The following is a 71,339-nucleotide window of genomic DNA, read 5'->3' on the forward strand; positions in this document are numbered from 1 at the left end:
GTCTTGCATTGCTAAGATACACTATCACTAAGCTATATTCCCAACTCAGTTTTAGCTTTCTACCACACATTGTGTTCTGACTTCTGTTATTTCTGCTGAGAAATCTGCTGTCCACATAATTGTGTTTTTACTTTGTAGTTACTCTTATGATCTTTTTCTTATCTAAATGTTCTATGGTTTTACATCAAAGCATCTAGGAGCATATTTATTTTGATTTATGCTATTTAGGATTTATTGCGATTTCCTAAAATTGTGGATTGAAGAAGTTCTTTACCAATTTTAGAAAATTCTCAGCCAAATTTTCTTTATTTTCTTCTCATTATTTTTATTTTCTTCCTCTGGAACTTCTATTACAAATATTTTGAGTCATTTTTGGACAAGAATCTCCCATGTTTTTTTGCCTCTCTTTTGTGATATTTTAAATTTCTAGCTCTCTGTACTTTATTCCAGAGGATATCTTCAGATATTTTATTACAGTTGTTAACTATTCAGTTGTGTCTAATATACTGTTTAACCGACACATTGAACTTTTTTCAGTTACTGTATACTTGACATATACTTGAAATTTGAAGGTGTGTGTGTGTGTGTGTGTGTGTTTGACACCCCAGGTAGATTAAATTTTCTTTTTGATCTTCTTTTCTTAATGTATCAGTAGTGAGGTTAAACCCAGGGCCTGGCACATGCTAGGCAAGCACTCTACTACTGAGCTATACCCCTAGCCCTTTTTTTAAAAAAATTTTGAGACAGGGTCTCATTAGCTTTTAACTTGGGCTCCTCCTGCTTCAGTCTCCTGAGTAGCTGGGATTACAGGTGTGTGCTGCTGTACCTAGCTTGCTGTTATTTTTGAGAATTTCATAGGACATAAATTGCTGCGTAGTCCGATCCACTCATATTGGGCCACTTTGATGAGGCTGACTCTCACCCCAGGAAGGTTCTTTTATCTGTTTCACTGATTCAGTTAAACTTCTAGCTGGTCTTCCTTTTCCTTTTCACTTGAGTTACCATCAGGGAGTACCAATCCTCTAAAGTACTCAAAGACAAGATCTCAATTGTTTTTAACAGTGCCCATAGGCTTGTATTCCCCCACCCCCATACTCTTTTCCAGATGAAGTCAGTCCCCTTAGGTGGAGCTGCAGAACTTTTTTTTTTTTTTTTTGGCATTGGGGATTGAACTTAGGGGCACTTAACCACCGAGGCACATACCCAAGCTGTTTTTTTGTATTTTATTTAGAGACAGGGTCTCCAGAGTTGCTTAGAGCCTTGGTAAGTTGCTGAGGCTGGCTTTGAACTTGTGATCTTCCTGTCTCAGCCTCCCATGCTGCTGGGATTACAGGTGTGTGCCACCATGTCTGGCTAGAACTCTCTTTTTTTGTACTTGCCTCTGCTCCTGGATAGGAACTTGGCACCATTGCTCTGAAGTCAGGAACAGTGGCTACTTTTCTTGGGGTGATACATCTTCTCTGTGAGTGGAAGTTGCTGGAAAAAGGGATGGTAGCCCTTGATCTTCTCAATTAGCCTCTGGCTGCATGGAATCTCTGCCCATCAGTAAGCTGGTCTGAATGATTTGGCCTAGTACTGAGGAACTACGGTGCCAGACTCTATAAATAGGGATTGGGTAGGGAGGAAACCTAGCTTGGTGCAGTGTCACACTCCTGTAATCCCAGCAGCTCAAGAGCCTGAGGCAGGAGGATCCCAAGTTCAAAGCCAGCCTCAACAAAAGTGAGGTGCTAAGCAACTCAGTGAGACCCTGTCTCTAAATAAGATATAAAATAGGGCTGGGGTGTAGCACAGTGGTCAAGTGCATGGTCAATCCCTGGTCCCACCCCAGACTCCCCCAAAAGAGAGGGAACCTAATGACCTTTTTGGCTATTCTTTCTAGAATAGTTTCTGCAAAAGCAGCAGGGGGTGGAGAATGAGAAATGCTGGTAGTCAGCACTTCAGTGGAGGAAACTGGTGTTTTAGACTAGGAGCCCATGGAGAGGGAGCCCTTCTTGGCCACACCTTTCAGAATAGAGCTTCTGTCACAGTGAGTTGAAGAAAGCGGGGAGCAAGTTGTACCTCATGTGGCCAGACATGCTCTTATTTACTGAAATTTACTGAATTTTTTACTAAAATTATTATTTTTTTTAAAAAGAGAGAGAGAGAATTTTAATATTTATTTTTTAGTTATTGGCGGACACAACATCTTTGTTTTTGTATATGGTGCTGAGGATCGAACCCGGGCCGCATGCATGCCAGGCAAGCGCACTACTGCTTGAGCCACATCCTCAGCCCCTAAAATTATTTTTTAAAATAAGTGTTTTCCTGGGTTCGATCCTCAGCATCACATAAAAATAAATAAATAAAATAAAGATATTGTGTCCATCTACAATTAAAAAATATTTTAAATAAATAAATAAGTTTGTCCATTTGCCATATGCCCTAGAACAATTTTCAGGAACTGTATTTATTTCTTATTTTGAAATGTGGTCCTGCTAGGTTGCCCAGGCTGGTCTTGAATCCCTGGGCTCCTCCTGCTTCAGCCTCTTGAGTAGCTGGAACTACAGGTGTGTGTCATTGTGCCTGATTCTCTAATATTCAGAAACTTTAAATGGTCGCTCTTTATTGTTTTACTATTCTTATTCTTTTTCACAGTATTCCCCCAACCCCCACCCCCCCCCCCCTTTTTGTGGCATTACTAGAGATTACTCTACCATTGAGATACATCCCCAGGCCTTTTTTCATGTTATTTTTAAATTTATTTTTTGGTTGTAGATAGACAAAATGCCTTTATTTTATTTATTTATTTTATGCTGAGGATTGAGCCCAGTGCCTCACATATGCTAGGCAAGTGCTCTATCACTGAGCCACCACCCCAACCCCCCAGCCATTTTTAATTTTATTTTTTATTTTGAGACAGGGTCTCACTAAGTACCCAGACTGGCTTTGAATTTGCAATCCTCCTGACTCAGCCTACCCAGTAGTTGGAGATTACAGGTGTGTTCTATACTTAATCATGTGATCATGGTAAACCTATTGGTATTATAACTTCATCTTCTGACATTCTTGGTCATTGAACCCTCCTGTCTGTTTCATCTATTGTCTTTCATTCATGATGGATTGTTTTTTTGTGTGATTTGTAATTTGGGATTGTGAATTTGCTTTTACTGGTATTTTTTCTATTGGAACCCTGTAAGGCCTGTGTTGCAGGTATGTCCCTTCAGTACTCATTTATATTTGTGGTTACTAAGGTACTCATATTTATTGCCAGCCTATGACCAGTGTTTATGTTGACTTTTCACCATGACATTGTTAAAAGTCCCAAATCTGTATGTGGAAAATTCCCAGGAGAAATTCTCATTTCACTTTAAGCCTAGGCCAGACTTACTCATTTCCATGTGGTCTCCTGTTTTGGTGGTATGTTTGTTTTTCTGCCCACCCTTTCATTGACTTTGTTGGTTTTATGCAGGGAACTCAGCTAATTCTTCCTGTCTCAGCTGGATCTAATGCCATGTCTCCTATCTCTGCTTGGCTATTATCTAAGTCTGCAGCATCCTTGTCCAGTAGATCTTGCCACAGTGAGGGGCATGTTCTATATCTGCACTGCCCTACAAGATTATTCATTAATAACATGGGGCTATTGAGTACTTGAAATATGGCTAGTGAATAGTAGGAATTGCATTTTAAATTTTAAGTAACATTAAATCAGTTTAAGTCTATATGGCCATGTGTATCTGGTCCCCACTTTGTTAGACAGTGTAGCTTCCTGAGACCAACTGCATATCTGAAGGCATACAGCATCTTTCCTTCATTTATTCTGGTTTTTAGATCCCTCAATATTAATGACTGCAAGATTTCCTGTGGTGCTGGTAGCATATAACTCAGTGGTAAAGTGCTTGTCTAGCATGCATGAGGCCTTGGGCTGATCCCCAGCATGGCAAAAAAGAATTTATCTTCTTGTGAGATTAACTATGTATTTAAAGATGTTATAGCTAGGTGTGGTGGTGTACACCTGTAATCACGGTGGCTCTGGAGGCTGAGGCAGGAAGATTGCAAGTTCAGAATCATCCTTGGCTCTCGTCTACGTCCTGCGCAGGTGATGGAAATGGGGTCCCCTAGGTGGTCTGGGCTGGCTGAGAAATAGAAAATAGAATGACAAAAAAACTGCAGGACACAGAAAATTTTTTCAGAAAGTAGGGGCAGGATAGGCAAGTAGAGGGTCTGGCAAAAGCTCTTGCTTTATTTATATGGGGTTGGGGGACATCAAAGGCAGGGATAGGGTTTCAAAGGGCTGAGTCTTACTTTGTGGCTCTTGCAGTCAGCAGGTTGATTGACATCCTGGCAGGCCACACCCATCTCAGGTGCTGTGTGAGATCTCTGGCAGAGCTTGAGGGGGAAGTTAGGTGATCAATCCCTGTGGGGGGTGCCACGGGGAAGTTCCCAGTGCCAGACTTATCCCCTCATTAGGCTACTATGTGCAACAGAGTCCACACACAGCCCACTGAGGGCTGTGACACTTGTCAATCCAGTGCTCCTGGATTTGATTCCCAGTAGCAAAAACAAAACAAATGTTATATTTGTCTAGTGTTTTTGTTTTGTTGGCAAACTGCAAACTCTTATGTTATATAGTTCACAGTATCACCAGAACTAGAATTCAGTGTCTTCGTGCCTTTCTCTGTTGTTGTCATTGTTTGTTTATCTGTCTGTCTATCTATCTATCTATCTATCTATTTTTTATTTATTTTTGCAGTACTGAGGGTTAAATCTGGGGTGCTCTACCATTGAGCCGCTTCCCTAGTCCGCCTTTCTTCTTTGTTTTTATTTTGAAACAGGGTCTTGCTAAATATCTGAGACTGGCCTTGAATTTGTAATCCTCCTGCCCTAGCCTCTGAGTAGCTGGGATTAAAGGTGTGTATCACTGTACTTGACTGTGTCTCCATTTCCTTTCCATTTCCTCTCCATTTCTCCCCTATAAAGCAATTTTTTTTTTTTTTTTTTGTGGTACCTGGGTTTGAACCCAGGAGCGCTTAACCACTGAGCCACGTCCTCAACCCTTTCTTGGAATTTTTTTTTTTAGAGACAGGGTCTCACTTTGCTGAGTTGCTGAGGCTGGCTTTGAATTCACGATCCTCTTGTCTCAGCCTCCTGAGCTGCTAGGATTATAGGCGTGGGCTACCGTTCTCGACTGCAAAGCACTTTTACTAAAATGCAGGTCTGATCACATTACATTTCTGTTCCTGAGAGTTCCTTATTCCCTCTGAATGCAGCCCAAACTCAGCCATGCAGACATGGCCCACTGTGATGTGGCCCTCCCCATTCCTCAGCCTTTCATTGCGTGTTCTCCTTGTCCTTCAAATCCCAGCATGAAGGCCTGCTACCCAACACCTAACCTTCTTCATCTGGCTTCTAGAATGCTCCCCCAATCCCTACCTGCTTTCTGTCCTTCAGTGTCTTCTTGTCCTTCAGCACACCTCTCACCAGCAAAGGCTTTACTGTCCCTCTCATATTTTGTACCTATTCTGGACCCCGTGTACAACTTGGTCATAATGTTCAGAATGCTTTATTGTGTGTTATTGCTTATCTGTTTCCCTCTTAGGAGAAACTTGCCTTTAACTTTTCTTTTTAAGACTCTGGAACCCTAGCACCTAGCTCAGGGACTGACACGTGGAGACACTGATGCAGAGGTTTCTCCTTTGTCCCTGTGGGTGGTGGCATCACTGTGAGTCATCCAGGGAGTAGCTCAGGGCATACCAGAGAGCTCTGAATTGGAGAGACGTGGTGCCTATTTTCAGAACTCACACGGTAATTTTGAGACTTCAAGTTCCTCAGATGCTGAAGCTTTGCAGACTCCTTCTTCATCTCGTCCCCCACTGGGTTCCCTCTTCCTGAGCCACAGTGTATGGTGATTGTGTGACTCTAAGCCAGAGAACTCAGCTTGTGTCTTTTCTCCTCTTAAGTTCACACAGGGAGCTCTGTGGGCTTCACACACCCTTGGATGGTCCCTTTGGTCCTGTCCTTTCCTCTTGTTCTGAGGGTGAGAGGCATTGATGAGACCAGAGAATGGGTTAGAAAGGAAGGGGCCATGGCTTAGTCCTAGGAGAGGCTCTGCTCCCTGAGGCTTCTGTGCTGTGGAGCTGCCTAGGACACCTCTCCCCCCTCTTGGTCTGTCTGTCTCTGCTTCAGGAAAGTGGTGAGCCACTGGCCTTGTACTTCTAGGAGGACAAGAGTATTATGTCACTAAAGGAGCCCTGTCTAGTGCCCAACACTTAACAGATACTTAGGGGAATGGTTTTGGATTGATACCTGTTTAGTTTGTTCCTGTCCCCTGGATGCCTGTGAGCTGCTGCCATTTGGGTTTGTGAGAAGGAGAGTTATAGCTGGTGAAAGCACTGAGTTGAGTCACAATTCTGCATCTAAGCCTAACTCTGCCCTTAACTAGCTGTGTGACTTGGAGTGAGTGCTTTATCTCTCTGACTCTAGGCTTCCAGGTATTGAATGTAAGCCATCTAGCATCAGCCCTAGGTGTTTACAAGGTGCTCAGGGACTGTTTATTCCCTTTTCCAGATCATTATGGATGTTTATATTTACTTTAGGCATGAGAATGACTTTTTGTCTTCTGGCCTCTTACCTCTTTTTTTTTTTTTGTGTGTGTGTGTGTGTGTAGCACTGGATATTGAATCCAGGGTTATTCTATCATTGAGATACATATCCATTTTTTTTTTTTTTTTGAGACAGGGTCTTGAAAAGTTGCCTTCAATTTATAATCCTCCTGCCTTAGCCTTCCAAGTTGCTGAGATTGCAGGGCCCTGTCACTACACCCAGCTACTTTTTTATTTGCCAGTATTGAGGATTGAACTCAGGGGATTTCTACTACTGAACTACATCCTCAGCTGTTTTTATTTTGGAATGATATTGCTAAGGTGCCCAGGCTGGTCTTGAACTTCAAATCCTCCCACGTCAGCTTTCCAAGTAGTTGGGATTATAGGTGTGTGCCACCATGCCAAGCTATCTCTGTCATATCCTTATTGTACCTTGGCTAATCCCTTTCCAGGCTGAAGCAAAGGCTGTGTGTGTGTAGGGGGGTGGGGGGTGGGGGAGGGATACAGAAGAGGCTGGAAACAGCCCGGTGTAAAGAGGTGCTCCCGCCAGTATTCCAGCCACCAACTAATTCCATAGAGTGATAGAGTGCACCCTGCTTCTCATGGTGATTATTGTTGTTCTTGTTTTTAGGGTCTATAGGCTGAAGGAAATTGGGCTAAAGAATCTCTTACAGAAAGTTAATCTGCCTGATTGACAGATCACTTCCTAGAAATCCATAGAATAACTTCACAGGACTGTTGAAATTCAAGTAACCAGGGAGGAAATCTGTCCTCACAAAGGTACCTGTGAGGGGAGGGCCAGGAGTGTGTGTGAGTGGGCTGGGGTGGGGGCAGGATCTCCTGTGTTCTCTCAGGAGTCCAAGTTCTTTGCTTCATCAGCTGCTTTTGCTTCTTCAATTGCTTCATTGACTTGAGCAAGAGTCTTGGGCCAGCTTCCATGTTAGCTGCTGGCCTGTATTTTCCCTAGGGGAGACTCAAAGACTGGCTATAATCACTCCCATTAGCGGTTGGCAGCTCCCCAATCCACTTCTTTACCTGGACTGGCTTAACCCTGAAGTCTGCCAGACCTGTAGTGATGCACACACCAGTGGAGCCTGCATCTGCTAAGCTCTTGCTCCCACCTTGCCCCATGTCTCACCCTCCCACATATTAGCACTGGCTAGAATGGCTGAATCTCACACCCTAGCAGCTTAGATTATTGGCACTGATGGAAGTGCAGAGCTGTGTGGGAGCAGAACTCTGAATGTGGCTTTGGAAAGAGATACAATCCAGATAGTAGCCACTGGTGGCCCTGCTCTGGGTAAATGTTCCTTGAGTGGCTAAGATGTGAACTGAACAGAATTATGGTACCACCAGCTGCCTTTAACTGAGTGTATGCTCTGAACCATACTCGGGGCCAAGCCACTTACACACATGATCTCTCAATACTTACAACAACCCATTTAAGGTAAGTTTTACCAATAAACTGAGGCTTAGGTGAAATAATCAGGCTAACTTCACTCAGACTGTTAAGTGGCAGAGTTGGAGCACCAGCTCCAATCCACCTCCTCATCCTTACACCTGCTCTGTCTTGTGTGATTGAACATGGAACTTTTCAAAGGTTGCCTGTGCCAAGGAGAAAGAGAAACAGTGCAGGTTATGAGGTCTAAATCCCAACTCTGCTATGGATTAGTTGTGCAGGCTGGAGAAAGCAGGGTTGGTTGAAACTGACCCTTATCCAAGAGGCAGATTTAGGGATACAGGCTGGGCAAGTAACCACTGTAGTCCCACTACATCACTTTCCTGGTGCTATGTGGTGTTACCAAGATGAGCCCAGCCACCACAGCTTTAAAATAATGAAATCAGGGTGGGGAGCTTGCAGCCTGAAGGATGTGGAAGAGGAGGAAGATATAGGCAAGCTTCCTGCCTAGTTTCAATGAGGGCTGGGAATGGGATTATATAGGAGTCCCAAATCTTTCTTGAGCCCCAAATGTTCTAGTCACAGAAATTTCTAGTCATAGAAAGCTCCTATTCCCCTAAAGGCAGCCCCACCTTCTTTCTTGCCAAGTGTCTGCCTGGATATCCAGCCCATGCTATGGTCTAAGGCCCATGTGGGTGAGTCAGTATGAACTCTGAGCTTGTTGGTGCAGGGTGGCTGACATAGTCCATTCACTGTTCCTTCTCTGCTTTGGCAGATTGTGTCATTCCCTGGCTTCCCCTTTGAGCCTTAGTTTTTATCAGGTGACCATGTGTCTTAATGGCCCTTTGTTTTCCTCTGTGCTAGATACATTTTGTTACTTCCAACACCTGTTTAAAACCTTTGAGAATAAATACCAAAGCCTTGCTTGACTGGGGCCTCTCCATCAATCCCTTCATTCATTCTCTCTCCCCAAATAATTATATTCAGGGAACTTCCTGATCCACTGGAAAATGGAGCTTCCTTGAGGATGACCCAGAATTCAGTGCTGGGTGCATGAATATGCAGAACTATATTTTTAGGGCTGCCTTTTAAAAATCCGTATTGCCTGACTCCTCCATCAGTTTTTAATGCCTTAAGGAGAGGCAGGATGGCCCAGTGGAAAGGGCACCGGGTGGAGTGTGGGGGGAAGCTGTCCTGCGGCTGACTGCAATAGGAGCTACGCTGACCAGGTGCAGAAGCCTGAACGTGTGGCCTGAGTCTTGTGCTTGGCGTCTATAACAAGACCAAAGTCATCCAGCCATTGATGGATGCTCCAAGGATTCAGCTAGTGGAACTCCCAAAGGACTTCCTTAGGAATCCTGTGCTTGCTAATGTCCTCTTACCGTCGCCCCCACCAATAGGCCTCGTTCCTCCTCATTCTGGCAGATACCTGCGCCTTTCTTTGCATCCTCTAGGCCCACACTACTCCCCACCCCTACTCTAATGCCTCAGCGTTCTCCTCCTCCTTTTCTTCCCTCTGATCCAGCAAGCCAGGCTTTCTCCTCCTCTGGTCTCTCCTCTCCCCCTTGAATCCAGTCCTGGTTTCCCCGCCGCCAGCTCCCTTTTTTGTCGGCTGGGCTCGCTCCTCGCCTCCGCCCCCGCCTCGCCCGCCGTCACCATCTCCGCGGTCCGCTCAGCTCCTCTCCTACCCCGGCTCCCAGCCGCCCAGGGCTCGGCTCGCCCAGTCCGGTGGCTCCAGTCCGGATCTCGGTGCTGCCCAACCCGGGTACGAGTCCCGGCAGCTGGGGAGGAGGCGGCGGCTGCTGGCCCCGGCTCCCCTCGGCCGCCTCGCCAGCCCGAGGTTGGCGGGGAGGGAGCAGCTGGGCAGACCCCGGAGCCCCTCGGAGGACAATGCACCCGGCGCTCAGCAACCCTCGCGCGGTCTCATCCTCGTCTGGCTCCTTTCCGCCGCCCCCTGCTGCCGCCCGGCTACAGCCCCTCTTCCTCCGGGGGGGTTCCTCCCGCGGCCGGAGAGGCTCGGGCGACAGCAGCACCAGCACCAGTACCAGCCGGGGGGGAGGAGGCGGCAGACGCGGCGGGGGCGGCTGCTCCCCAAGCAGCAGCACGGGCGCAGAGAGAGAGGACGACGACGAGAGCATCAGCATCAGCAAGCCACTGGTGCCGGCCACCGCCGCCGCGCTCCCGGGACCCCTGGCTCAGGGGGGCGCCGCGGCCGCCGACTCCGCGCCGGCCGCCTTCTCCTCCTCCACTGCCACCACATCCTCCACTTCCACGCCCACCTCCTCTTGCAGCATGACGGCTGCGGACTTCGGCGGGGGCGCAGCGGCTGGGGCCGGCGGGGGCTCAGGGGGCCGCTCCGCCGGGGGCGCGGGCGGTACCGGGACTGGCAGCGGCGCTTCCTGCTGCTCGTGTTGCTGCTGCTGCGGCCGCCCGGCCCGGTCTGGCCGCAGGGGTCGGCGTCGCGGCTGCACTGCAAGCCCGGGGTGCCGCTGGGGCTACCAGGCGCTGTCCGTGGTGCTACTGCTGGCGCAAGGCGGTCTGCTAGACCTGTACCTCATCGCCGTCACTGACCTGTACTGGTGCTCCTGGATCGCCACCGACTTGGTGGTAGTGGTGGGTTGGGCCATCTTCTTCGCCAAGAACAGCCGGGGCCGTCGGGGCGGCGCGGTGACTGTCGCGCACAACCACCATCAGCACCACCACCACGCTGCGCCTCCTCTGCACCTGCCCGCTGCCTCATCAGCCTCTGTTGGGGCCCCAACCGGGGCCAAGGCGCGCGGCGGACGCGCGAGCGCCGGAGGCCCAGGGAGCTGCCCGGGGGCGACCGGGACGGCGGGGGAGTTCGCCTTCGCCTACCTGGCCTGGCTCATCTACTCCATCGCTTTCACGCCCAAGGTGGTGCTTATCCTCGGCACGTCCATCCTGGACCTCATCGAGCTGCGCGCGCCCTTTGGCACCACGGGCTTCCGCCTCACCATGGCGCTGTCGGTGCCCCTGCTCTACAGCCTGGTGCGGGCCATCAGCGAGGCGGGCGCGCCCCCAGGTTCTGCGGGACCCCTGCTCCTGCAGCCCCAGCAACACCGCGCTGCTGGCTGCTTCCTGGGCACGTGTCTAGATCTGCTCGACAGCTTTACCCTGGTGGAGCTGATGTTGGAAGGGCGGGTGCCGCTGCCCGCGCACCTGCGATACCTGCTTATCTCTGTCTACTTCCTCACCCTTGCCTCGCCGGTGCTCTGGCTCTACGAGCTCAACTCCATAGCGGTGGCAGCGTCGTCCTGGGGCCAGGCCTCAGGCCCTGGCAGCTGCAGCCGCCTTCTGCGCCTACTGAGTGGCTGTCTGGTGGATGTGCCCTTGCTAGCGCTGCGGTGCCTCCTAGTGGTGAGCTACCAGCAGCCCCTCTCCATCTTTATGCTCAAGAACCTCTTCTTCCTTGGCTGCCGAGGCCTGGAGGCCCTAGAGGGCTGTTGGGATCGGGGGAGTCGGACCTCCCCTAGTCGGGCCAGAGGCAGTTATGGTGCTCCACCTTCTGCCCCACCGCCCCCGCCACCACCACCTCAGGGAGGTTCCCAGCTGGGCCACTGCATCTCTGAGAACGAGGGGGGTCCCCATGGTTATGTCAACACACTGGCTGTCGCTTCCCAGAATTGAGGGAGTGAATGAGAGGGAGCCTTGCTTTGAGGTTGAGGCCCCAGGCCCTATGGCCTCAGACCTGTTCCCGGGATTTGGTTAGGCTTTGTTGGGAAGAGGTGACTTTTACTAGGGCTGAGGGCCAGCACATCCTTTTGCACACTTTAGGTAAAGACAACTCAGAGGGAGCAGTAACCGTGGGGGAGGTGGGTCCACTTACCCTTTGCTCCTTTTTCCATATCCTACCCCAATACTGACCTCCATGGGACTGGATGACTATGCTTCCTGCTTTCCCTGCCTCACCCAAATTCCCATCCATTGTGGGAGAGAATGGAGGAAAGGGGCTATCCAGGCAGGGGGGCTGCACCTTGGGCCTTCACCAGCATCTTTTAGGCTGTGGTTTGAGGCCACTGACCCCAAATCCACTCTTCTCCTTGTGTGTCTATTCCAGAAAGTAGATGAAGAGAGAGGTGGGGGGCGGGCGGAGGGAGGAGGCATTGTTTCCTTGTGTCTACCCTGTGATCCTTGCAACCACAAGGGGGGTTGGGGAAAATTTTGCTGCCCACCCTCCACTACCACCAGTCTCCTCTTTCCTGCCTGAATTTTTTGACCACGAATCCCCAGGAGAGTGGACCTTGGAGTTACACAGTTGCTTTCCTCAAGGGAGAAGCTCTCCCAGGTCTTCCTCAATCCCACTCCTCCCTTCTCAGCTTGGGAGGAGGGATCCATATTCTAAGGACCAAATGGCACCCATTCTTGGGTGAGTGAGCATTTCTACCTCTGTGCTTTCCACTTTGTTGCATCATGCACTGATGCTGCTTGCAAAAAATAAAGAAAATATAGAAGTTATGTTCAGTGTGGCCCCAGGTCCCATTGGGGTTTGGTGCCAGTGATTACAGGGTCTGTGGAGTATCAGCCATTGGCTTGCCCGTCTTCTTTTCCTCATCTGCATCCAGAATGCTTATCCTTCCTGTGCTGGTGCTGGCTGGGTTAGAACTGGGCTCAGAGAAGCAGCTTTAGTGGAGTTCCTGGATTGATGTGAAGTTGGACTTCCCATGGACCCAGGGGAGTAGGACTCCCAGTTCCCATCTGTCTCTCCTCCAGGGAACTAGTATAGATCAGGAAAGGCGGCAGTGACCTTTCTGTCTCTGCTCTGCTTATAGAACTCACTAGGAACAAGGCAGGCTGCAGAACCCTCCCTGCCTGGCCAGCTTTCCCTCATGCTGTTCCTCTTACCGAGGTGATGACAAGAGACGAGCAGGGTTGCCCACTTACAAACTTGGGGTGGGACATCACTCTTGGAATCCTTGAGGCAGGATACGTATTTTTAGGGGCGGTAAGGGTGCAGGAAGACGGTAGGGACCAAGGCCAGGAAATACTCACTTTCCCCCACCCACAATAGAATGGGATGGGGGCAAAATTTTAGGCATTTTGGGTTCCCCTTCTTTCTTCTGCTTTGGGAGTTCTGTGTAGTGTAACAAACCCTGGGCCAGGATCCGGAAGATATAGATTCTCGTTCACTCACTATCTTTGAGTAATATATTATTTTTACTTTCTTGGCCTCAGTTACCTTCCTAGTGTAGCATTCTTTGTATTTAGGACTCTTGAAAGCTCTGATTATAGTGCTTTCTGTAAGGGTAGGTAGGAGAGGAGCCAGCCAGGATATACTTGTGGAACATTCCCTGCTTCTTCTCTGGATGTGTTTGCAGCCTCAGGCTGGAAGAGCAGGTGCTGTTGGCACCAGGGCTGGGGTGGGCTTGCAGGGTCTTTTCCTACTGCATTGTCTCTAGCCTTCTCTAGAGTCCTCAGCACAGGGAGGGGCCCAGAGTGCCAAGTCATGACAGTGCACTAATCCCACAGCCAGGACACCCAGCCAAAATAACCTCTTGTTTTGGTTCAGCTGGGATCCTTTGGAAGCCAAGGGGATGCTTGGGGTTTCTTCCCTCCCAACTGCCTGGGGGCTTGTGGGCAGAAGCCATCCATGTGGACAGATCTGTGAGGGGCTAAAGCTTGACCAGAGTGCTCTGGAGCCGGCCCTGCTCGGCGCCGGCAAGGGAGGGGAAAGATTTACAGTCAGCACCCTCTGGGCTCTCACCCTTCTTGCACTGCACTGGCTGGCTGGATTTGACAACAAATCTGTTCTGCCTTCTCCCCACCCCGAGACTGACTCCCCTTCTTTTCTTTTAATTGGACTCAATGTTCTGGGGCCCAGACCCAGGTGGGAATTGACAGCTGCTCCTGCTATTCCCATATCTTCTCTCCAGCTTTGCTGTTTTTCTGCTACCTAATCTCAGTGACTGTGAAAGGACATTATGTCTGAGCCATGGCTGGCCCTGGCTGGCCCCTGACCCACCTTTGTTCTACTCTTTTGATGGCCATCTCCCTGCTGAGTGACTGGGTATGAACTCTGAGTGCTGTTGGGTTTTGGTTGGGGGCGTGATAGGATCCAGTGAGCTGCCACTTCCCTGGGTCTGTGGAGATGATGGCAATGGGGCCAATTCTGGCAGAGGCCGGGCCTGCTCAAGTCCTGCCTAAGGTCCCTTCTCCCCCTCTCATTCCCAGCAACCTCTTTTATACATTGGGCACAATTAATTTGTGCTTAGGAGGCGAGGTCCCTTCTTTTTGGTGTTTTTTTTTCGGGGGGGGGGAGAGGTGGGGTGGGGTGGGGTGGAGGGTACTGGGGATTGAACTCAGGGGCACTTGACCACTGAGCCACTCCCTAGCCCATTTTTGTATTTTATTTAGAGACAGGGTCTCACTGAGTTGCTTAGTGCCTTGCTGTTGCTGAGGCTGGCTTTGAACTCATGATCTTCCTGACTGAGCTTCCTGAGCCACTGGGATTACAGACATGTACCACAATGCCCAGTTTGGTATGTTTTATTTGAGTCTTTCACTCATTCCCCCTTTTCCAGTGTCAATAAGAAATGTTACTTAAAGCTTCCCTTTAAAAAAATTATTTATTTTTATTTGTTTTGCTGGAGCAAATGCTCTACTACTGAGCCACATTCCCAGCCCCCTTTCCTTGTATTTCAGGCCATCTAAATTGCAGGGATTAAACCTGAGATGTTCCCCAGGGGTCTGATGACCAGGATAATGTGCTGTCCCTGAAGCCTGTGCCAGCAGTATGGTTTACAGAAAAGAACTCTAGGCTCAGAATCTAGACCTGCCTGCTCCTGACGTTTGAACATGTGTGTGGGTCCTCTACCTGAACCCCTCAAACCTTACCTATTTAGACTCTCTCTAAAGACTATCAATTGATTGAAAAGGGGGTCTCCCTTTGAAACCAGGCTGCTTCAAACTCCTGGGCTCAAGCAATCATCCTGCCTCAGCCTCCTGAGCAGCTGAGATTATAATCATGCAGCACAATGCTTGCTAAGACCATTCCCTTTTAGTATGCCCTGATAATGAGCTGGTGGATTTTTGTAGAAGAGAACTAGCTGGGAGCTAGAGCCCAGAAGGAGGAGGGAAGTGGCACCTCACTAGCATTTATCACTTTTTTTTTTCTTTCTCTTTTTAAAAATAAAACCAGACTCTGTTCTGAAAATAAAAAACTTGAGACTTGTGACAAGCTTCCTGTGTGGTTTGTTTTAAGATCTTCCTGTCCTGATTTCCTTACTGAATTCTTAAATGTCACTGTGACATTCGTTGTCATTTCATATGTTGGTATAAACATTGTGGGTATACCTTGGCTAGGTAGTTGGAGTGATTTGGGGAGGCAGAGGGCTATGGCATGGGGGTGGGGGTGTCTAGCCAGGTCTTCTGTAGGCATGGCTAACTCTGTGGAGAGGGACTCCCCCAGTTGCCTGAGTTTCTCCCAGAATACCTTTCCAAAGGGGGAAAGGCTAGAGAAAACAGAATTTTATTTAATTATTTTATTTTATTTTTTGAGAGAATTTTATTTTATTTTATTAGTTTTCAGCGCACATAACATCTTTGTTTTTATATGTGGTGCTGAGGATTGAACCTGGGCCGCACGCATGCCAGGCAAGTGCGCTACTGCTTGAGCCACATCCCCAGCCCCATATTTAATTATTTTTAAAAAAATATTTAACATTTTTTTTAGTTGTAGATGGGCACAATATCTTTATTTATTTTTTTTTGTGCTGGAAATTGAACCTAGTGCCTCATGCATACTAGGCAACACTCTACCACTGAGCCACATTTGAGATGGGGTATTGCTATATCACCCAGGCTGGTCTTGAACTCTAGGGCTCAAGCAATCCTACCACCTCAGCCTCCTGATTGGCCAGAACTGAAGTCATGTGCCTGGTAAGAAACAATTTTAAATACTCTTTCCTTCCTTATCACTCTTGCCCCAGCCAGAAGCATGCATTCTTATGTATGAATGAGAAGAAACAGCCATGTCTTATTTATTTATTTATGAACAGGAAGGAGACTATTAAGTCTAAGGCAGAATCTTGGGTCTGCACCAAAATAAAACCACAGTAATTTTTTCTCAGCACAAAGGCAGCCAGTACTATTCACCCCACTCTGTGCTGTTACTCTATAGTCTATTGCTTTCTGCTTTTCCAAAGGCTTTGTAGCAGTCTGGTCCAGCAGGGCACAGGAGGCCAAAGCAGAGCGTGGAAGAACCAGGGAATCTGTTTGTGTGGCTTGGGCAATCCCCAGACCTGGAACTGGTTCATCATTTTTTCTTTTCTTTTTCTTTTTTTTTTTTTTTTAGAGAGAATTTTTTAATATTTATTCTTTAGTATTTGGCGGACACAACATCTTTGTCTGCATGTGGTGCTGAGGATCGAACCCCGGCCGCACGCATGCCAGGCGAGCGCGCTACCGCTTGAGCCACATCCCCAGCCCATGGTTCATCATTTATAAACAGGGGCAAAGAGTCTACCTCACAGAGCCGTGGTAAGAGTGGATGAGGTGACATTTGCTAAAATGGCACTTTTCCTCAAGACACTGATAATCCCAACTGGGGACCAAATTGACATACAGAACAAATATAGAACAATATAAGAACACGTTCTTAAATCTGGTGTAAAATAAGATTAATTTGGCTAAGCATGTTTTGCATTTGTGTACTAGAGTTAGGTCAGCTGATGCTCACCAATTGGTCAGCTGGAACATGTCAGAACACCCCTGGGAAAGGTGGAGAAGAGCTTCTGGTGACCAGCATGACAATGCGGGGGACAATCTGACCCTTCAGGGATGGCTCCAAGGGGGAACACAGAAACAGATCCCACCCTTGACTGTGGAATTAGCTCATTTTCTCCTTGTCATCTGTTTTCCTGAGGCCTGGGAAAATGAGGAGGCTTGTGAATGCCACACTGCAGTCAGCAAGGAAGCCAGGTCTGTCACCTCCAGAATCTGCAGCACCCTGGGAGCCTCCAGTTCACCTTTCCCTCTACTGAAGCTCAGTTCTGGCTAAAAAGCAGGGCTGTTTTTCAGTTTCTATGTAAGTCCCATGGAAGAGGTGAGCAAAGCCAATCAGTGGGACACCCTGTTAGGGCGAGGGCTCAGGTCGGGGGGCTGGCCAGTGGCAGCTTGCCTCCCCTCTTCCTCTTGGGTCACAATTACATCTGGAAGGATCCAGTAAGCTAGTTCCTACTGCAGTGTTCACAACCCGAGGGGCTGCTCCTCCTCCGAAAGGAATCTAGGTACCAGGGCAGAGTGAGGGCATGTTGGACACGACTTCTTGTCACCCTTCACATCACGACAGGGGGTCTCCCTGTTTGATGAATGGACAAGGCTGGCTCTACTGGGTGACCACCTGTGTTTACCGCCCTAAATAGACAAGAGTGAGGTCCAGTGCCAGGGCCTGGGGAGGCCACCGGGCCTGGAGAGCTGGGGAGTGGCCTAAAGCAAGATGACCCTGGGGGCCATTGGGAGTGATGTGATGGGGGAAGTGGGGGCGCACACGTGGGGTTGGAGGTAGGTGCTTTATATTCTTCTATAATATAATCTATAGGCTCTGTGTTGTTGCCGTTTTCCCACATGCACATATTCACTCAGTTCACACATTTATTGAGCACCTAACATATACCAAGAATTAGAGCATAGATTACTCTTATAATTTGGAAAAGCAAACTAGAGAGAAGAAGCAATAAATAACAGCAGGAAAAGCAGCCAATCAGCACCCCAGGTCACAAGCTGCTCTGCTCCAAGATCAGGTCAGGGTTCAACAGAACTAAGGAGCCACTTGGCTTCCTGCAGAGGCAGGGGTATACTGGATCAGGAGCTTCCTGGGTGTGGGACACCTCAGTGCCTCTCGTGAATTTCATGGACTCCTCACAAGACCAGGTGAGATACATACTCCTGCCATCCCCAATTTAGAGTGACCTGAGGCCTGAGGAAGATGGCCTAATTGGTCACTCAGCCAAAGAGCAGCAGACCTGTGGTAACTGTCTCCTGTATGTAAGGAACCTTTTTGTCCATTATACCTGGTTTATTAGACTCAGGGCCTGTGCTGCAGTTCTCTTGGACCCTTGATCTCCTGCATAACTTGGAGCCCATGTGTCTAGTGGCCCTCAGCTGGCAGGCCAGCTCAGGAAGTGCTAGGGCAGGACAGGGCTTGAAACTCTTCTGCTTTATTTAGGAAAGAAGGGCCTCAACTGCAGAGTCCAAACATTGTAGAATTAAAACTGTCTTCAACCAGGTGTTGTGGCACATGCTTGTAATCCCAGTGGTTCGGGATGCTGAGGTAGGAGGATCCAAATTCAAGGTCAGCCTCAGCAACTTAGATAGGTCCTGAGCAATCCAGCAAGATCTTGTCTCGAAATTTAGAGTTGGGGATGTAACTCAGTGAAAGAGCACCCCAATCCATAGTACCTCAAAATAAATATTTTAAAGAATTAAAATTGTTCATGGCATTATAAATACATATTTACCCTTGTGCCCTGTTAAATTTTCAAAGGGGAAAAAATGCATTCAGGGATTTCCTGCTTGAACAAACTCTTTGAGACCTAAACACCTTTGAGGATCTACCTAAGAAGGAAAGAAAAACTGCTTTTTAACTGAAGCACTACTGTATCAATTGATGTTCAGATGATCATCTAATTGTGCCTCCTTTTCTTTTTGTGGTGCTTGGGGTGGAACCCAGGGCCTCACGCATACTAAGCCCTCTAACACTGAGCCACACCTCCAGCCCTTATGGTGTTTTATTTATTTATTTATTTATTTATTTATTTTTAACTAGGGTCAAGATAGTAGGCAGAAAAAAGCATAACATTTCTTTGCATGAGTCAGAAGTGTACATGATGGAAGCGTGCCTGTGTCCACTAGACACCAGTCATGGGTAGATGATCCACTGAATTTTGGTCATGTTGGCTGGTGCTTTCTGCCCACCCCCAAGGTCTTCTGCTGCCTTCCATCTAGAGGAGGGTGGGAAAAGCAGAGCTTAAAGGCGTCTGTTCTTGGAGAGGCTTTTGGGTGAGAGGGTTTTTGTTAGGCAAAAAATTAGGCACAGCTTTAATTATACATGCTCTTGATGACCTAGCATCCAGCCAATAACATATGCCACACTCAGGCTACATAATTTCCAGCACTTATGGTGAGCAAAGACTCAAAGGAGATTGAGGGCTCTGAGGAAGGGGGAGGGAATGTGAGGAGAAACAGGGAATGACATTAAAGAAAGAAATGAAGCCAGCACAGGGTGGTGCATGCCTGTGAACTCAGGTGCCCAGTAGGCTGAGGCAAGGGCTGCCTGAGCCTTGGAATTCAAGGCCAGCCTGGGAAACAGTGAGAAAAGGAGAGAGGGAGGAGGAGGGGGAAGGAAAGAGATTTTTTATTCCATTTGTATGACATGTCCAGAGAAAACAAATCTACAGAGTGTACATTAGGGGTCACCTAGGGATGAAGAAGTTAGGTGGTGATGACTAGGGATGCTGGGTTTCTTTTTGGGGTAAAAAAATGTTCTAAACTTGATTGTGATGATGGTTGCTGAATCCTGAATACACTAAATATCACTAAGTTGTACAGTCACCTATGAATTGTATGGTGTATAAAGTATATTTTGGGCTGGGGTTGTGGCTCAGTGGTAGAGTGCTTGCCTAACATGTGCGAGGCCCTGGGTTCGATCCTCAGCACCACATAAAAATAAATAAATAAAATAAAGGTATTGTGCCCAATTACAACTAAATAATAAATAAAAAAATCAAGTATATCTTGACAAAGATATTAGGTGAAAAAATCAGTAACCATGGAGATAAAGGGGACTTAAGAGACAATGGCAACTGAGGACATTCTTTTATTTTTTTAAAAAAATTGATTTTATTATTTTTTAAAAATGATATTCTTGTTATTTTTATTTTTTAATTTTGGTACCTGGGATTGAACCCAGGGGTCCTTAACCACTAAGCCACATATCTAGCCTTTTTTTAGATTTTAGGGACGGGGTGTCACTAAGTTGCTTAGGACCTCATTAAGTTGCTGAGGCTGGGTTTGAACTCTTGATCCTCCTGCCTCAGCCTCCCAAACTGCTGGGATTTCAGAGTGTGCCACCATGCCCAGCTCTGAGGACATTTATTGATAAGGCCTCAAAAAGCAGCTAGAACTCAAGGTTTGTGATCAAGATGTAGAGTTTGCTTCAGGGAACCATGCAGTGGTTTGGGGTCACTTTGCTGTCAGGCAAGGCCCTGCTTTAGCAAAAGCAGAGTCTCCATGGTATTCTGCACTCTGGACCTCTAATACATATCTACTGGGAGCTGGGGAAATGTCACAGGAAGCTTGGTTGGGATCCTGATCCAAGATGCTCACTGTCAGGATTACTAGAGAAGAAAGAGGGAGCCTCAGAGGCTGGTGGCTGGGAGGGGTTGATTCCTTTTCTCCCTCTTCTGGTCCTTTGCTGCTGCTGCTGGACCGAGTATGGGGCACACGCTGGGACTTACTGCCTTGGTGGCCCTGCTGCTGCTGCTGCTAGGCAAAACCTGTCTGCAAGAAAGAATAGATCTACAGTAACATGTGACTCAAAATAACTAGTGGGAATTCTTGGCAGAGTTAACAACTTTTTATTGAATCTCTTTCATGCATGCACAGGCCCAGGCACACACACACCTTGCGATGCTGGCTTCTTGTCCTATCAGAGTCCTTTCCACGCTGAAGCTGGGAAGACACGAAGGTCTGATGCCCAGAGTGGACAGCACTCCAGGCCAGGGTTGGAGGCATCCCTGTGTGTTCTTCAGCTCCCGTCTACCCCAAGAAGGCGCTTGAGGAAAACTGCCTTCAAACTGGGGCCTGAATCTCTCCTCAAATGTTGTCTTGAACCTCAGACCTTCAGGTACACAGCAGCACACGTTCCCTGTCCCCAAAGGCCAGTCTAGATCTCCACTGCCTTCCTTCCCCGCCCCACACCGCACCTCACTCTGCCCCCCTGCCCAGTGCTTCCTGAGCTCAGGGCTTCAGCCCCAGGGTCCAGGCAGGCAGCCCTGAGGAATGCTGGGCCACAGCCCTCCCACTGACAGGCGGCCAGTCAGAGAGCTCAGGATTCCAGACTCTTCTCCCCACTGAATGCTGTTAGGTTTCACATCACACACTCTATCCTGTCTGCTTTTAAAACTGATCTGAGGTGACTTCCAGGCATGTCTGGCACACAGTCCCCTCCCCTGCAGGGCACCAGCTCACCTTTCATGAAAGGCATCCCCAGCAGGCCTCTGGGCTGCTGTCCCAGCTCCCAGCCTGGCCTACAAGGTTCTCCCTGCCCCAAGCTCTGGCTTCCTCCCCATCCACATCTCTCCTGCCTCCCCCCCACCTCCAGCACTCACCCCCAGGCTGCTCCCTTCCCTGGGACTGTGACATTACCCCAAACCAGCTTCTCCCTGGGCCAGGGCCCTGCCAGGCCTCTCTTCAGTCTTTATACCTTGTTCCTTCATCCTCATTCCACGCTTGATAATTTTTGGTTCTCACTAGATGTTAAGCTTCTTGGTGGCCAAGGCCACGGCATGTGCAATATACTTTTTTATCCCAAATGCCTGGCACATAGTGGATGCCAAATAAATGCTGAATGAATCAATGAATGACTCATCCACGAGTTCCTGGGAATGGGTTGTGACTTCTTGTGGGGACACAAGATGAACAGATGGTCACATAAAGGAAAGTTAAGGAGGGGTACTGGGATCAGAATCAGAATGTCTACATTTTATTCTCCTTAATTTATTTTTGAGACAGGATCTTGCTGTCACACAGGTTGGTCCTGAATTTCTAGGCTCAACTGAGCCTCCCATCTCAGCCTCCCAAGTAGTTAGGACCACAGGGACATGCCACCATGCTTGATAAGACACCTACATTTTAAAGGCAGATGCTTCACACACACACACACACACACACACACACACACACACACACACGTACCCCCACATGCACATGAATACCCTATGGAGGGTGTGGACCAGGGAGGCCCTAGGAAGCGGCCTGCTATTCTGTAGCCTGCCTCTCTGACTCCACACTGTCCCAGCCAGAGTTCTTTTGGAGATCTTGGAAGAAAAGCTGCTGCTGGAGGCTCCTCAGGTCCTGCAGAAGCTCAGGAGACAGCTGCTCAGCTGACTTCCCTAGGTCCTTTTCTTCCTCTTCCTCTTCCTCCATTTCCCCAAGCCCATCAGGGGGCTGTGGGGAGCTCCTGGAGATGTAGCCCTGGTCCGACTGCACGGACTGCCGCTGCTCCTCCTCACAGGGTATGGAGGGGTCCTTGAGGACCAGGGCAGGATCTTCCCATGCACCCTGGGCCTGGCTATTCAGACTCTGCTGCAGAAGTGAGAGCATCAAACCCTCTAGCTGCTCCCTCACACCATCGGGGAGGTGGCCAGGTGATGCCACTGGAGTGCTGCAGAGAGGCGAGTCCTCAGGGTCCACCGGGAGGAAGAGGATGTTCTTTCTCTGGAGGCCATGATCCTCCAGCAGGGGGCAGGCCTCGCCCTCCTCCACCAAGGTCAGCCGGCTGGCCACGCTGCTGTCAGCAAGAGGAACCAGCTCCACTGCACAAGCAGCAGGTACCTGCTCTCTGGGAAGCACCACAGTTTGGATGGCCTCCCCCTGGGGCTGCAATTGGGGTGCCACCCTCGACATTCCCCTTCCTTCCTCACCCATGCATAAATCTACCATCAGGCAGCCCTCGGAGGCAGGCTCCAGCACCAGGGGCTTCTGCCTGACAATCCCGCTCCCTGGCGGCAGCAGTGGCTCCTCAAACACTTCTTCGTCCAGGGATGGGAGGTTCTGGTCATCAGTGGAGCAAAGGTTCTCACGTTCAAACCAGTCAGGGCACTGGGTCTGCCACTCCCGGAACTTCTCCACCGCCTCCTTGAGCTGCCAGCCACTGGGGCTCTGCAGGTAATTTTCCCCTGTGAGCTCCTGGAGGCGGTGCATCCGGCCAGGTTCAAACATCTCCAGGTCCTGGATCCGGAAGTAAACCTCCTCAAGCTTGTCCATAAGGGGGTACCTGGAGGTGATGTTGAAGAGGTCAGGGACATCGCTCTCACTGCTGATGCCAGTGAAGTAGCAGATGATGTAGGTGCCAAAGCAGGCTGGCTTCTTGAAGTCTGGCAGGATCATGTTCATGGCTGCTGTGAAAAGGTCCCCAGTGGGCTTCCAACAGTCACACCGCAGCTGGACAGTGGCTTCCTCCCAGCCCAGCATGGCCTGCCACTTGGCCTGGGTACCTCGGGAGCACAGGATAATGATTTTGGAATTGTTCTCTACCATTTCCTGTTTCTGCCGGCCGACCCAGGTCATGACCCCCACCTCTGAGATGACTTGTTCTTCCAGGAGGTCAAGAGCCACTTCAGTGCCACAGGTGGTGATCAGGAACTGTGCAAACTTTAGAACCACATCCACGTAAAGAGGATGGTCAGCTGAGTAGACAATCCAGACCTTCTTGGGCTTTAGTGGTGGTGGGGTCAGGTCAGTAGTGGGCAGGACACCTAAGGGAAACCAAGGAAAGCAAGACCACATGCTTAATCCCCATGCCCCAGGCCCAGGGTAGTGTCCCTCTTGGTCAGCCTGTAAAGGCCCCAGATCAAGCACAAAGTTTGACTCTCTAGCTTAAGAAACACAACCCAGGTCTTTTAGAAGAAGCAAAATGTTGTCTTGCCTTGTTTGGGCTGCCTGAAAAAAATCAGTTTGGTGCCTTGTGTGAAAAAGAGTCTTTCTCTCACATTCCTTTCTGGCCTTTAGCCTATACTTTAATCATTTTAATTGGAAAAAAAATGATGCAAAGACTGGCTATGTGCATGCTCAGGGAAAGACCTTTCTTCACAAGATATGGTATACTTACTTTTCTTTCTTTGTCTGGGTGATTAAAAACATGGTGTCCCAGCCAGGCACAATGGCGCAAGCCTGTAACCCCATTGACTTGGGATGCTGAGCAGGAGGATCACAAGTTTGAGGCTAGCCTCAGGCCTTAAGCAACTTAGTGAGACTGTGTGTCACAATAAAATATAAAAAAAAATGGCTGGGGATGTAGCTCAATGGTAAAGTACTCTTGGTTCAATCCCCAATACCGCCCTAAGCCTTGGTGTTTGGGGCACCCTGAGAGTCCTCTGTGTGGGTACCAGAGGGTGGGTACTAAATGTGAGGTCTTCTGAAGGGAGGGGCTCAGGGGCCAGATCACAAGAGGTGACCCTTCATTTATCCTGAGAACCCACCATCAACCTTTAAAAACAATAACACACACAAACCAGCCCCTCAGAGACCAGAATACTGACCAGTGTATTTGGTGTCATCTCCATATTTTTCATGATGAGACCCTGAAATAAAAAGAAGTACATTGGAGTGACTCTACTGGAGGGAAACAGGGACCAGCTCACAGGGTGTCTCACAGGAGTACTGCACCACCCCTGACAAAGGACAACTGATAAGGATAGCAATCCTCCAGATAATGGTTATCAGAGGCTTCTGGGCTTTCGCAAAGACACCATGTTGGGGAGCTGCCCAGCCACAAGGCCTGGTTGGTTGCCAGTGTTACTAACACCTCTGAAACTCAGTTTCTTCCTGTGTAAAATGAGTCTGAGGTGGTGGTAGATGCGATCATGTGTGTCAGGGGCCCTGTGCATTGTACACACTTAGTCAGCTGGGGTCCCTGGGATATTTGTGGTATTGACCCAGCGGGGCCTGTCACAGAGGCTAAGCTGCAGGAAAACTGGGGATCTGATCCATGGTGAGGGACCAGGGAGGAACTTTCATGAACAAACTCTACTGGCAGGAAAATTCTTCCCCAGAAGTGTCCTTGCAAGAGGCAGATAGCTTATGACATTTCTTTCCAGAGCTTGCACCCAGCCACTTACAACATTTCCTCCTGGTATTTTTGAGGTGAGGAAGGGGAACCAACATACTTAGGCAATTGTAACCCTTGGACATGTGATGAAAAAACTGCATGGAACAGACTCTTCTGTGACATTTGAGGTGAAGAGAGTTCATGGATGACCATGTAAGAGAGTTACTTTAATTAATTAATTCTTAATTCTTTCTTTCCTTTTTGTGCGAACCTAGGGTTTCACATACACTATACAAGCAGTGTTGTACCACCACCAAAGATTTGGAACCTTAATTTCAATCTTACTCTTTGGTCCTTTTCTAATTTAAAAGGGCAGTCTATTGACAGTGTGTAACTAATGGGGTTTTCCTTTCCTTTACCTGGCAGCATGCAGCACTTCAGGAAATGGTCAGAAGTATTATGGCAGCTGGGGATGCTGCTCAGTGATACAGCACTTGCCTAACATGCACAAGGCCCTGGGTTCCGTCCCTAGCAACACACACACACACACACACACACTCTCTACAATGGCAGAAATGAAACAAAACAAAAATATCCGCTAACATCATTATTTTACCTTTTCTTTTTTTCCCCCTACAGTGCTAGGAATTAAATCCAGGGCCTCATATGAGATCGGCAAGTGCCCTGACACTGAGCAATACCCCCAGCACTTGATTGAACCCAGGAGCACTTGATTGAACCCAGGGGCACTCAACCACTCAGGTCTATCCCCAGACCTTTTTTTTAAAAAAAATAAATTATTTATTCATTCTAATTTGTTACACATGATGGCAGAATGCAATTCATTTCATATTACACATATAGAGTGCAATTTTTCAAGTCACTGGTTGTACAAAAAGTATTTTCACACCATTCTTGTCTTCACACATGTACTTAGGGTAATGCTATCTAAGTCATTCCACCGTCTTTCCTACACCCATGCTCCCCTCTCTTTCTCTCCCTCCCCTTTGCCCTATCTAAAGTTCCTCCATTCCTCCCATGCTCCCCCCACATCACCATTATGAGTCAGCATCTTCATATCAAAGAAAACATTAGGCCTTTGGTTTTTTGGGATTGGCTTACTTCACTTAGCATTATATTCTCTATATCCATCCATTTACCTGCAAATGCCATGATTTTACTCTCTTTTAATGCTGAGTAATATTCCATTCTGTGCATATACAAAATTTCCCTACCCATTCATCTACTGAAGGGCATCTGGTTTGTTCCATCCCCAGACTTTTTTGAGATACCTTTTGTATTATTTCACTTAATCTTCATAACAGTCTTATGGTGTCAGTACTATCTTTGTCATTTTACAACAGACAAATCTAAGACTCAGAGAATTAAGACATCTTCCCAGGCAGTCAGTGGTCTATGAGCCCACGTCAGCCTGATGCCATGTTCTAGATTTCTGGGAACTGGGATCACTGTTTAATGTAAGAGAGGCAATGTCTATACTTGGTTGAGATTACAGGGCTGAATTGAAGGGTGCCCTCTGAGCACAGCCTTATAGGGAAGGTCTAGCAGTGAGACTGGTTAAGGAAGGAGGAGCAGGAAAGACAGAGAAAAATGAGGAATAGTGGGAAGCCCCCTACCTGCCCCAGAGCTCCTTACCTGTTATTCTCCACGTCATGCAGACAATCAACAGGATGATGGAGCCCACCAGCAGGATAGAGATGCCCGTGATGAAGCCATACACCCACAGGGGTATATACTCTGTGGTGAGCAGAACAGCGTGAGTGACAGCAAGGGTCCCAGTGCCATTCCCCAGTCCCTGGCTCTGTCCTCTCTGGCCTGCACCAGGACACACTGAGCCTCAGGTTCAGCCTTGTCTGCCTGGCTGGGTACAAGGCTCAGTCAGGAACACCTCTGACCCCTGGGGAATGTGGGAAAGGGTTTGAGCTTACCTGCAATTGTGACTGCAATTAGAAAAAAAGGAAAAAAGAGAAGAGAGTGTTCTTAATTATTAGCAGTAATTACAAAACCCATCACTGATGTCCACGGAGGGCCTAACCCTAACCCTATACCCAGCACTTTAGATATGGGTCAAACTTAATGCAGCCATCTACATGAAGCACCCTCAGTTGTTGGCCTAAGAAGAGGTGCCTCACCTCCCACCTGGGAGGCCAGGTCTCTTCCAGCCTGTGCCATGTCTGCTGTTGTGCAGTTGGCATGTGGCGATGGCCTCGTGGGAGTTGGGGACCCATGGCTTCTGAAGGAGAAGTAAGCAACTGGCTCAGGTAGGAAGCTGGGGTTCTCCACCACCTTAGCATGTGATCTGGAACAAGCTATTCAACATCTCTGCCTCAGTTTCCTCATCTGTGAGCCTGGGGTGGGGAGTCTCTACTTCACCATACTGTGACTAGCAGTTTGTAAGAAGTAAAGCACTTCCATTTTATTGGTGCCTAACTGTAACTGTGTGCTAGTAACAACCCCATCTTCCAGTCAAGGAAGTTAGGACAAGGAAGCCACAAACTCTGCCCAAGGCCACACAGCTTACCAAGGGCTGTGGGGAGTGCAGCTCAGGAGAGTGTCCTCAAATTAAGACACCCTCCCCACCTCTCCACTACACCTAGGACCAGGTCAGGACTCAGCTCCAGGGGATGACCTTCACCCAACCTCACCCCAGACACAACCCAGGGCAGAGGTGTCCCCCCTACCTGAAGTCTCTGGAACGTCTGGGCAGGGGATGGTCATGGTGTGTCTAAGGCAGTCATTAAGGCAGCTGTTGAAGAAGGGCTGGACCTGGGAGAGAAGAGGAAGAACTGGAAGAGGGCCTCTGAGAGGTGGCAACATACACCCATCCCCAGGCTTTCTCAACAGCAGGGGCTATTTGCAAGAAATGGACCCTGGGTGGCTAGGCCAGGACCTCCATGTGGCTGTTGAGCTGGGCGTAGGAGTCTGAGGCAGGAGGATCATCTGAGCCCAGGACTTTGAGTCCAGCCTAGGCAATGTTAAAACACTCTATCAAGAAACCCAAAGATCTTTCCAGGGGCTGCTGAACCAGGTCTCCTATCTGTGCAATGGGTCAAAGGTCCCTTGCCCAGGTGGGGTTGGGAGAACAGGGCAGCTGAAAGGCAGGCTGGTGCCTTCCCTGCCAGGGCACTACAGACAGAGCGGTGCTGGTGCCCGATACAGCGCAGGCCCACAGCTGCCCTTGCTTACCTCGCCCCCTAGCAGGAAGGCCCACCTGTGCACACTCTCCCACACCTGTGTGCATCACAGCCACCCACCTGTACTCGGTGGCGACAGCACCAGTTAGAGCTGTGTAGCGGGAGAGTGAGGTTGGCTCGCTGGTGGAATTCCTCTTGTTTGGGCTGCAGAGAGGAGGACGGAAAAGGCCAGTTGGATACGAACTTGCTGCATCACATCCCCAAAGAAGCTGTGGGGACATCACCCTCATGGACCAAATGCACTTCTCAGGAAGGCCAGAGGGGGAAACGCTTTTCAGATTTCTATTCCAGAAAAATTGACCATTCTGCAGGGCGAGTGGTTTGCTGTCAACTGATAAACACAGTAGTAACTGGTATTTCCCCCTCTGCGTGGCTGCTGGGGACTGTAGGACAGATCTGTGTTCACACCCAGCAGGGGGACAGACCACACAGCACATCTTTTCTGCACTAACCTGGCTTCATCTTATTTCTTATCTGTAGGACCCCTTTGTCTTAATCCCCACATTTCTTCTTTTTTAATCTTCAATCCTTTTTGGAGTTGGGCTCGGTGGCTCACACCTAGCCACTGAGGTAGTTCCAGCAACACAGGAAGCAGAAGGACTTCACGTTCAGGGCCAGCCTCAACTACTTAGCAAGGACCTAAGCAACTTAGCAAGACCCTGTCTCAAAATTAAAAAGGGCTGGGGATGTGGCTCAGTGGTGAAATGCCTCTGGGTTTAAACCCCAGTGCGTTTGTGTGTGTGTGTGTGTGTGTACACACATACAAATCCTTTTTGGAATCAAGTAGAATAAAAACAGCAAAATAGAGAATAAGGGGAGAATGGGGGAAGGAAGAACAAAAAGGACGGGTAGGGGGCAGGGGAGAATTGACTCTATTTCATCAGCTAAAAGATGGAAAGAAAGACCAACTCTACGGCTTGCTGGGCGCCCAGGCCACTCCTGACTCGGCAGTGTTGGGCTCTGGAGCTATGTCAGAGGGGTGATGAAATGGCCATTACCGCAGGTATCTGCTGTATGTGCTCGAAGCAGCTGTGGTCCTCCATGTGTGGAAAACTGTTGAGCAGGATCTGGTAATGGGAGGATTCGTTCCACAGGGTGAAGCTCACCCGCAGCTGGTGGGCCTCCAGGGTTTCCACGGTGATGTTGGGGTCCCACAGGCTGCCTGTCAGGGGCACAGATGTGGGCTGGGAGTGAGAAGGGGTGTGCACACCCATGTGTGTGCACGTGCATGTGTCTGCATTGGGTACAGTTCTCCCAGGCCAGCCAGTTACCTGAGCTCACACATGGCGTGGTTATCTTTATCCTGGAGTCCTCACAATCTGCCGACCCAGAAAGAGAAACAATTAAGCCTCTGCCTTAGGAAGTCTGCTCTTCCAGACTCTGGGCAACAGCAGCCAAAATCATGTTCCTTGGGAAGACTGTTTAAAGACGGTCCCTTTATAGCAAGCTCCAGGACTGGACTGCTACCACTGGCCAAAGATCCAGTATCGGCAGTGACCTGTCCATCTCAGCCCTTCTCTCTCAGAAAACCTTCCTGATTCTAGTATATGCCTCCTGAGCTCACTTTGGATAGCCATAGTCTTGATCCTTCTAGTTCTTTCTCTCCCCACCAGGAGCTTCCTGGCCCACAGATGCCTCTGCCTTTTTATAGGCTGAGGAGTACTTTGGTCCCCACAGCAGTTTTTTCAAACTTTTGAGGACATCATCATCACTAGTTCCTCATTCAGCAGATCTGTGTGGGTGCTGAGAATCTGCATTTCTAACAAGTTCCCAGACAATCTGTTGATGCTGCTGGTCCATAGATCACACTGAGGACCACTGCCCAACAGTGATATTCTTTTTTTAAAAACATTTATTTTTTAGTTGTAGGTAGACACAATACCTTTGTTTTATTTTTATGTGGTGCTGAACCCAGTGCCTCACGCATGCTAGGCGAGTGCTCTACCTCTGAGCCACAACCAAGAACAGTGATATTCTTGGTCCCTTATTATGGTTTAGATATGAGGTGTCCCCTAAAAGTCATGTGTGAGACAATTCAAGAAGATTAAGAGGTGAAATTATTGTGCTATGAGAGCCTTAACCCAATCAGTGAATCAATCCCCTCCTCCCCCATAAGGATTAACTGGATGAGAACCAAAATCAGGGTGTGGCTAGAGGAGTGGGGCACTGGGGGTATACCTTTGTGGTTTATATTTTGTCATGAGGAGACCTCTCTCTGCTTCCTGGGTACCATGTGTCTAGCTATTTTCCTTTGTCGTACTCTTTGCCATGATGTCCTGCCTTACCTTGGGCCCTGAGGAATGCAGTCAGCCATCTATGGATGGAATCTCTTAAACTGTGAGCCCCCAAATAAACTTTTCCTCCTCTAAATTGTTTTTTGTCAGCTCTTTTATTAGTCAGAGTGGCAAAAAAGCTGACTAAAGCATCTGTCTTCTCCAATCTCCTTGATTATAATCTTTTACTTTGGTTTAAAAAGACATGTGGCAAGTTTGAACCACCTTAGAGGGACAGGATGAGTCAGTCTACTTTAGGAACAGGAGAGGGGGTGGGGAGATTTACTCATTCAACAAAGACCTATTGAGACGTGCACTGTCCTGGGCATTGGGCACTAGACACACCATAGTGAGTACAACAAAGTCCTGCCCTCTGGAGATGACACTGCAGTAGAAGAGCCCACTAAAAGCAAACCTAGAAAATGTAATAACACGTCAGAGAACAATGAATCTTATTGATTCATTGGTGTGTGTGTGTGTATGTGTGTGTGTGTATAAGAAGAAGGTCATCACCATTCTTAAGCATTTCCTGGGCTTGGGGTGGAGTGCTGTGGGGTGTGCTTGCCTAGCATGCAAGGCCCTGGCTGAGATCCTCAGCATCAAAAACCAGCAAGCATTTCCTAACCAGCTACATAAACAAGGAGATTTATTAGGTTCTGAACAGTACAGAAGTGTGGAAGACTCAGACCTCGTCCTCGGTGGGCTGAGGTTCTAGATGTACCTGGCTCTGAACAAGAGATGTAGGAAATGGCTGAGATTCAGGGGAAGACAGAGGTATAGAAGGTGACATAGATAGAAGGTGTCCAGTATGCTTTAGAAGATACACTTGGCAGTGATCCCAGGCAGGATGGGTCAGTGAGGGGAGAGAAGAAAGTGGGATAATGGAGATGGGTGTGGGACAAATGCAGACAGGGTGTGTGTGGGGGCAGGAATGAAGAATGTGACTGGAACTAGGCTGAGAGCAGGAGCCACCGCTCTTCCCAGTGTGTCTTATCTTCCTGACATTTTCTGGGCTTGAGCTAGTTCTCTGGACAGAGGGAAGGGCTCTTATTCCCATCACACTCCTGGGATCCTGGGCCCATATCCAGTGTTGGCCAATTAAGAAGGGGCTGCCTTCAAGGGGTGGAGGCTGAGTCTCACGCTGAGGAGCTCCCAGACCCAGGCGCCTATTCTTTCTGTGGGTACCACATGCTGGCAATAAGCCATGGTTGAACTCAGCAGGGAGGCTGCTGTCTGCCCCTGCTGCCAGCTTCTCATTCCAGAGTTGAATGATGGAGGAAATGGCTTAGGAGGAGGCTCTTACCTGGCACAAGGAGCTTCTTGGACAGGTGGTTTGGGTCCCCATCAGGGACGGGCTTGGGCAGGTGGTGAACAGTCACCTCGTACTCCTGGCCGGGTTCTACCACAAAGTGGCTGAAGGCAAAACGCCACTGAAGAGAAGGGAGGAGGGGAGGTTGGGTGGGTCACACAAACCTGTCGCCCATCTGGGCCCACAGGATCCCATCCCTACCTTCCCCCCAAACCAGTCATAAGTAGAAATAAAACCACCACCACAGCAGAATCTGAAACTGGAGGCACAGTATCTTCCTGTTTTCTCTGGTCTTTCCTGCCTGTTTTAAAAAACCTAGGCTGGCCTCATCAGTAGAGAGCATTGTCAAATGCAGAGGAGGAGGGCAGAGGCTGGGATGGCTCAGTGGTAGAGCAGGAGCTCAGAGCTCAGCAAGCACAAGGCCCTGGGTTCCACCCCTGGCACCCAAACAAAACAAAACAAAAACCCCTGCAGAACAGGTGGACAGTGGGAGCAGTCCTCCCCTCCCATCAGCTCTCTGGAATTCCCGAACAATGGGAGTAAGGGACCTGAGCTGGAGGGCTTGAGGCTATTGGACCTGGAACACAAGAGGCAGCTATATACTGTTCATCTTCCTCTTACAAGGCATAGTGGGGGGTCTCTGTGGAGAATGTTCTGAAGCACATAAGAGCAGAGGGAGAGCTAGCGGTCCCTCTCACCCTGGGTCTGCAGTGAGATATGTTTGTACTGAGCTACCTTCCAGATAGTACAGATGCAGAATCCAACTCCTTTTTTAAAAAAGTTTTGAGAGACAGGGCCTTGCTGCATTGCCCAGGCTGCCCTCACACTCCCGGGCTAGGTGATGCTCCACCTCAGCCTCCAGAGTAAACCCCATTCTAATGACCTGGTGGAGGGGGCTGGGGGGTCCTTTGATTCTAAGTAGATCAAGGCACCAGGTCCTTGCCCTCCATATAGCAGCCAAGTTTGGGGTCCTCACTTAACATTGAGGAGGGCTCTGCCTTCGGTGCTTATGTCTTTGGCAGATTTAATTTGTTTTAAAGCAATCATCTGCAAATTTAAACCAGTAGTTTTTCAAACTAGCACCTATATTAGGTTATACAGAGGGTCCTTAAACACCAACTGCTGGGCCCCACCCTCAGAGATTTTTTTTCAAGAGGTCTGGGATGGGGCCAGAGAACACGCATTTCTAACAAGTTCCCAAAGGTTGCTGATGGTCCAGGGAACAGCTTTGGGAGTCGCTGCTTTCAACTAACTACACAAGACCAACATTTTATCCTCCAGCTGTGAAAAGCAAAACCAGACCAAGCTGTTAAGACTCACACCCACACCCCACCCATAACAGGTCTTTGGCCTGGGGAGTTATTCCCTCTTGGAGGCAGGCCCTGGATCAATTCAAGTTACAGACCCAGGAGGTAGAGCTGTGGAAGTGGTCTTCCAATTCAATTTCCTTAAGAATGAATAGCAAAGGGCCTGGGGTAGTTCAGTGGCAGAGCATTTTGCAGGAGGCCCTGAGTTTAAGTCCCAGCATACTGGGGTGGGGGATAGGGAACAGAGGGGGAGAATGAATAGGTAGGTAAAATGTGAGGAAAAAGCAAGGGTGGGGATATTAGGCTGTGCCCCGCCACCCCCCCACCTATGGATCACAGCAGACACTATCTTCTCGGGGAGCAGCCATCTTGAATTCCTCAGACCCTCCAGCACCTTCTTATTATTCTAAGTTAGGGTCCAATATGGGGACAAGTCACACTGGTGTCATCAGAAGAACACAATCCACTCAGGAGCTGTCTTCTTACCCGCTTGCGGTGATGGCTCAGTTGGGACAGAAACTCAAGCTCAACACACAAACGTTCATTGGTGTTCAGCTGCAGGACAGACAGCTCTACACCCTCAAGGAACAGGATGCTGGCTAAAGGTCAGAGGGAGGAGAGGAGACAAACAGATGCAGCTGCATAAACCACTGGGTGTGCCACTTCCCTATCTGCTATGCTTGCTCACTCCTAAAGGAAAACCTGCCCATCTCGCCTAACCCCCCAGTTCCTGTTCCTTTCAGCTCACTCTCTGCCTCAGCCTACCGCCTTTCAGACAGCTGCCACCCAGCTAGGTGAGGACAAGTGGCACTTTACACCAGACCAGCAGCAGGGGCTGTGCAAACTTGCGTCTCACAGCAGCCATCCCCGCCATTCTTGCAGAGAAGAATGTGGGCTGGGGACTCAGAGGGAACCAACCCCAGACCTGTTCACCAAGGTTGGCTCTATTTAGACCCTAGTCTTCCCAAATCTGTAATCAGACTCTAACTCTGAACAGGTTTAGGGGATGTTTTAATAAGTGTTGGCCCCTAAGTTAAGGGAAAAAGTGCTGGCAAATGTGCTACTATTTTTCCAGTAAACATCTGGAATTTTTCATAAAATTAACAACTTTCCCAGGGTAATAAAAATTTTAGGTCTTCCATGAAAGATAGTGTGATGACAGGATTTTGCTGTGGGCTCGCCTCTAAAACACTGAGAAGGTATTGGCAGAACGATTGATGGATCCTTCCAGCACTGAATTGCAGCCTTCATGTCTGAGCACAGGACCAGAGCCTAATTCTGAGTCTGAATAGGAAGCGATGTCTAGCTGTGGATTCACTTGGAGGTGGTGGAACCCCAGGGCCTGGGTGACATGCCCACTCACCATCTGTCTGTAGTGTCCATTCAATGTGCACCACAGGGACCAGGTCTCCATGCTGGGTTCTGGCAAGACGCAGCTGGATCTCAATGTGTTTTGGGGAGGAGGGAGTCAGGTTCCGAGGGTGGATCCAGCTGTCAACCAGGCAGGTACCTGGTAACCAGGGAGAAGCAACAATCAGAGATGGCACCTTTCCTATCCCCAAGAGGCCCAGAGAGCTAGTTCCTAAAAGGTTTGGGGCATGTGACCTTCCAGCTTGCAACCCTCCAGTTGTTATCCTCCTGGGGTCCTCAGCTCCACTGTCCAATTGCTCTTTTCTAAGGCTGGTCTGGGGTAACCACAAAGCTCTGAGTCTAAAGGGCAATTTAGGGAGATGAATTTTGAGTAGAAGCAGGGGTTGGAAATGGATCATGGGCAGTGGTAAGAGCTGATTTTTACATGTCGGGGTCCCTAATCAGCACAGACACAAGAAGTATGTGCCTCACCCTTGAATGAAACCAAGCCAAGCAGCTGGGGATGTGGCTCAGTGGTAGAGGGCTTGACCAGCTTATGTGAGGCCCTGGGTTCCATGCCCAGCACCAAAAAACAAAACAACCAACACCACAGATGTCTCACTTTACAGTAAGAGCCGTGGCAGATCAAATTGTCTTAAAGGTACACTAGGGCAGCACATGAGAGAATACTTTCAAAATCTAAATGACACTACCCAACTTCTGCATGTAAATGTTCTCCATACAAAGCACAGGTGCCCACACCCGGGATTACTACAGCCTGAACTTGTAGAGGGGCTGCAGATATGCTGCCAGAAATCAGCACAAGCCAATCACAGTATTAACAAAGCAACAAGAAGAATAAAAAAAAAAAAAAGGACTTACTGTTCTTGACTCTGCAGTCTAGCTCCTGTGGAAAGGAAGAAGGTAGTAATTATAGCTGAGAAAGAACTTAACCCATGCACTGCTGGACTCCAGACACCTTCCCAAGCTCATTTGTGGGGATAAAACTTACACAGCTCTCCCTTTCCACCTTTGGGGATCTCTCTGGGAGGTCTTCTTTCATCCTGACCAACTAAGGGGAAGGGGCATGATAGATGGCAAAATGGAAATGGAGATTTTATAAGTAACTGTTAGAAGTTGGGAACTTTACAACTTTAAAAGACACTGAGAGGGCTGGGGATGTGGCTCAGTGGTAGAGCGCTCACCTAGCATGCACAAGGCACCAGGTTCAATCCTCAGCACCACACAAATGTAAAATAAAGATATTGTATTCACCTAAAGCTTAAGAGTAAATATTAAAAAAAAAAGACACTGAGAGGTTTGTCTTGGGGCACCCTAGTGAAAAGGCCCCCAAATCTCTTGAGGCTTCCAACCTTTGGTCTGGATAGCCAAAGGTTAAGAGGTGGGAGGGATGAGAGCCAAATCATGAGTCCTGAAGCCGATCAGTTACGGGAAATCCACCTAAGTCCCTATACACTTTCTAGAAATGTCGGGGGCTTGGGATCCAACTTAGGGCCTGAAGGAGAGCTCAGTAAATAAAACCATTCTTCTGAGGGGTGACTTTTATGTGTTCAGTTTCGGCAGTGCAGAAGGGAGGACCATGGAACTCAGGCTCAGGTATTTTGAATTCTCCTAGCTGCTCACATGGACCAAACTCATTCTGTGCTGAAGCAGATCAAAAGCACACATTTGAAGCCAACAGAGTAGTTTGGTATGTGTGCAAGATTTGCTATAATGGATCAAACTTTGTACTCCTAGAATAAATTATACCAGATTATGGTGTATTATTCTTTATTATTCTTTGTTATTTGGGTTGGCACTTGCTTCTCTTAAGAAGGAGCAGAGAGCAGGGCTGAGGCCTGGGAGGGAGCAGATGAGTCCCTGGGGCTCATACATGAAGTGGACATAGGGATCAGTCTGGACACATTCCAGATTGACTCTGTTGTGCTCTTCTTTAGGACACCTGTGCACATGCTCTTGGGGTCTAGACCCTGCACTCTGTGCAGCTTCTAGTATTAATTCCCAGCTGCTGGTCCTGGACTTGCATCACAGCCTTTGAGGTGCTCCTCAAATTCAGCAGAGGCCAGCATGCTGCCTTTGCTCTCCCTCTGACAAATGCCTGCTTTTTTTCTGAATGGTAAGATTAACTCCCAGGACCCTGTCCTTTGTCCTCCCACTTGAAACTCTAGGATGGAGGCTTGGAGGATAAGAAACTGGTTCATTCATCTTCATATGGGGAGCTCCTCTAGAAAAGGCAGATGGATACTCCATTTGGAATTAATTCCATTTTATCCACTGGTAGCTTCTTAAAAACCATGGCAAAATGATGCCCATGATGACCAAGAGGAAGTGGGAAGGTCTGAAAACAGCTGACTGACAATGGTGCTGGTGGGTATCCTCCTCTAGTCCTGAGAATGATGAAAATAGCTTGGTATGTCACCATACTGAGCTACTGTTTGGTCTTGCTTTTCGATAGTTATTGCTATGTATAAGTATTTTCCTTCTTTTTAAAAATTTTGTTTATTTATTTTTATGTGGTGCTGAGGATCGAACCCAAGGCCTCATATGTGCTAGATGAGCACTCTACCACTGAGCCACAATCTCAGCCCCAGTATTTCCCTTCTATTACTATTATGCCTGTAGCTTTTCTTAAGAGCATCCCTGAATCTTTTCCCCCCTTTGGTGTGGGGATTGAACCCAGGGCCTTGTGCATGTGAGGCAAGCATGCTACCAACTGAGCTTCATCCTCAGCTAGCATCCCAAAAGCTTACCAAATACTCTCCAGCATTTATGAACATAGCTTCATACATTTTCTCCTTCAAATTACTGATATAATGGATTATACTGATGATTTGCTATAATGGATCAAACTTTGTACTCCTAGAATAAATTATACCAGATTATGGTATATTATTCTTTGTTATTCTGCTATATTAAATTTGCTAATACATTATTTAGAATTGCCTCTAACTATATTCATAAGTGAAACTGGCCATAGCTTTCTTCTTCTGTATAAGATTTATCAAGTTTGAGAATTAAGCTTACCCTAGTTTTTTTAAAAAGGGTAACTTTTCCTTTTTTTTTTCCCTGTGGTACAGAATGTTCATTAATGAAGAATGGCTGAATAAAGAAAGATCTAGTTTAAATCTAAATATCCATTGAAATGGAACTGTTTGAATAGATTGCTATCTCCTAGGGAATATTGTGCAAATATTAAGGAGAATTAGTTACACAGATATCTATAACTGAGAGAGATAGCTGTGTTGTTGAGTGAGGAAAATATGTCGCAAAGAACTTTTTGTACTTTAATCCCATTTTGTATAGAAATAAATTATGAAAAAGCCTCCTAATATATTTACATATGGTTGAGCATGATTATATAAACATAGAAAAACATGGAAAAATCTATATCAGCTGTTAACACACTGGTTATTGAGGGTAAAAGGGATAAAGAGAAAAAGAAATTTGAAGTGGAAAAGATTTAATCAAAACAGAAAAACTTGCATATAGGCAAAATGCAGCTACAAAATTCCTTTAAAGGTCACAGTGCATGAACTATGTACATATTCTAACTTCTTCTCAAACCATATGAAAATGATAATGGGATTTTTTTTTTTTTTTTGGTGGTACTGGGACTTGAATCCAGGAGTTTTCTTCTACCACTGAGCTAATATCCTCCTTAAAGTATTCTCAGACAGCCAAGGAGTATCCAATAATTGAGATGGGTTTCCTGTATAAAAATAGATCAAAACAAAATTTTAAATAATGCTCCTGGAGGAAATAAGACAATGCTTCGAACAGAATAAAATTAAAACAAATAAAACCATTATAGCTCCAAAGAGAGAAGAGGTGACATTTCATTCATAAGACAAAGACAGGATATTGTGAGAAAGTAAGCAGAGACTAAAAATGAACTTCAACAATAAAAACCAGGGCTGGGATTGTGGCTCAGTGGTTGAGTGCTTGCCTAGCATGTGTGAGGCACTAGGTTCGATTCTCAGCACCCCAAATGAAAACAAATAAATGAAGTAAAAGTCCATCAACAACTAAAAAAAAAAAAGAAAGAAAGAATAAAGACCAAAGGGTTTGGCTGTAAAAATCAAGGAAATTTCTCTGAAACTAGAACAAATACAAACAAAACTAGAAGAAACATGAACATTAGAGACTTAACTCAGGGAACATAAGATACAATTAGCTGGATTATGAAAAAGTGAATGAATAAAAGTGTGTGTGGGGGGCTGGGATTGTGGCTCAGTGGTAGGGTGCTTGCCTAGTATGTGTGAGGCACTATGTTCGATTCTCAGCACTGCATATAAATACATTAATCAAATAAAGGTCCATCAACAACTAAAAAATAAATAAATGGGAAGAAATCATTAAGAAAAAAGAAAGAAGAAGACATTCTAGAGCTGAAGAACTCATGCTGCCAAATTAAAAAGCTCCACTCAATGACCTATATAGCAAATGAAGAAAAAAGATACAGACCAAGGCCCAAATACCACAAAACACTATAATACCATAATAAAAAGGAGATTTTAAAAGTTTCCAGAAAGAAAAAAACAGGTGAAATATCTTAGAAAGAGCAGGAAATGCAACGGCATTGGCTTTGTTAGCATCTGTACTGTTTGTTTGAAGGCAATAAAGCTATATCTTCAATATGCTGAAGGAAAATAATTCTTAGACTACTTATATCCAGCCAAACTATCAAAAAGAGGTGAGAGTAGAATAAAGATATTTTCAAGAAAGACTAAAAAAAAATATATATATATATATATACATACCTATGTACATAGTTTATTATATATTTATATCTATCCCTCATAAACTTAGAAAATTGCAGGAGCATATGCTCCAGGAGATGTGTGAATAACCCAAAGCAGGAAGACACAGGATCCAGGAGTTGGCAGATTTGACCATGATGGATGTCTGGTATTAGAGCTGTGTTATAGGTTCACAGAGGAATCAGTTCAGGTAGGGGCTGGTGGACAGAGGGCTCTGAGAGAGTTCTCTGGGGGAAGGGAAAATGGAATTGATGGAATATTTGATGATTGGAAGGAAAATACAATGAGAAAAATCTGACAGAAAAACCAAGACTGGTTACATGGAAAATTATACAAGTGAAAAATTAAAGCAATGATCATCTCAGAGGAATAGGTGGAAATAAACTGTATCAAAAAAGAAATATAATCAAAAGGACACAAACCTGCTCTGCAGAGAAGATTGCTTACTTGTTTAATAAACACCAATTTAACTAAACTGTGATATAATATAAAATGGCAAAGAGAAGTGGAGGGAAGAGGGTAATGTAATTTTCATCTACAAAAATAGATAATATCTACAATTGACAAATTAAGAATGAATAACAGTATATTTAGGAATATGGAGACAAACGTTAGAAGAAATAAGTAAGGAATTTTACGCAATTGCCCTTGGGGAGCTGGTTAGATGTGAGGCAGGGATTTGCAGTTTTTAAACATCTTAGTACCAGTTTTAAAAGAAGTTTATCTATGATGTTGCTTTAAACAAATAAAAAGATTGAAAAATGAATCCAACATGGTGGCACATGACTGTAATCACAGGCACTGGGAAGGGTGAGCAGGAGGATCACAAGTTCAAGGTCAGACTGGACAACTTAGCAACACCTCATCTGAAATTAATTCATTAAAAGAAAAGTAGTTGGGGCTGGGGTTGTGGCTCAGCGGTAGAACACTTGCCTAGCATATGTGCGAGGCCCTGGGTTCGATCCTCAGCATCACATAAAAAATAAATAAATAAACAAACAGAATAAAGGTATTGTGTCCAACTACAACTAAAAATAAATTTAAAAAATGTTGTTAAAAAAGAAAAACGATTGAAAAATGAGGTAAACAGCTGGGCCCAGTAGTACACATCTGTGACTTGGGAGGATAAGACAGGATTGAAGTTAGAGGCCAGTGTGAGCAACTTAGTGAGACCCTGTCTCAAAATAAAACAAAAAGAAATGATAACAAAAAGGGTTGGGGATGCAGCTCAGTGGTAAAGTGCCCTGGTTTCAATGCCGGGGGGTGGGGGGGAGATAAAAACATTAATTTAGGGAAAGAAATAGTGAATATTTTCCCTTAGAATTTCAACACAGAATTTATATTAATATAACATTTTTAATAACATAAAATTAGTACTAAGGATTATTTTTGGATACTAAGATCTTGTTCTAACAAATTCCTTACCCTTAATTTTTCTTTTTGAATCAGAGCTTGAACCTAGGGGAACTTAACCACTGAACTATATCCCCAGCCCATTTTATTTTTTATTTTGAGACACAGCCTTGCTACATTGCTGAGACTGGATTTGAACTTGAGATCCTCCTGCCTCAGCCTTCTGAGTTGTTGGGATTACAGGCATGTGTCACTGTGCCTGGCCAAATTTCTTTATTTCAAACTTATCTTGGGGTTAGGGTTATAGCTCAGTGGTAGAGCACTTGCCTAGTGTGCTCCATAGGCCCTGAGTTTAATCCATAGCATATTAAAAAAAAAAAAAAAAAAAAGGAAGAAGAAAAACGAGAAGACCTAGCCACAATGGGAAGACATAAAAGAAGAAATGAAAGACTGCACTAACTCTGGGTATTCAATGAACATTACTGGGTGCCTGATACAGAAAAGTGGGCTTTGAAGTTGTACACAGGGTCCTGCTCAGCTCCACAAGCAATTGATGGTTGGCCTGGAAAAGAGTACCTGGCCTCTCTAAAGCAGGTTAGCACTGCCAATCTCAAAGGTTGTCATGAGTACTGGAAGAAAGCATATGTGCCAACACAGTTCCTGGCACCAAGCTCCAGGTGAACATTGGTACAATGCCACAGTGTGCCCAGCCTGGTGCTTTCATCTGTGAGTGATATGGCATGTGAAAGCTCTCCTATAACCTATGAGGCAAGGATCACTTCTCACTCTAAGATGCAGGCTTCTGTTTGCTGGATGCTAATTGATGTCACTGTCTCCTGATGGGAGATTAGTCTGGCAAGAGCAGCAAGCAGCCAGGGTGAGAAGTCAGGCATGGTAATCAGGACTTGCTAATTGCTGCTTTTACCACATACAGTGTCCCCAGTCCTGCCTGCTCCAGTGTCTACACTATGCAAGCGTGTCCACAGACACAACTTTTTACAGTCTGGAAGAGCAGTAGAACTGAAAGTGGCTTTTGGCAACCAGAAGATAAAAGGGTTAAACCAAACAGTCATTCTATCACCACAAGTGAAAACCACAAGTGTTCAGGAAAAAAGAACTTGTTAACGAAATGTATATCCTGTCTATGAAACTGAGTTTAACGTTCATACTGACCAACTCCAAGTTGTCACTGTCTTTGCTTATGGGCTTTCCTCAGTCTGACAGTCTTGGGAAACCTGCAAGAAAGCCCAGGCAGGGGGATGGCCAGCCAAAGAGGGAAATGCAATTACTTATGGTGTCTCTAGGACTGGTTTCTGTGGGGGAAATCAGTCATCAGGGTTTTGAGGTGCTAAATCCAGGCAGATAGAACCAGTGCTGGGGCTGGTCTTAGTTTAAGGCTGCTTTTCAAGTAAAGCTAATAACTCCTTCCTTGGGTTCATTCTTTTGTTCTTTCACTCAATGGATATTTGTCAAGTCCCCACATCCTGTGCTTGCAGTTGAGCTAGGAGAAGAAGCATTTTAGGATGGAGTCATCTAGGACTAAGTCCAACCATGGTTTTGTTGGGCATTCATATTCTGGAAAATGATGTGGCTCACTTTGAGGTGGTCACCCACTCCTTACATTGTGGAAATGAGGGAACCCAGATCCAGCCTAAATTGCCCAAGGTTACAGAAAATATAAGTGATGTTGGGATGTAAATTCAGGTTTGTGGCTTTCTCTCCCATCTATATCATGCTATATCCACTAAAACTTCAGGGGAGGGGCAGAAATTTTAAGGGTGTGGTTTTTTGTTTTTCCTTTTGTATAGTAGTGGGAATGAAACCCAAGGCTTTAAGCACTCTACAGCTGAGTTACTCTCCCAGCCCTTTTTTAAAATTCTAAGACTTTTTCAGAACTTTGCCCAGGTTGGCCTCAACCCTCCTGCCTCTGCCTCTAGAGCAGCTGGATGTGTGCCACTGTGCCCACCTGAGGCTTCTTCTAAAATGACTAGTCAACAGACAGGGAAGCTGTCTAAGGAGATGAGTTGTCTGTGAGCCAGGAGCAGATAGAGGGGAAGAGGAAGGAAGAAAATGGACAAATCTGGCCATGAGCATTTCTCTCCAGTCTTCTCTGGAATCAGGCAAGGCCTTGGATTTGATCACCAATGCAAAACAAAACAACAAAAACCCTTTTAGTGCCAGGCGGGTGGGCATATCTGTAACCCCAGGGGCTTGGGAGGCTGAGGCAGGAGGATTGTGAGTTCAAAGTTAGTCTCAGCAATTTAGTGAGGCCCTAAGCAACTCAGTGAGAGCTTATCTTTAAAAAGGCTGGCGGGGCTAGGGTTGTGTCTCAGCAGTATAGCGCATGCTTTGCATGTGCAAGGCCCTGAGTCCAATCCTCAGCACCACATAAAATAAATAAATAAAAAACCCTTTTAGCCCAGCCCATATCACGTCCCTATCTCCCTTCGAACTTCCTTTCGCAGTTTCCTGCTCCACAGACCCTCCACTCCAGCCACACTCTTTACCTAAGGACCTTGGCTCTGGCCCTTTTATCACCTGGAATGCTCCAACCAACCTCTTGGAGGTTCCCACCAGCTCTCAGGGATGCCAAAATGTCTTTTCAAAAGGATTAGTCCAGCTGGAAGTGATTTTTCCTTTCTCTGGTCTTTGGTATGCTTACAGTTGTGCAAAATGTGCTTGCTATAGGCTGCCTTCTAAGACAGTAACATTCCTCCTAGATGATTTTAAGCCCTGGACACAGGAGTGTTTCTTTCTTTTGGGAATGGGTGCTGGGGATCGGACTCGGGGGCACACCACCACTGAGCCACATCCCCAACCCTATTTTTGTATTTTATTTAGAACAGCATCTCTCTGAGTTGCTCAGTGCCTTGCCATTGCTGAGGCTGGCTTTGAACTCCTGCCTCAGCCTTTCACACGGCTAGGATTACAGGCATCTGCCACTGCGTCAGGCCCAGGAGTGTTTCTTTACAGGTTCAGTTCCTAGCATAGTACTTTGTATTTGGCAGGTACCTGACAAATGGCCATCTATAAAGGAACACCAAATCCTCCATGTTGGGACACAATCTGCAGGAAGGACCCGATGAACTTTTGAGTCTACTATTTTGGCCAATAATAAAAATCAAAAGGACATTTCCCAACATTGGTTACATTTTACATTTTTTTGTTTTTTTTTCTGTAAAACAGGCATTCTCCACCCTCTTTTGGTAAATCTTCTACAATATTAAAGAGAAATATCCCTTTGTTTCACATCCTCTGACTCAGACACTGAATATTATTCCCTGGGGTCAACAGTGGTGCAGTAAGGGGCATGTGGGGGATGGTTGGGGGGGGGGGCGGTAGCTGAGAAACCAGAACAGGGAGAAAAGAGACAGCATGGAGGGGAGAGGGGAAGTGTATTTTGAGGAGGGTGGGGGGGCGCATCTGTTTTGCTATTTCCTTTTTTTCTTAAAGGTCAAAGTTGCATTGCAAGGCAACTACCTGACAGATGGATATATCATTTCCTGGGGATGTGTGTGTGGGGATCCTCCTTGACAATCACAAATCTGCCTACATCCCACAGCGTGCCTACCCTGTTCCCAGATCTGGAATCATTAAGAATCATCTGCATGGCTCGCCCCTGAGGTTCCAGTCACGTGGGAGGCTGAGGCAAGAGGACTGCTTGAGTCCAGGAGTTCAAAGCCAGCCTGGGTAACACAGGGAGGACTCATCTCAACAAAACGAAACAAAACTCAAGGCTCTGCTCCTCCGCAGATGGTCATGCCACGTTTCTCTGCTGGTGCTCCTGTAGTCCTGTAAGCCATCCCTGCTCATCAGGGATGCTCTACTTGCCGAGTCCCCTAGAAGCGGAGTTGAGGTCAGTCCTTGTCCTCTACTCCCGGCTCTTTGGAGGCTTTAGTGCACCAGCTAAAGGGGAAGCTTTCAAGAGCCACCTCCAGCCTCCCGGGGTCACGCTGTGCCACCCGGTAGAGAAGGAGGTTATGTGTAGAGCGCACCGCATAGAGTCCAGTCCAGACTCATCTTGGCCCCTGACAAGTCCCCTTTACCGCAGCCTGTTTCCAACCAGTCCTGCCAGCCTCCCGGACCCGGCCGCGTGCCTCGGTCTCCTTCCCCAAACTTTGGCCCGGGCGGAGTCTTCGCTCCCTCCTCCAGCTCACGACGGCGAGTTGGGTTGTGCAACACGCGCCGGGCAACCTTTTTCCATCCAACTCCCACTTCCCCCGCGTCCATACCGCAACTCCCACCATTCCGAGAGCGCCGCGATCTTTTTGCCCACGCCCAGTATCCCAGTGAGACCCCCCAACGCAGATTTCATGTCTTCCTACCCCTGGCGGTAGTTCCGGGCCGCCAGCCCCTGCTTGCCCTCGCCCCCGCAGTATTCTCGCCGTGTCCGCGTCTCTAGCGCGCTTCGGGGTCTCACCTGCTGCGAACAGACTGGTGCCGGGTGGTCCAACAGCCGCAAGGAGGCGCGAACCGGGGCCAGAGCGCTCACGTACAGAAGAAGCAGCCCCACGGGGAGTCCAAGAACCACGGGCGGCCAGCGGGGCAGAGCCCCCATGGTCGCGTCACCGTGGCGAGGTCTCACGGCCCAGGACTGGGGGCGCACACGGAAACGCCCTGAATCTTTTAGTTACGGTGAAACAGAGTACGCGGTACTTAGCCAGCTTCCGGCTTTCAACCCGCGCTTGGGAGGGGCGGGCCTCGCTGAAGGGGCGGGGCTTGGGCGGGGGCGGTCCCTCTCTTGGCCCAACTTTCCACAGAGTCCCAGTCGCTTGGCCTCCGAACTCTCCTGCCCGGGCTCCCCTCCGCCGCCTCACCTGCAGCCTCAATTCCGCAGGGCGAGCGGTCACTTGTTCTCCTGCCTTCATTCACTCCCAAACTCAGTCTCTGTCCTCATCATCAAGCCGTCGAATTAGATTTTAATCCTCCTCCTTGCTTTCTGCTCTCGCCCTTATCCACACTTCTTTCTCTACTTAGTTACTTGGTGTCCAGCCTCCAACTCCGGATTTAAGGAACTCGATTTTCTTTTCTTTTAATTTTTCCTTTTTTTTTTTTTTGGTACTGGAGATTGAACCCAGGGACGTTTAACCATTGAGCCACATCCTCATCCCTTTATATCTTTTGAGACAGGGGGAAGTTGTTTTTCGTAGCCCCTATTCCTTTTCATTCTCCCCTCCACCTCTCAGTATTTTCTCACTCCTTCTGCAGTCTCTCAGATTTCCTTCCCCAAGCCCTTTTTCAGGGGAGCGAGAGACAGCTCTAGGCTAGGGAAGGAGTTTAGAGCAGTCATTTCCCAGCCTGCTGGTGGGAACTCTGGGAGATTGCGCTCCTTGAGGTAGGCATCCTGTCTCCAATCAGTGTTTCCATAGCGCCCAATTGTGCGTATTGCCTAAGAGGTTTATTCCATCTCTACTGAAGGACTGTCCGCAGCTAAATTACATGTGCAGATGTTCCTCGAGCGACGATGAAATTGATCCCAGTAAATCCACTGTAAGTTGAAAATATCCTAAGCAAAATGCATTTAATACCCCTAGCCTATTATTGTAGCTGTTCGCCTTCGAGGGCGGGTGATTGATTGAGAGGTGCTCTGCTGGCTGCCCAGCATATCCCATTTTTCGACTGCCTATGGCTAGCCTGGGAATGATCAAAATTCCCCAATTCAAAGTACGGTTTCTAGTGAATGCAGATAATTTTTTACATCACCGTAAAGTCGAAAAATCATAAACCATAAGTCGAACCATCCTAAATTATGGCTCATCTGGAATAGTGTCCGTTTTTCAATATCTACTCTATACAAAGTGTGCCCTTTGCATCTTCTCTCGGTCCCTCTAGGATATCTAGGTGAGTCAGGGGTTCCTTCGCTGGATTCCTGCCACTCCCTCCTGGCCTGGATCCTTACTTTCTGCCTGGTCACTTAATTTTTCTCTGTATTTTCCATTTGTTTGGATAGAAGCTTCCAGATCTGGGATGGTGGCTTTTCTCCCTATCCAAAGCACTCTTCACCCTTTCCTCACTTCTGGCAGGCCCTAAGTTTTTATTCACCCTAAGTTTAAATAGATATAGAGAAGTGTTATGTAAAAGTTGACATTTGTGGTAGGTAGCTTCCAAGATGGCTCCTGTTGGTCCACTTCCCCTTATTCACCCCTTTTTACATACCAGTCCCCTTGAGGGTAGGCAGGACCTAATGCTTTGGTTTGAACAATAGAATAGAATAGAATAAGGCAAAGACATGAACTATCACTTACAAAATAAGGTTAAAGAAAGACCATGACTTCTGTTTTGCGCAGCCTCTTTCTCCCAGGGAAGCCAGGCTATGAACTACCTGGGAGGGGCCCAAGTGGTAGGAATCAAGAGGGTCTCTGGCCAGCAGCCAGGGAGGTGTTGAGACCCTCATTTCATAATTATAATTATTAGTACATAATTAAGCCAAATAATATAGATACAATATACACATTGATATATTGTTATTATTTTGAGATAGGGGTCTCTCTATGTTGCTCAGGCTGGGTTTGAACTCCTGGCTCAAGTGATAGTCCTGTCTCAGCCTTCCAAGTAGACAGAACTATAGGCACCTATGTTTCACTGTGCCTGACTTGATAAGTAATTATTAAACATAAAAATAAACTGTTATTTAAAATTTGCCTCTTTTTAAGAATTTCTTTTTAGTTATAGATGGACCTTTATTTATTTAATTTATTTCATTTCTTTGTGGTGCTGAGAATCAAACCCAGTGTCTCACATAGGCTAGGTGAGCTTTCTACCATTGAGCCACAACCCCAGCCCTGAAATTCATCTCTTAATGAAGTGAATGGATTTTTTTCTTCCTAATTTTTTCATGTATGTCTGGACAAATATTGCTTATTCATCAAGTGAGACAAAATTCAGTTAAATTTATATTTAAATATTTTAGAAGGCCTAGGCTTGTAGCTTAGTGGTAGAGTGCTTGCCTAGTACTTATGGCACTGGGTTTAATCCTCAGCACCACATAAAAAATAAATAAATAAAATAAAGGTATTGTGTTCATCTACAACCAAAAATAAATAAATAAATAAATTTGGATGTGAACCTTAAAAAACTTGCTTACATCAATAATATGACATTAGTTTTGCCGCAACATGTTACTCAATTATTTGAACCCCTCCTGAGTTGCATGCTAAAAAGTAGGAACCTATCGGTCACCAATTTTTTTGTTTGTTTTGTGGTGCTTGGGATTGAACCCAGGGCCTCCTGCATATTAGGCGAGTGCTGTGCCTCTGAACTATATATATCTACAGCCCTCACTAAATACTTACAATAATTTGGCAGTGACAATTTGATTGAGGCTGTTTTGGAAAGGCAATATTTGAAACACACCTGACTTGCCAAAAAAAAAAAAAATTCCATTTATCCAACTATATACCTAGTGATTAGAGTTCCGTTGGATACCACTATTTGGGATTGTTCGTTTGTGTCATGTCTAGGGTACTTTCCACACCCCAGGCTGGTGAGGGGCCTACTTTTCTTCTGAAACTGGGAGAAGGATGAGAATGAAAACAAGGGTGGGAAAGGAAGGAGTCTTCATATACATCTGCCAACTTGATGGCTGATAACTTCCCATGCAGGTAAATTCCTGAGAGGACACAGGGATGCTGAAACTCTGGAACCCCATTCCCTCCAAGACAAAATCAGCACACTTTTTCTGTAAGGGATCAGATAGTAAATATTCTAGGCTTTGCTAGACTAAAATGTCCCAATTACTTCTTAACTCTGCTCTTATAGCATCCATAAGCACAGGAGAGTGGCCATGTTCTAATAAATTTATCTGGACACTTAAATTTGAATTTATATACAATTTTCACCTGTCCCCAAATTTTATTCCCCTTTTCATTGCTTCCCCTAATTATTTAAAACTGTAAAAACCATCTTAGCTTGCTAGGTGGTGGGGGAGCAGACCAGAGGCCCTAGGTTGCTGACCCCTGCCCTAAAGCATCCCTATAGGCATGCCCTCAGGAGAGCCTCCTGGGGCTCTGGGGAAGGTGTACTCTAGTATGAAATTGCCACCGGGGCTCTTGAGCCTGGCTGCATGTTAGAGTCACCTGGAGTGATTTACAAAATACAACTGTCCATCCCCACCCTTGACTCAGATGATCTAAGTATTTTTTTTATATCTTTATTTATTTATTTATTTATTTATTTTATGTGGTGCTGAGGATCGAACTCAGTGCCTCACACATGCAAGGCAAGTGCTCAACCACTGAACCCCAACCCCAACCCCAGTCTAAGTATTTTTAAGAATTTACCATGTGATTCTAATGCACAGCCTGATTTTGAACCACTGTTCTGATCACTGTAGGCTCTGCACTGTTTATAGGTTATTACTGTACTGCTTTGTGATGTGGTTACTGTATTTTATCCAGTAGAAGGCATCATCATTGTAAGATGAAGTCCATTAAAACCTCTAAAATGGGTTTCTAGTTGGATAAATTAGGTCTTGCCTTGCCTACAAGATGGATCCTCTCTGATAGTGATGGTTCTGGCTTCCTCAGCTCTGTGCTCCTCTCAGTCTTCAGCGCATACGTAGCTGAGGATGTGTAAGCTGCTCCATGAACACTTGCCAAGTGTATAACAATAGCAGGCTGCTTTGTTTATTGCATGTTCTCTGGACTTTTTTCTTTTCCCTAACAGAGACTCAAACTGTATTTATTGACTATGAAAGAAGCTTAGAGTGATACCAGGAGTGAGAATCAGGTAGAAATTGGAGAACTTTGTGGTGTCTTTGGCTATGGAAAGAGGGAAATGGTCACTGAATCTAGGCAGTGAGGAAGATAGGATTAGGAAATAGTCTGTGATTGATGTTCATCTTTTCATTATTTGAAATCATGTCATTTATTTGACTTCTTCCGGGTGTACTCTGTGTGTATAATCTCAATGAAGGAAGGACTAGGAGTCACTTTCCACCATATTCTCAGTATCTAGAATAGCACCTATCTCAGCAAATGATCAGTAAATATGCTTTGAGTAAACTATTGAATAAATGTGTCACCTGAGATTTACTAAAGCCCAAGAGGATTTATTTCTGTTTGGAAATTTTTCTTACAGCAACTGGTGTTGAGTTGCAAAATTTAAATCCTAGTTTTTCTTTAGCCTTTAAATTTAACTTACAAAGCTCTCCGGTTCATTTATTAATCTAATAAATAATAAAATAAGAATAAATAAGAACAATCACTTTTACTAGTTCTTTGACTCGTGTGCTCTGAACTCACAGATGTAACAGATTAGATCCTCTTTAAACATTTAACACCGCTTAAAGCTCGATTGATTAAACTTCCTTAGACATTTCAAACCACAGCACAAATTTTATGTGTCTGCTTCTCTGCATTTCAAATGCCAACTGATAGACTTAAAAATTTAACAGGCAAGATAATTCTAAGCCTATAAATAACACTTGAAAATATAATCAATCAAACTGTTTACACACTGTAATTGGTTATTGAAATAATGGTCACCAATTTGATCATGCTTGAGTAATTCTTTTCACACTGACTCTGGGCTTGATTGTTGGTATCATTTTGACCAGTGGAACAATAGCAAACTGGGGCTGTTCTGTCTTGCCAAGTTTTGGAATTCTTAGGCTTCCATGCAAGGAAGGCTGGGCTAACCAAAGGAGGATGAGAGATCATGTAGAGCAGAGACAGGCCATCCCAGGTTAGGTTCCCTAGATCACCAACCTTCCAACAACCAGACATTGGGCATTCAGCACCAGCTGAATCAGACCAGAGCAGAAGAGCTGCTCCAGTGACACATGGAATGGGGAGAAATAATAAGAGAAAACTTAAGCCACTAAGTTTTGAGTGGATTTTATTATGCAGCTGAAACAAAATGATATACAACCTGTAATTCTTCTAATATAATGGATCTTCACAGGCCAAGACTTTTTTTCCCTGAAACCTGGAACATTTATTCATCTTATAACAGAGATTGCTTTTATGTTTGTGCTTCAAATTTGAATCAATAAGGTAAGGAGCCCTGTATCTATCTATCTATTTTTAAAATATTTATTTATTTATGTATCTTTAGTTTCAGGGGAACACATTATTATGTTTTTATGTGGTGCTGAGGATTGAACCCAGTGCCTCATGCATGCTAGGTGAGCACTCTACTACTGAGCCACAACACCAGCCCGCCTGTATCTATATTTTAATTAACTATTTTGCTGCTTGATTGGATTCTACACCCTTCTAATATTTTACTTCCTCTCTTTTTTCAATTCTCATTCATATGGGATATCTAAGACCATATGTGGATATCTCCCCCATGGCCAATGAGACAATCACCCTTATAACTATTTATAACTATATATTTTGATATTTTAAAGCAAATTAATTTTTTAAAATAATTTTTTAGTTGTAAATGGACACAATACCTTTATTTTATTTGTTTATTTTTATGTGTTGCTGAGGATCGAACCCAGTGTCTCACATGTGCACTGAGCCACAACTGCAGCCCAAATAAATGTTTAAAAAAATTTTTTTTCCTTTCTGTGTATGTGTTTGTGTGCATGTGTATGATTCTGGGGATGGAACCCATATGCTAGGTAAGCACTTTACCACTGAGCTACATCCCCAGCCTGTGATTTCTTGATATAATAAACAACATCAATGCAATATAATTCATACTAAGGTGAAAATAAAGAGAATATCATGATCACATTAATGTAGACTAACCAATCACCCTTTTTATAAGTTGAAATTTTCTTCTAGTACATTTCATATTGTATCTCTTCTGGACCACCACTATATGGTTATTTTTCTTAGACTTGTTCCAATATAATTTAATGATTATTTCCTTTTTATTATACAAATTGTAACATCTCCAGTAGAAGATCCTTTAAGCTTGCTCTTGTTATCCACAATGGATGGTCTAAAAGCATCTTGCCTTCTGGGAATTTCTCTATTGGTAGAGATGAACATTTTTTCATATGTTTGTTGATTAATTGTATTCCTTCTTCTGTGAAGTGTCACTTCAATTCCTTAGCCCATTTATTCATTGGGTTATTTGGTTTTTTTTCAGTATTAAGTTTTTTGAGTTCTCTATATATCCTCGAGATTAGTGCTCTATCTGAGGGGCGTGTGGTAAAGATTTTTTTCCCATTCTGTAGGCTCTCTCATTACGTTATTGATATGGGATAAGCTGCTTTTCATCAAGCTACAGTTCTTTCAGTGGTGTGTTAGAGACCCCATCCAGGGTTCTCACAATGTATATCAAATTGAGTCTGAATTGGGTAAGTCTGCTGTGGACCTTTTTCCCACCTCTGGTACTGGAGATTAAACCTAGGGGTTCTCTACCATTGAGCTACATCCCCAGCGTTTTTTGTTTGTTTGTTTTACAGGATCTCACTAAGTCCCCAGGCTGGTCTTGAACTTGCAATCCTCCTGCCTCAGCCTTCTGAGTCATAGGGATTACAGGCATGTGCCACAGTGGCCTTGCAAAAGCACTATTTTAAAAAGTGGTGGTAGTGGCACCCAGTTTTGAGTATTGTTAAGCCAAAGCCCTTGGATAGATTCTAGGAGGTTTGTAAACACTTGAAAATAATTTTTGCAAAAGGCTAGTGTGGATGTGATTTCCTCTGGAAGGAGAGGTCATAAATTTCATTAGGTTCTTGAAAGAATGTTGGCACTAATGAAGCTAATGAGAAATATCACCATGTTACACAACCACAATGCTGACTTAATCTACTCTTTTTACTTAATGATAAATGAACTGAAATTCTGATGAAGCAGATTACTCGCTGAAGTCACATAGTTTGTAAATGGTGGAGGGTGGGGAAGGGGGCGGGGCAGGTACCAGGGGGTATGCTTTGTAAAGAAGCTCCTGGGGCTGGGACTGGGGCTCTGTGGCAGAGCACTTGTCTTGCACATGCGAGGAACTGGGATCAATCTTCAGCATCACATAAAAATAAACAAAATAAAGATATTGAAAAAAAAAGAAGCTCCTAACTCTTAGTTTGGGGTATTCCTGTTCCATGACCCCAGAACAGGGAATCCCTGCTGCAGCCAGGAATATTGATTACGTGTATATCTTTTTTTATTTTTTAAAGGAAGAAGATGGATGTAGAGGATGAAAAAGAAATAACGTTGGGGGAAATGGAGCAAGATGTGAGAAAGAACAATGTGGTGAGGGGAATCCAACTGTGACATGCTAGAGAAGTCATATGAGAATGAAGAAAAGTATAAAAACATTTGCAAAATATCTCCCAATTAAAATCCCATGAGACCTTTTTTTTTTTTTTTGGTACCAGGGATTGAACCCAGGGGCACTTAACCACTGAGCCACATCTCCAGCCCTTTTCTTTCTTTCTTTTTAGACAGGGTAAGTTGCTTAGGGCCTCACCAAATTGCTGAGGTTGGCTTTGAACTTGTGATCCTCCTGCCTCAGTCTCCTGTGTGCTGGAATTAGTGCACGACCAGGCGCAGCCCCCACAAGGCTTTTTTAATTTAATTTTTTCTTGAATAGGAGGGATGGAACTCAGGGCTTCTGGCAGCTAGGCCAGCACTCTCCCACTGAGCCCCACCCAACCCTTCACCAGCTTTTTCACAGGATTAGAAAAGTTGATTATAAAACTATATGGCAACTCAAAGGACCTTGAATATCCAAAGTGGGCTTGGAAAAGAATAAAGCTGGGGAAATTAATCTATTGGACATCAAGACTGATTCTAAAACTACAAGAATCAGAACTGTACTGTGAGGTAATGGCATAATGTTCAACGAATATTCTAAGGAGTGTTACCAACTCCAGCTGGATCTCAACTTTTTTTTTCTGATACCTGGGATTGAATCCAAAGGTGTTCTACTGCTGAACTACTCCTTTTGGCCCTTTTTTAAATTTTTCTTTTCTTTCTTTCTTTCTGTCTTTTTTTTTTTTTTTTTTTTTTTTTTTTTGTGCATCCAGGGCCTAGTGCATGACAGGGTCTCACTAAGTTGCCCAGGCTGGCCTCTAACTTGTAATCCTCCTGCCTCAGTTTCCCAAGTCACTGGAATTACGGGCAATGTGCCACTGTGCCCAGCTTGTTTCAGACCTTTGAAGTGACAGATCAGATATTGTCTCTAAGATTTCCAGATTGCTCCCTGCCACTTGCCCCTGGGCTGGGGATTGAAACCCAAGCCTAGTGCATGGTAGGCAAGCAACTTTACCACTGAGCTGCATCTCCAACTCAGCAAAATACTGTTATGCTCAAAGAAAAAAAGACATGTTAGGCAAAGAAAAGGCATGGAATTTTCCAAGGAATGAGAGTAGTCAAATGTGACTGGATCTATGGAGTCACAGCAAGGAAGTCAGGCTGTTGGAATCTTCTGGTTGTGAGAAGCCATTGGTGTATGACTGGCAGGGAGGGGACACTCTCAGACCTTCCTCAGAAGGCTTATCTGGTAGTGCAGAGTAAGGTGGACTGGAGCAGAGGATTCCCAAATGCAGGATCTGTTTAGTCCTTCACCTATTTAAAAAAAATAAATGCATCCATTCATTCACTTATACAATTTTTCATTTATTTGAGACTTACTGATTACTTAAGCTTTGCCAGACTCTACACTCTGGAGACCTCAGATGAAGGACATGGTGCTTGTCCTTTTGGAGTTCACCAATTTGTAGAAATAACAGACATTAAATTGACCACAAGCAGGGTGGTCCCTGTCTTACATATGGGGTGCTGTGGGTATCTGATACAGAGAAGAGGGCAGTTTAAGAGAGATACAGGGGAACCTGGTTATATGGTCCACAAACTTTTTAGGAGGTGGTAATGAACATGGAATGGGAGAAACAAAGGAGCTCATTCTTCTCGTTGCTCTATAATAAAATTTCAAGCACGAAGAAAAGTTGATAGTATAATTAATACCCCTATGTAGCCATATCCTAAATTCAGTGATTATTTTAACATTTTGTCATAGTTGCTTTATCTGTGTCTATGCATGTGGCCATACATGCATTTCTGAAATACTTGAAAATATGGACATCATGGCCTTTGACCCCAAACAGATAAGCGAGCATCTCCTGACAGAAGGGACATCTTACTATGTAAGTATAATGCCTTTATCATACCTAAGAAAATTGCAATAACCCTTTAGTAGCCAGCTAATATTCAGATGAACTCAATTGTGCCCCTAAGTGTTTTTACAGTTATTTTTCTTAAACCAAGGTTAGTTCAAGGGTCACATAATTTATATGGTGTGTGTGTGTGTGTGTGTGTGTGTGTGTGTGTGTGTGTTATGTGTTTTTCTTTTCTTTTTGGTTCTGGGGAATGCTAGGCAAGCACTCTGCCACTGAGCAGCATGCCTCTTGTTATGTCTCTTAATCTAGAACAGTTGGCTCATCCTTTTAAGAATGACATTGAATATTCCACATTTTATTTGTCTGACAGTTTCCTCGCAGTGCTTCTTAGCATTATGTTTGTTCATACTTTCTCCAACTGGGAAGAGAGGTCTAAAGCCTCAATTTGAAGTTAAACATATTTGGCAAGAATACCTTGTAGTTGATATATATTTCAGATAATATCACATGAGGAGGCCCCTCATGAGGGGATTGAACTCAGGGGCACTCAACCACTGAGCCACATCCCCAGCCCTATTTTGTATTTTATTTAGAGACAGGGTCTCACTGAGTTGCTTTAATGCCTCAGTTTTGCTGAGGCTGGCTTTGAACTCATAATCCTCCTGTCTTAGCTTCCCGAGCCATTGGGATTACAGGTGTGTGCCGCCGCGCTTGGCTTTAATTTGTTTTTAAACAGCTTTATTGAGAATAGTTCACGCGTTGTGCAACTAACCCATATATATAGTATACAGTTCTATGTTTGTTTGTTTGTTTTTTCTTCATCCACAGGGTTGTATAACTACCAGCATGGTCTATCCAACTGTTACTGAGGCTGAGTCTCATAAAGGTGATGACCACCGGAGAAGAGAGAACTTCTAATTTCACAAAGATTTATTGAACCCTGTGAGCCAAGCCTGGCATGGAGCCCTAAACTCAGAGAGGCCACTAGATGGGTGGAGAGTTCCGTGGCATCTTTGAGAATGCAGCAGTGGGGTTGTGGTGATGGAAGTCAGTTTCCAAGGAGAAAGTGGGTGTTGGGCCGTGGAGCTGCCACAGCAGACTGGCTTGTGTAGTCTTAAAGGTCACAGGAAAGCAAGGTCTGGGATAGGGCCTGTAGGGGGAGCAGAGTGAAATCCTGAGGGGAACCCTGGGCAACTTGACTCCTTTCCTCTGCCTTCCATATACCATGTCTTGTTTTCTCTTCCCGACCTGCTCTTCTCCCCCAGCTCCTGAGGCTGCAGCTCTGTGTTTGTTTTGAACAGCCTTGCAGATAAGCACAGGAAATCTGGAGGCCAGGTGAGAGGGGAGGGAGGAAGCCAGTAGTATTTGCTGAGCACCCACCAAAGCAGGACCTGGCACAGGCTACTAGGTTATCTTGTTTAATCCTTACAACCACCTGGTGAGGTGGGTATTTTATAGAAAAGTAAACAAGGTTGAGGAGATAAGGTAATTTACCCAAGGTTACACAGCAGGGATTTTGTGTGCATGAAAATTAAGTCCAAATATAAGTTTGGAGAAAGATAGCCAAGTTCTTCCTGCTCCCCCACACCTTCATGACCTTGTTCTTGGACCTCCTAAAAGTCTTTGGTCCCTTGAACCCTTCTTTTTTTTTTTTTCTTCCAATCTTACAGCCCCTTTTGGTCTCTTTTCTAGTCCCACCAGTGTTGAATCAGCCAGACCATCTCTGCTGACCATCTCTGGGTTCTGGGCTGTGATAATGACCTCCTGGATGCACTTGAGGTCTGGACCTCTACAATGCATGATTCCAGGAAATGCCATCAATATGGCCATCTGTGTGGATGGTTCCTTCTGTTGTGCAGCACCCAGGACAAGCTCCTGCATGTGAGGTTGAATTAAACTTCCTTCTTCCCTTCTTTCTTCCCTACCTTTCTTCCTTCTTCTTGTCTCTTCTCAAGTGTGTCACATTAGATTGGGTAGAGAGAAGTGATGGGAGGGGAGGAGAGGGGAAGGGGGGGATAGGAAGGGCAGCAGAATAAAATAGACACTAGTATTGCTGTATGTATATACACGACTGTATAACCAATGTGATTCTGCAAGCTGTACACTCAGAAAAAATAAGAAATTATACCCCATTTGATTCAAACGTACGATATGTCAAGATCATTGCACTGTCATGTGTAACTAAAAAAATAAAAATAAATAAATCAAAAAAAAAAGAGAATTCACTTGTGAGAATCCACTCTTGAGATCAAGCTTGTAATCACTGTGATTAGACCTGGCTCTCTGATACATTCTGGTCCTTCTGGAAGCATACCTGAAGTTCATTATTCTTGGCCTGCCTAGAGTGAGAAATCTTCCACACGAGGGTACCCAGCAGCAAATGTCTGCTGCTTTTGTACTTTGTTTAGGCTGATAAAGGCTAGGAACCCAGAACCTTCCATTTTGTGTAGAGAATATGCTGCTCAGTCAGCACTGATGTGGCCAAGCCACTCCCAGTCTGGTGTAAGCCACCCTTCCACTCTCCAGACCCCGGGGACATGTGGGTGTTCACAGTAAAAGCCTCCGTGAACCAGGTGATGGCTTCCTAGCCTACCTTTGTGTTGTCTGAGGGTTTCCTCCAAGTGCCCCTTGGCATCATTTCTTCCAGCAATTCATTGAGTGTTCCTAGCCAACTCCCACTGAGTGGGGCTCCAATTTCATGCTCTTAGGGCTTCTGAGCTACCCGTGGAAGTCATTACTCATCTCAGGACACTGTCACAGCAGGCCTATCACTAGGAGTAGCATGGCACCGGGAAGCCAGGATGTCTCTCCCTCCCTGACACTTGGTCCTCAGGGCGATGTTTGATGGTAGTGGCTGAGGGGTTGCATTCTGCTCCCCTTGCAGCAGTTTCACCATTGGATTAAAATGTGCATTGTCCTTGGACTTTCTCTGCCACCCACTCTATGTTCTCTGGATTCTCTGGAATTACCTGACTCTGCCTGGCTGCCCAGCCTTGGGTCACATATTAGCTGGACATATATTTGGCTGGAGGCAAAAGAGACCAAATTAATGTGGGCTTAAAACAGGAGACTTGGTTTCTTTTTTTCTTTTTCTTTTTTTTTTTTTAAGAGAGAGTTAGAGAGAGAATTTTTCAATATTTATTTTCTAGTTTTCGGCAGACACAACATCTTCGTTTGTATGTGGTGCTAAGGATCGAACCCAGGCCGAACGCATGCCAGGCGAGCGCGCTACTGCTTGAGCCACATCCCCAGCCCGACTTGGTTTCTTTGTACAAGTTCAAATCCATATGAGGCTGTGCTCCATGAAGACATCAGCAGGCCAGGCTCCTGTCTTTTTATTCTACCATCCCTGGGCTAGTGTCCCTGTCTGCATTTATAAACTAGGTATGTGTGTCTAGAAAATACATGTCTAGACATATATAATATGGCATATATAGACAATCAGGCATCTGAGATTTCAGGCATTCACTGGGGTTCTTGGAATATATACCCTCAGATAAGGGGGGAGTACTTTATGACCATGACCTAGAAGGTACACATGTCACATCTGCTCACATTCCATTGACCAGAATGCTGCAGCTTCTGTAGAGGCTGTGGAAGTGGCCTTATTCAGGGAAACCATGTGCCCAGCTAATGATTCTGGAAAAGGCAGGAAGGCCCTCTCTGCCATAGGCCTCCATGGTGTGGGGCCGAGCTCCCCTTCCACAGGTTTTGTAGTCTCCCCTCCTTGCAAAACAACACTATGACCTCCCCCTGACAGTCTGGATGCTTCTCTTCTCACAAAGATTCTCCTTGACTGACCTCTAACCAGGCCCCCTGAGCCCCTTCCTCACTAGGCCTCAGCCTTGGTCTATGAGGACTTGAATGAGCACTAACATAGACTCTGAGAGCTCAAGGCCACATCCCTAGGATGACCCCGGGCAGGATCTAGTGAACCGCTGCTCAGTCCCTCCCTCTCCCTCATTCTCTCTTCACAGCCTCCAGACACCTCTGTGCAGGTCAAAGGTGGGTTCAGTTCGTTCTGGACTCTTCCCTGTTGCAATGGTGTCTTGCTGGTTAAAATCTGTCCTTATCAGTTTAGGGCCCAGCTTTGTTCCTTTTGACACCTCCCACCATCCTTTCCTGGGTGAGACTGGATTTCAAGATTTCCCCAAACCCTTCCAGAGGGAAGGTGACTTTGAGATTATGGGATGCCTAAGACTGTCCAGAGTCCACTGTTGCCTCAGACGGGACACAGAGCCCCGGCTTCCCAGATTCCACAGTCACTGCTGCGGAATGATGGAAAAAGAACCGCATGGAGCAACGGCCACATCCAGCCCCTCCTGTACGGGCACTGAGGTGAGGCTGAACTAACGCTGCCCTTTTACCTCCTTGTGGCTCTTGTCGGCTCCTCCTGCTTAGGTAAATGTGTGTCTCCTGGCTTAGGTGGGGCTGGTGCTGCGGGTTTGCTTCTCTGGAAGTAGTCCACTCGTGCTGCCTCCTGCAGGTGATATGGGGAGGAAGTCCAGATTGTGTCCTGAGAGGGGCCAACCTGCCCTTCAAGGAGGGGGGCTTGAGTTCCTTGATAGAAGCTGCAGTTTTCCACATGCCAAGACAGTGGTTGGCAAGGACCCACACTGTGACATGAAAAGTTTCTCTCTGGGTTATGGTGTGCTGTTTGCATGCACACAAGTTGGTTCTGGCATATTGTTGCTCACACCTATTATACACCTGTGAGGCCCACATATACCAGGGCTCAGATGAAAGTCACTGGGCCTCACTGGGCCTCACTGGGTGATGCATCCAGAATGTGTCCTGGAGCTGCTGCTGCCTCATTCTTTGGTGTTGGATCCTGATTGCATCCCCAGGGCAGTGTGGGGACATGTCTTCAGTGTCCTGATTCCTTATAACCCTCAAGTCTATCATGTGAGATGATGGGCCCAAGCATTTCTGTGTCTGGGTGGGCCTTCTTCTTAGGGGAGCAGTGATGTGGTCTTAAGTTTGGAATACTGGTTAGCTCTTCACAGCTCCTGCCCCACAGGAATTCTCCTTGGTGATCCAACCTTGGGACTTCCAGGCTTCAGAGCCCTCATCCATCCCTGTTCTGATGGCTTTGTAGATATTTCGCTCATGATTTCCTCTTGGTCACTGTTTCAGAGACCACTTGGTTTATCATTTGGGCCCTCCATCTGTCAGAAATATATTCCTGTCATCATTTTGACAATCTGGTCCATTTCCGGGGCAACGTATGACATTTTATTTTATTAAAGGGAGAGCACTATGATCATCTTAAACACCTTTCTTGGCCAAAGTGGGTTGTTAGGCACTTATTTGTTTACTTAATTGTTCAGCTCCCCTAGGCTCTGGGGATGCCATAAAGAAGAAAATAAAGTGCTGATAAGGACTGTTGCCACCAAAACCCCATTTCCTCATGTCTTTTGCAGGTTGTATTAATGAGGGTTAACCACCTCCCATGGGTGGGACAAATTGTGGGTTCCCAGGGTGATTTCCCCACCCCATGGGGTGTGTCTCCATGCTAACACTGTAAACAAGTGTCACTTCCCTTAATATCTGCCTCCCTGCTTTCTGGCTGGTTTCCTTTTATGGCAGCCTCCTCTCATTTGGCCCGTGCTGACTTCTGTAGTACAGGAATGAAGAGGCATCTTCTAAAACACCCATTCCAACCAAACACCTGCACCTGAAGTGATGAACTACTCTTGGAACATCTGAATTCTCATGCCCAGAGGTCTGGAACATCTCTTCTCCAATCCCAGCCTGCTTGACTGATGCTTTGATGTGAACCTCCTATTTCCTGATAGTCCTGAGGTTAAGCCTTTCCCCTGGCAAAGCACTTGCTTAAGTTTTTGCAGGTCCTTACTATGGGTTGCTGGGGATGCAGATGGACATCTTCTTCTTTTCTCTTCTTTGTGAACAGCATGCTGATGCCTCTACCTCAATGACTGGGTTTGAGCATCACCAGTTTCACTCCTGGACTGCCCCACCTTAGTGGAACTGGACTGGTGACCCATGCCCTCTGCAATTCCTTGCATTCCCCTTTTCAAACTTCCTTAAGTTCAGCCAACTCCTTCCCTAGTTGTCAGCTTCAGATATGACAGTGCTACCAAGATAGAGTCTGGCTAAAGATGACTTAAGGGAGGACTCTTTGGGAACCCCCTTTTACACTGGGGGTCATTAGCACCATAAATTACATTTACTTCCTAAGCCCTGCTTGTGGGATGTCCCAATATCTGGGGATGCTACTGGCATTTAGTTTTCCTAGGCCAAGAATGGTATTTATCAATACATTCAGCAAGTCCCACCTCAAATGCTGACAGTATCGATGTTGAAAGCTCTGCACCTACTGTGTTCCCCTCTCTTCCTGCACCTGCTGTCTGCTCCAATTCAGTAAGCAGGTGCCTGGGAAAACATGACTGGAGTCACAGCTCCCTCCTTTTCTTTTTTTTTTTGGTGGGGGAAGGGGGCACCAGAGATTTAACTCAGGGGTACTCAACCACTAAGCCACATCTCAGCCCTATTTTGTATTTTATTTAGACAATGGGTCTCACTGAGTTGCTTAGCACTTTTCTTTTGCTGAGGCTGGCTTTGAACTTGAAATCCTCGTCTAAGCCTCCTAAGCTGCTGGGATTACAGGTGTGTGCCACTGAGCCCTGTCCCTTCTTTGTCCTTAAACCTCAGTTTGTTTAAATTTGTGGGTCCAGTCCAGCCATTGTTGGGTTCAGCCACATGATCCTCAGCCTGAGTGCGTTTTGGGTCATCTCTGTAACAGGGAATGGGAGGCCTTTTATTGACCTTGAACTTCCCTTGCTCCTGTGTTGAACTTCCAGGTCTTTCTTATAAAATCCTGTCCACAACTGCTTGCCACAGTGTGGCTGGGCACAATTCAGGAGCCACTTGTCAAAAGAAACGAACTTTATTTTTAGAACACACACACGGCACCACACAGCTCAACTGAGCCCAACTGCCACCACTGGCTTCCCACAAGCCTCTCAACGCCCCGCCCCCCAACTCCTCCTGCTCTTGAGGCCGATTGGCTGGGTCATGTGGGCTGAGTCAAAAAATGTCCCCCAATGAGCAGCTCCGTGGTCTGAAAGGGTGGGGAAACAACCCAATGAGTATCACCACAGAGGAGCCAATCAGTTGGCAGCTAGAAATTTGCTGGGGCTGCTGTGAGCCAATCATCAGCTGGCAGCTGGAAGTTTGCTGGCAGCTGGAAGTTTGCAGGGGCCTCTTCGGCCGTGGCTCTCAACATCTCCCCCTCTCTGTTTAAACAACAAGCATGTGGCTTAGGGACCGTGCCTGCCTTAGGTTGTCCAATACTACATATGGTTCTTACCGGTCATCGGATGAGCTGACCTCAAGGCGTCAGCCTCCTGTCTTAGGTTGGTACCATTACAATTGGATCTTACCCGTCATTGACTACCGGTCCAGCATACAGCCACACCTGTGGATAGGTCTTTGTACCAGCGGGGGGGGGGGTGAGGTTCTTTGCCTCACCTCTGTTGGCCCCCAAATTTTAGCTGAACGACCATCACAAGCAGAAGGGAGGAGGATACACCAAGCCAATTGACGGCTCCGTTTGGAAAAATTGTACCACCAATGACACCAGAAGCAAAAATACCCCAACACTACCACAAGTCGCTGCACCAACAGATAGTTCACAATGCATACAAGTGAGTTCACAATGCCTACAAGTGATGTATAGTCCAGGCAAGTTCTGCAAGCAGTTCAGTGATAGCTATTGCAGAAGCTGTAGATTGGTTTTATCTTTGTCTTCACCAGCACTGGGATGAAGATAGGAATTCTGGCAATAATGGCTAAAGAAAAAATTATGTAACATTCCAGAAGGCACTAAAAGAAAACGATTTTCTGAACAATTTACATTATCTTGAACAGAATTATTAAATATAATGAAAAGGAAAGGTGAAAGTAAACAAACAGATCTGTTAATCCAAATCGGCTGCTGTTCTCCCTGTGGAAACACACAAACAGACCCCCGACTCCAGACAATTACTGGGTCAGGACCTTTCCATTGTCCTGTTAGAATATCCTTCCAAAGTACCTTGGGCTTATGTACACTTTTTTGGACACACATGCCTTTCCACAGTATTAAGCCCTGATGAATCCAAATTTTAAAAGTTTAGAATAAAAAGGGTTATTTTAAGTTTATCTTTGGGGGATATATACCCCTTCCCAATTCCCTCTTTTTGCTTTAATAAGTACATTTTAATAGTTTGATGAGCTCTTTCAACTATGCCTTGTCCCTGTGGATTGTATGGGATTCCTGTTATATGAGTAATGCCAAATGATGAGCAAAATTGTTTAAAAGAGGTAGAAGTATAACCAGGGGCATTATCTGTTTTTAACTGTTTTGGAACGCCCACAGTGGCAAAACTTTGTAAGCAATGAGCTATAATATCTTTAGTTTTTTTCTCCGGCATGAAGGGAGCCCATCAAAAATCCGGAAGAAGTATCAACGGTAATATGCAAATATTTTAATTTTCCAAATTCTGGCAAGTGTGTGACGTCCGTCTGCCAAATATGGTTAGGTATCTGTCCTCTAGGATTGATTCCAAGATTAACTTGTGGTAAAAAGGTCACACAATTTTGACATTGTTTTATTATTTGTCTAGCTTGCTCCTTTGTTATTTTAAAACACTTTTGTAAAGTATTAGCATTGACATAGAACTTTTTATGAAAATTTGTAGCTTCTTCCAGTGTAGAGAAAATTTGTATGTCATGTGTAATTTTATCTGCTAAATCATTGCCCAAACTAAGGGCTCCAGGCAATCCTGTATGTGCCCTCATATGTCCTATAAAGAATGGATCTTTTCTGTCCCAGATTAGACTTTGTATAATGGAAAGCAAAGAGAAAACAGTAGAGGAAGGGGAAATTGTACCAGCATCTTCAAGGGATACTATAGAATTAACTATATACTGACTATTGGAAAATAAATTAAATACAGAATCTTTAAACGTCACAAAAGCTTGTAATACTGCATTAAGCTCTACCTTTTGAGCTGATTGTTTGGGTACTAAAAATGTAAAAGTTTGATCAGGTGTAACTATTGCTGCTGTACCATTATTTGACCCATCAGTGAATATATTTGGAGCATTCCCGATAGGTGTTTTTCTTGTCATTTTTGGAAAAATTACGGGATGCAATGACCAAAATGACAATAAAGGATTAGATGGTAAGTGGTTATCAAATGAAACATTAGATTTGCACATGATTATTGCCCAAGTATTTAACTCATTAGCTAACTCATCAATTTGATCCATAGTATATGGAGTAATAATTTTATTGGGAGAAATTCCAAACACTCCCTTTGCTGCTTTTATTCCTTTGAGTATTAATTGTCCTACAGCCTCAGGATACCTAGTCAAGAATAGTGTTAGGAGAATAAGATAAATGTATCCATAATAATGGACCTTCTTGCCAAAATACTCCTGTAGGAATATTTTTTGTTGGTAGTACAATAAATAATAAAGGCAAACTTATGTCAATTCTATCCAAATGCATATTTTCCATATATGTTTCAATGATTTTTAATGCCTTTCTTGCTTCAGGCGTTAACATTCGGGGTGAATTTGGATCTGATGGACCTTTTAGGATATCAAATAAAGGTCCCAACTCTCCTGTTGGTATACCTAGATAAGGCCTTATCCAATTTATGTCTCCTAATAACTTTTGAAAGTCGTTAAGTGATTTGAGTTGATCTACTCGTATTTGAATTTTTGGTGGACGGACCATGGTTGAGGATAATAGAACTCCTAAATAATTAATTGGAAAATTTAATTGTACTTTATCTATTGCTGTCTTAAGATTACAATTTTTTAATAAGTTTGTAAGTGTGGCATAACATTCTAGCAATGTGTTTTTAGCTTTGTGTGCTAATAATACATCATCCATATAGTGAAATATTTGTAGTTCAGGATTTTGATTTCTAAGTGGCTGGATTACTTTGTTAACATAAATTTGACACATAGTTGGGCTGTTAACCATCCCTTGAGGGAGTACTTTCCATTCATATCTCTGATCAAGACCTTCATGATTCAGTGCAGGGATAGTAAATGCAAAACATGGACTATCCTCAGGATGAATTGGAATTGAAAAAAAACCAATCTTTAATATCTATAACTAAAACATACCAGGTTTTTAGCAAAGCAGACAATTGAGGAATCCCTGATTGAGCAGGTCCCATAATAACCATCTCATTATTAATGACTCTTAAATCTTGCAATAATCTCCATTTACCAGATTTCTTTTTGATGACAAAAATGGGAGTATTATGGGGAGATTCAGAAGGTTGTATATGTCCTTCTGCTAATTGTTGTTTGACCAGGTCATGGGCTGCTTGTATCTTTTCTTTAGTCAGGGGCCACTGAGGAACCCATACTGGTCTTTCTGATTTCCAACTAATTTTTATTGTCTCAGTGACCCCTTCTGAAAATCCAACCCATGTCTGTCCATTCCTTGATCTATTTGTATTGGTGCTGCTATACCTTGTTCTTGTTCTTCTAATCTTTTTTCTTTCCTAAAACCTTGTCTAGCCCTAATAGTGGGTGCATTTTGATTGATGTTATTTGTTAATGTCAAACCTAATTGATCTAGGACATCTCATCCCCATAAATTTATAGGAAGATGATCCAATACATATGGCTGTATAGTTCCTTCATATCCTTCAGGATCCTTCCAATCTAATACCATTGCACTTCTATGGGGATTAGTCGCTACTCATAGGCCTTGAAGCATTTGAGTGGCTTGTTGTAATGGCCAATGTTTTGGCCATTCTTGACGAGAGATGATGCTAAGTTCTGCACTTGTATCCAGTAGCCCATTAAATTCATGTCCTTGAATAATTAGTTTTAGCATGGGGCGAGAATCTAAATTTAAAGACAGCATAGCCCAATCTATACCTGTGGATCCTAATCCCCTGGAACCTCTTTCTACAGTACAACTGGAAAATTTATCATGTAGGCTGGGTATTATTAGTAACTGTGCTATTCTATCTCCTGGTGAAATTACTGATATACCCTTTGGAGAACTGGTTATAATTTTTATTTCACCTTCATAATCGGGATCAATTACCTTAGGACTTATCATAACTCCTTTTAGAGTAGAAGAACTGCGTCCCAATAATAAGCCTACTGTTCCTTTGGGAAGAGGTCCTTTTACCCCTGTGGGAATGATTTGAACTCCCATCTCTGGAGTTAGTACTGTTTTGGCAGAGGCGCAGATGTCCAATCCTGCACTTCCTCTGGTTTGTCTAGTGAGGGATTTAATGGACAATGTGTCCTGGGCTCTACCCTGATGGGGTTGCTGGGTTCCTCCAGGGCTCCGTATATTTGTGGTCTTGGGCCCCGGAGCACTGGGCCCCCCAGTCCATTTTTTGACAATGGAGCCCGATGCCTTTCTCCACGATATCGTGGATAAACACCTGGTCCTTGTTTGTGTTTTGATAATGGAGTACCCTCTATGGTGGTTTGAGAACGGCATTCATTAGCCCAATGTCTCCCTCTACAGCATCGTGGGCAAATATCCGGTATTCTACTCCTTTGATACCTAGTTTTGTTAAACCCTCCTCCTATGGGGCAATTCCTTTTAAAATGTCCTGTTTGTTCACAATTGTAGCATGTTTTTGGCCTGGCATCTAAAACCTGTTGTAATGCAGCTGCCACAACTTGCGCTTGTTCATTAATGTCTATACATAATTTAATATATGAGTTTAAATCTTCATGTTTCCATGGTCTAATGACTTCTCTGCACCAACGATTTGCTTGCTCATAAGCCAGTTGTTTTATTAATGGCATTGCTTGTTCTATATTCCCAAAAACTCTGGTAGCTGTTTGAATAAGCCTATCTACAAATTCAGTGTAAGGTTCATTAGCTCCTTGTATTACCTTAGATAATTGACCTTGTAAACCTCCACGTCCTTGTAAAGTCTTCCATGCCCTAACTGCATCAACAGCAATTTGTAAGTATACGCCAGGATCATATGCAATTTGTTGCTGCTGATCCTCATAAGGTCCCTTTCCTAACAACATATCTAGATTTCTCTGAGGATAACCAGCTGCTGCATTTCACCTAGCCGTCTCCTTGCAAAATTCCTCATTGGCAACCTTCCATAACAGGTGTTGTCCTCCATTTAGCACAGCTTTACACATATTAGCCCAATCTTCTGGCGTCATGTTCAAGTTGGTAATGGATTCGACCATGTTTACAGTGAAGGGTGCTTGAGGACCATAGGTTGTTACAGCCTCTTTTAGCTGCTTCACTTTTTTGAAATTTAAAGTATGGTGAATTCGCTGCCCTCCTGCCTGCTCAAATACAGGGCATGTTAATATTGAGATCCCCTCTCAGGATCCCAACTATCAACTGCGGGGGTTGGGGGCCTCCCAGCATATGGAGGTGGTGCTGTTGGTTGGACACTTACGCCGTCTGGTGATAGAAAGGTGTTAGTAGCAGTCTCCTGTAGAGGTGGCCCTGTTGGTTGGACACTTACGCCCTCTGGTGATAGAAAGGTGTTAGTAGCAGTCTCCTGTTGTAACTTTTCCTCTGATGGCTTTTTCTGTTCTAAACTTTCTTCCTCTGACTAGCTCGAGAGACCTTCTCTTTTACTTGAATCTTTTCCTCTGTCTGACTAGCTCGAGAGACCTTCTCTTTTACTTGAATCAATATGTCTTCTCCTTCCTCTACCACTGTCTGAACTGAAGGCTTTGGTGTAAGCAAACAAGATACGAACATCCACAATGGCAATGTGCCAACTGGCAGAGTTCCTGGGCTTTTCTTTTCTATTCTTTTTAAATCTTCACCATGATGGTTCCATTGTGATATATTTAACAACTCCTCCTTAAAAAGCCATGGGCTACATTTTTGTATTGTATCAACGTATGCCCTGACTGTTCTTGATTTTACTGAGATGTCTCCTTCCTCTCACAATTTACTTAACACTCTTTCGGTTTGTTTTTTACTAATTTCTGATCCCATATTTCTACTATAATACAACCCCACAAGATGATGCCAAACAAAACCAAGACAGAATGAAACAAAAATGGAACAACACAAAATCATTATATCAGCCTTTCTATCCTCCTGAAATGTCCATCCGTCCTTTCTCCCTATCTTTTCCTCAGACACAAATAGTTTTTCCTCAGATGTGAGTGGTTTTTCTTCCATCTCACTCATCTCCAGGGACAGGCAACTTAAAACAAATTGAAACAAAACAAAAGAAGAATCTTAAAATGGCTACCTATCCTCTCCCCCTGCCCTCAGGGGCGAGCAGTTTACCTTATCACTTACCCTCAGTCGTTCCCCTGTGCGGGCCACCAAATGCTGCAATCTGGCTGGGCACAATTCAGGAGCCACTTGTCAAAAGAAATGAACTTTATTTTTAGAACACACACACCGCACCACACAGCTCAACTTCAGAAAAACCTTCAGAGCCCAACTGCCACCACTGGCTTCCCACAAGCCTCTCAACGCCCCCCCCCACCCACTCCTCTTGCTCTTGAGGCCGATTGGCTGGGTCGTGTGGGCGGAGCCAAAAAATCCCCCAATGAGCAGCTCCGTGGTCTGAAAGGGCAGGGAAACAACCCAATGAGCATCACCGCAGAGGAGCCAATCAGTTGGCAGCTAGAAGTTTGATGGGGCCACTGTGAGCCAATCATCAGCTGGCAGCTGGAAGTTTGCTGGCTGCTGGAAGTTTGCTGGGGCCTCTTCAGCTGTGGCTCTCAACAACTGCTAAATAGAATCTGCCAGCCACATAGCTGGGGTTGGCTGTAATATGACTGCTTTCACTTCATTTTATTGCTGAATAAGCACCCAGGCTAGGCAAGGGCCTTTTACCAGGTCAGGGCTAGCATGGTGGGGCTGGAAATTCTGAGGCCATGTTATCCTCAGGGGGAGGGGTCTGCCTAGTCCGATCCCCTTGAGATTCTCCATTTTCCTGCTTTCTGAGGCTCGTGTGGGGGAGAAAATGTAACATCTTCCCCCACCCAGTGCACAGTAATGGCTGACATCCCTGTAACAAGATAAATTAACAAGAAAAGCACAACACATTTATTTGAGTTTTATGTGCAAGAAGTTATTCAGAAATGAAGATCCAAAGGCTCAGAGAAAACTTTTTTTTTTTTTTTTTTTTTTTAATGCTTAGGTGAGATGAAGAATGGACAGTCTTACAGAAGTGTGATCATACAAAGAATGGGGGTGACCTAAAGGTAATGAAGTGGGGGGAACTTTGAAAGCCCATTTGTTAAGAGTCTTATTGGCCTCTGGGTATAGGGCAGGATTTCTCTGGAATGAGGATCCCATGACCTATTTTTAGGCAAGGTAGGTCACAGAATTCTTTATGATCATGCTGTAGGCAAGAAAGCTGGGTGAATGACCTTCCTTCTATGATTCTCTCAATGTCCTTCAGCTTTAAACATTCAGTCTGCCAACATGCCATATTTTGGGGGGTATTGTGTTCTGAGTTCTGATTCTACCTCTCTGGTCATTTTGTCTCATTCCTTTGTTGATTTCTTGCCAAGGCTTCTGTCTCTGTCCAGAGAAGGTACACTGCCAGTGGGAGGGAGTATGAAGTTGGGGACCTGGATGATCAGAAGGAAACCTGATGGTCCTGAAGGTCCAGAAGTTACTGAATGAAAGGGAGGTAGGAGGATTGAGGTCAATGGCATCCATGAAGTTGATCCACAAGAAATTGCTGATGTTGATCATTTTTGACTATAAAAACAACAATTTGTAATTTCAGTGATTTGGGAGATTGAGGTAGAAGGATTGCAAGTTTGAGGGCAGCCTGAGTTGCTTAGCAAGACCCTATCTTAAAATTAAAAACAAATAAAAAAAAAAGGGCTGGGGATGTAGCTCAGTGGTAAAATGCCTATAAGTTCGATTCCTCCACTGCAAAAACAAACAAACAAACAAAACCAAGAAACTAAACACCTGCCCTCCCCAGCAAAACAAAACAATGCAGCAATTTCATCTGGTTCAAACTAAAACTTCATAAATTGCTTTTGTAGGTCCTATGTCTAACTATACTTAAAACAGGTCTATTCGAAGGTCAGGTCACATATACAAAAGTGACTAGAAACTACTAAAGCAGAAAAGGCTAGCAATGCTGCGGTGACAGACTGTGGTGCAGAGTGTTTGTGTGAGGGCAAGGGGACTCATGTAAAATGCTACATAGCCACCAAGTAGCTCTTTTCTTGCTGAATGGTTTAGCGTCGACCTAACGATTCCTCTCACTATTGCTGGAAGCTAGAGGAGTCTCTCCATTGCTGAGTCTACAAGCCTTCTCTGGAGTGATTTTTCAGAGTAGGCCCTGAAGTTCTATCATTTTGTGGGTCTGCTCAATAGGCTGGAAGGAAGATCAAAGTCAGAGGTTTAGAAAGATTTGTTAGTCAGGTTGTGGGTGTAGCTTAATGGTAGAGCATCTGCCTAGTGTGCCCAAGGCCCTGAGTCCTATCCCCCACAAAGAAAGAGTTGGTAAAGACATGGTACTTTCAGGTAAGCCCAGAAAATTCAATGCTGAAACAAAAGGCTTGATCTAAAGAAGTCTCCCCACATGCTGTGCTGCTTTCTACCTGTGTGATCATAAGTCAAGCTCTCTGCACCTCAATTTCTTCATCTGTGAATGGGGATGACAAAGCCTATCTCTTAAGGCTGCACATTAATTTGCCCCAGCTACAGTAACAAAATACCCAGATGGAAAGCTGATACAATAGAAATTTATTTTTTCAAGGTCTGGAATCTGAAAGTCCAACATCCATGTGCCATCTAGGTTAGTTTCTGGTGAGGCCTTAATTCCTGGCTTGCAGATGACTGCCTTCTCACTGTGCCCTCAATGGAGAAAGAGGTCTCTGCTGTCTCTTCCCCTCATGTCTGTAAGATGAAGACCGCACCTATACATACGACCTCATTTACCCGTTCTCACTTCCCTATAGGCCCCATCTTCAAATAGTCATATTTGAGGGTGGGGCTTCAACAAATGAACTTGGGGTTTACAATTGAGTCCATCATGTACTACATTGAGGACTGAAGGACATTGATTATACTCTGGAAATGGTAGCTCTTTTGATGTAGGTCATGGAAGAGGTCAAGCAGGCTGCAGAGAATCAGGCTGATGAAGGAAAAAAAAATCTGAACAGAGCAAGACAATAATCCTAGGTGAAGGACTAAATGTTAATACCACATCCTCACTTTGTATTATCAATATTTTGCTATACCTTGATTTATGCTTAAATTAACTGTTTAATAACTGCCTATGTTTTTTTTTCCCTTGATGTCAAATTATCCCTCATTTCCTACTTCTCATCACTAGATGGGCCTTGTCTATGTTCCCCATTATACAATTAATTTAGGCCTCTACCTTTATAGTTTCTGTCTTATCCCCCTTCCCCACCCCCATGAGAATCAGATCCCAGGCCTCATGACTGCTAGGAAAATGCTCTACCACTGAGCCTTGGTATCCCCAAGGCCTACCTTTATATCTTAGCTATTAACAGGATCTTCCTTCCTGGTCTTCTGCCTCCATCCAGTCCAATCTGTTGCCACTCTGCAGACTGACTGGTCATGTGGAATGGGGACTAGATCACATCACTTCCCTACTTGAAATATTTCCAAGATTTCCTATTATTTTATTTTCTTTTTTTAAAATATATTTTTAGTTGTTGATGAACACAATACCTTTGTTTTATTTATGTATTTTTATGTGGTGCTGAGGATTGACCCCAGTGCCTCACACATGCTAGGTAAGTGCTCCACCACTGCACCACAACTCCAGCCCCCCTGTTATTTTCAGTGTAAATCCAAATCTTAGAACAGGCTCACAAGGGCCTCCTGGTGCATTCTGGTTCCTGCTCGTCTTTCCAGCCTCACTGCCTCCCAATTTCTTTTCTACTCTCCAAACCAGATGTCTCTGGGACTCTATCCAGGCTGTCACCCACTCTTGTCTGCTCCCTAGACCCTCC

The 71,339-nt window shown here is 45.6% G+C and overlaps 2 protein-coding genes across 3 annotated transcripts; one reads left to right on the plus strand and one right to left on the minus strand.

Annotated features, from left to right (window-relative positions):
- The first annotated feature begins 9,867 nt into the window (after positions 1 to 9,867).
- Positions 9,868 to 11,625, plus strand: Tmem121b (transmembrane protein 121B). The gene has a single exon (XM_076852533.1). The coding sequence runs from the start codon at positions 9,868 to 9,870 to the stop codon at positions 11,623 to 11,625; it is 1,758 nt and encodes a 585-aa protein (XP_076708648.1).
- Positions 11,626 to 21,325: 9,700 nt separating this feature from the next.
- Positions 21,326 to 45,017, minus strand: Il17ra (interleukin 17 receptor A). Of its 2 annotated transcripts, XM_076852534.1 has the most exons (12): positions 44,772 to 45,017; positions 35,100 to 35,124; positions 34,231 to 34,377; positions 33,354 to 33,466; positions 31,555 to 31,681; positions 29,250 to 29,297; positions 28,977 to 29,140; positions 28,039 to 28,122; positions 27,466 to 27,550; positions 26,420 to 26,521; positions 24,255 to 24,296; positions 21,326 to 23,471 (listed from the first exon to the last, which is right to left on the minus strand). In XM_076852534.1, exons 1-12 carry the CDS (start codon positions 44,907 to 44,909, stop codon positions 21,973 to 21,975), a joined length of 2,574 nt encoding a protein of 857 aa, XP_076708649.1. In that variant the 5' UTR covers positions 44,910 to 45,017; the 3' UTR covers positions 21,326 to 21,972. The 2 variants fall into 2 exon arrangements, with proteins under 2 accessions (XP_076708649.1, XP_076708651.1); XM_076852536.1 differs by lacking the exons at positions 33,354 to 33,466; positions 35,100 to 35,124; positions 44,772 to 45,017 and having other exon boundaries at positions 34,231 to 34,371.
- Between the last annotated feature and the right edge of the window lie 26,322 nt (positions 45,018 to 71,339).

The sequence above is a fragment of the Callospermophilus lateralis genome, chromosome 4 (assembly GCF_048772815.1).
Source record: "Callospermophilus lateralis isolate mCalLat2 chromosome 4, mCalLat2.hap1, whole genome shotgun sequence".
In the NCBI taxonomy this organism is placed as follows: Eukaryota; Metazoa; Chordata; class Mammalia; order Rodentia; family Sciuridae; genus Callospermophilus; species Callospermophilus lateralis.

Coding starts and splice junctions, on each gene's coding strand:
- Tmem121b (XM_076852533.1), top strand. CDS start 9,868: ATGCACCCGGCGCTCAGCAACCCTCGCGCGGTCTCATCCTCGTCTGGC.
- Il17ra (XM_076852534.1), bottom strand. CDS start 44,909: ATGGGGGCTCTGCCCCGCTGGCCGCCCGTGGTTCTTGGACTCCCCGTG. Junction 27,551..28,038: donor GCTGTCGCCACCGAGTACAG/GTGGGTGGCTGT, acceptor CTTCTCTCCCAG/GTCCAGCCCTTCTTCAACAG. Junction 24,297..26,419: donor CATGACGTGGAGAATAACAG/GTAAGGAGCTCT, acceptor TTTTTATTTCAG/GGTCTCATCATGAAAAATAT.